General features: G+C 35.0%; 6 protein-coding genes, 2 non-coding genes and 1 pseudogene across 10 annotated transcripts; 4 read left to right on the forward strand and 5 right to left on the reverse strand.

Moving 5' to 3' along the window:
- Positions 1-2,527: 2,527 nt before the first annotated feature.
- On the forward strand, positions 2,528-10,238 carry LOC108990265 (3-oxoacyl-[acyl-carrier-protein] synthase I, chloroplastic). 2 transcript variants are annotated; one of them, XM_018964172.2, is made up of 8 exons: positions 2,567-3,165; positions 6,132-6,563; positions 7,424-7,597; positions 9,042-9,155; positions 9,252-9,353; positions 9,740-9,806; positions 9,912-10,026; positions 10,097-10,238. In XM_018964172.2, exons 1-7 carry the CDS (start codon positions 2,728-2,730, stop codon positions 9,977-9,979), a joined length of 1,395 nt encoding a protein of 464 aa, XP_018819717.1. In that variant the 5' UTR covers positions 2,567-2,727; the 3' UTR covers positions 9,980-10,026; positions 10,097-10,238. The 2 variants fall into 2 exon arrangements, with proteins under 2 accessions (XP_018819716.1, XP_018819717.1); XM_018964171.2 differs by having other exon boundaries at positions 2,528-3,165; positions 9,912-10,238.
- A 2,389-nt stretch (positions 10,239-12,627) lies between these two features.
- On the forward strand, positions 12,628-19,194 carry LOC108990186 (DNA replication licensing factor MCM3). Of its 2 annotated transcripts, none has more exons than XM_018964069.2 (17): positions 12,628-12,792; positions 12,903-13,012; positions 14,670-14,878; positions 15,047-15,177; positions 15,254-15,492; positions 15,584-15,820; positions 15,953-16,107; positions 16,194-16,402; positions 16,500-16,665; positions 16,743-16,942; positions 17,017-17,076; positions 17,162-17,251; positions 17,503-17,711; positions 18,240-18,311; positions 18,424-18,565; positions 18,653-18,748; positions 18,980-19,194. In XM_018964069.2, exons 1-16 carry the CDS (start codon positions 12,727-12,729, stop codon positions 18,710-18,712), a joined length of 2,355 nt encoding a protein of 784 aa, XP_018819614.1. In that variant the 5' UTR covers positions 12,628-12,726; the 3' UTR covers positions 18,713-18,748; positions 18,980-19,194. The 2 variants fall into 2 exon arrangements, with proteins under 2 accessions (XP_018819614.1, XP_018819612.1); XM_018964067.2 differs by having other exon boundaries at positions 18,653-18,744; positions 18,980-19,187.
- An 8,069-nt stretch (positions 19,195-27,263) lies between these two features.
- TRNAR-ACG lies at positions 27,264-27,336 on the forward strand. The gene has a single exon. It is a non-coding gene; the product is annotated as a tRNA-Arg (tRNA).
- Positions 27,337-27,418: 82 nt separating this feature from the next.
- Positions 27,419-27,502, forward strand: TRNAL-CAA. Its single transcript has one exon. It is a non-coding gene; the product is annotated as a tRNA-Leu (tRNA).
- A 508-nt stretch (positions 27,503-28,010) lies between these two features.
- On the reverse strand, positions 28,011-30,212 carry LOC108990179 (annotated as a pseudogene).
- Positions 30,213-30,509: 297 nt separating this feature from the next.
- Positions 30,510-36,972, reverse strand: LOC108990180 (urease accessory protein G-like). The gene is made up of 9 exons (XM_035689247.1): positions 36,876-36,972; positions 36,511-36,736; positions 35,536-35,596; positions 33,756-33,797; positions 33,596-33,644; positions 33,290-33,442; positions 32,201-32,322; positions 31,956-32,060; positions 30,510-31,075 (listed from the first exon to the last, which is right to left on the reverse strand). The coding sequence occupies exons 1-9, from the start codon at positions 36,970-36,972 to the stop codon at positions 30,992-30,994; spliced, it is 939 nt and encodes a 312-aa protein (XP_035545140.1). The 3' UTR covers positions 30,510-30,991.
- Positions 36,973-42,236: 5,264 nt separating this feature from the next.
- LOC108990220 (cytochrome b561 domain-containing protein At4g18260-like) lies at positions 42,237-44,710 on the reverse strand. The gene is made up of 4 exons (XM_018964108.2): positions 44,478-44,710; positions 44,035-44,199; positions 42,858-43,006; positions 42,237-42,767 (listed from the first exon to the last, which is right to left on the reverse strand). Exons 1-4 carry the CDS (start codon positions 44,619-44,621, stop codon positions 42,425-42,427), a joined length of 801 nt encoding a protein of 266 aa, XP_018819653.1. The 5' UTR covers positions 44,622-44,710; the 3' UTR covers positions 42,237-42,424.
- Positions 44,711-54,762: 10,052 nt separating this feature from the next.
- Positions 54,763-57,066, reverse strand: LOC108990266 (60S ribosomal protein L18a-like). The gene is made up of 4 exons (XM_018964173.2): positions 56,931-57,066; positions 56,490-56,605; positions 56,306-56,369; positions 54,763-55,404 (listed from the first exon to the last, which is right to left on the reverse strand). The coding sequence occupies exons 1-4, from the start codon at positions 56,943-56,945 to the stop codon at positions 55,063-55,065; spliced, it is 537 nt and encodes a 178-aa protein (XP_018819718.1). The 5' UTR covers positions 56,946-57,066; the 3' UTR covers positions 54,763-55,062.
- An 8,319-nt stretch (positions 57,067-65,385) lies between these two features.
- On the reverse strand, positions 65,386-70,737 carry LOC108990246 (40S ribosomal protein S14-3-like). The gene is made up of 6 exons (XM_018964142.2): positions 70,488-70,737; positions 68,698-68,817; positions 68,566-68,611; positions 67,883-67,968; positions 67,332-67,461; positions 65,386-65,814 (listed from the first exon to the last, which is right to left on the reverse strand). Exons 1-6 carry the CDS (start codon positions 70,488-70,490, stop codon positions 65,747-65,749), a joined length of 453 nt encoding a protein of 150 aa, XP_018819687.1. The 5' UTR covers positions 70,491-70,737; the 3' UTR covers positions 65,386-65,746.
- Between the last annotated feature and the right edge of the window lie 145 nt (positions 70,738-70,882).

The raw sequence follows: 70,882 nt of genomic DNA on the forward strand, positions 1-70,882 counted from the left end.
AACCCGGGAGAAAGGGAGCAGGTCGTGAGGGCTACCTTCTCAACAAAGCTTTGACATTAACTTTGGGGAACCTCAAGAATAATTGAATCTGGGATTCCATACGAATCCCTTAGCTTCCTAAGGTCGGCCTTGGTAAGAATTGACGACCAATCATAGCCTTTGTAATAGGGTACATCACGAGCAAATGAGGACTCTGGTGCTTATGAAGACCCCATGTGAGGGTAAGGAGAAGATCCGTGAGAAGAAAGGTGAGAAGCATTTTGACGAGCCATGGAGATAGACAGGGTATTCTGAAGAAAAGAAGTTGGGTTTGACAAAGAACACAGGCAATGAAGAAGAACAATAAGCAGGAGTGAAAGAGACAACAAGAATGATGAGAGGACTACTTATAACAAGATATGTAACGGTTGAAATGCCCCAGAGAGAATGCAAGTAGTTTGACAGCATAATCGTTGTGTATAGATCCCACGATCTGGTGATGTGACTAGGTGCAGATGCAGAGTCGTTACAACCACTCGGGCACAAAAGCACGAACAACCAATCAAAATGAACGACGCAATGGGCAATGATTGTTCATAATCTTTAAATTCCTGCCACGCCAGCATCACAGGAATTTGTGAGGTAACTGGAGAGGCCCTTTTACTGCCACTAGACTAGCCCAACAGAGCCAAGTAAGAGGCCCATAGAATAGGCCCAACGAGTTAGAAAGTTGCAGGTGCACCATACACTCGCTAGCACGGGGATCATACCACCCGAACAGGATTAATGTAATAATTAGCACCAATTCAAGATCTTTACCCTTAAGGAAACAAGGAGATACTTGAGATGTTTATCCTCGATATGTTAATCATTTCTTTGTAAAATCATATCCTGAGAATTTGGCAATTAAGATCTCGGGATTTAAGGAAAGGGTTAAACTATCTTTATCAGTAACAATCCACCCCTATATAAAGGATCAACGCTAGTAGCCCAAGGTAACAGATTCAGACATTTCGTTATAAAGCAATACACTCATATTTCTGACTTAAGCATCGAAGCTGCACCAGGTACATTAGGCCACCCTCTTTTTTTGTTGCAGGTTAGCAGTCGAGATTAGTTGGCAGTGAAACACATTCGAAACAATAGGAATCCATATCAATTTGTGAATTTATTTTTTTAAAATCTCTTTAAGATTGTAGTAATTCTCTTTATCATTGGCTAATATGCTTGAATTCAAATTGTGTGGTTGGTTGGAAGCCACTTCAGATAATTTAAATCAGGCCACCATGAGATGTTTCAAATAAACATACCTTTTAAGCCATCCAATCGGATATGGGTTGTCAAGAGGTAGCCTAGTTGTTTTGGATCCACCGAAATTCTCATTGCTAACTAGGGGTGCGGACTGGACAGGGCACCCCCTTCTTGCACCCCACCTTTGGTATGGGGGAGGGGGAGGGGGAGGGGGAGGGGGAGGGAGGTTTTGCCCCATGGACTCCGCTCTCGCTCTTGTGGACAAGGCCCCCCATCCGCATGCCGGTGGCGGACTGGCCCCCTTCCAATTAGACAAAAAACACCAATCGGCAACCTAAATTCATAATTAACCACCAACTAGACAAAATGTCAAAAACTGTTACGTGAATAAGACCACTAAACCAATGAACAAAAACCAACCAGAGAGAGATTTACTGTTTGGGGTCGAATAGAGCAACCACGATGGCAACAACAACACCATAAAACTAGCGGCAGAGAGAGAGAGAGAGAGAGAGAGAGAGAGAGAGAGAGAGAGAGAGAGAGAGAGAGAGAGAGAGAGAGGACTCGAGGGACTAAGGAGAAAGGCTAGGGGGGGTTTTTATTCATAACCCTATTTCAAAACAACGTCATTTTGGAGGTTTTTTCTAAGACGACGTCGTTTTATTAAAGAAAATAATTATATATATATTACGCAAACGGACGGGGCCCAATGTGGGCTGGCTAGGGCCTAACCCGAGCCTCGCCCTCTCATCTGTGCTTAGTTGCGGGCGAAGGCCTGCACCCCACATTAGACGGCCGGGGTTGTCCTATCACTCAAGTGGAGGGCAAGTGGATGGGGTGTGGGGGCCGTCACTCGCCCCTATGCTAACTACCCTTTTATTGTTAGCAATGCACGAAATTAAATTCACGTAACCTAGAAGTACTAAATCTGTTGAACCAAAATAAGGTTTCTACCTTTATTCCTAAACAAAATCAGGTCTTTTATGAGTCTTATAAGGAACTACTTGCGAATTTAATATGAATTTGATGTTGTATTAACGATTAAGTTTTAGTGTAATAGAGTTTAGGTCGACTAATTTAGATACGACTAATATGTGTCAATCTAGATAATCCGTGTAATTGACTTATTATTTTCGTTTAAATGTAAAGTACCCCTAACTATTGTAATAGCAAATGATGATGCTTTATCATGTTAAAAAGTTTGATTAGTTTAATAATCGTGTCATTGTATTAGTTAAGAAAGATTAGTATCAGTACTCCGGACGTTACTTATAGCAAAACTAACTACTGGCTCATTACAATGAAGGAAAAAAACGTGCTCATAAAAAAGCAAAACTAACTTATCAAACCCAACACGACACAGCACCAATCTCACGAACACGGAACATCACATGACACATTTCTCTGGTCCCTCGTAACTCTCACTTCCAAAACAAAAAGGCAAAAAATTCGCAGCATCGTTATCGTCGTCAAGCCTTCTCTCTTTCGGAGACAACCATGCAGGCTCTTCAATCCCCGACCCTGCATCCCTCTCCGCTCGGCCCAATTCGTAAGAACTCCTCCTATCTCCTCACCAGGCGCCGCCTCTCCGTCAATGCAGCGTCGTCCCAGCCCACCGTCTCGGCGCCGAAACGCGAGAAGGACCCCAAGAAGCGGGTCGTGATCACCGGGACGGGTTTGGTCTCCGTGTTCGGAAACAACGTCGATGAGTATTACAACAGGCTTCTCGAGGGCGAGAGTGGGATCGGCCCCATCGACCGGTTTGATGCCTCCAAGTTCCCCACCCGGTTCGCTGGCCAGATCCATGGGTTCCGCTCCGAGGGGTACATAGATGGAAAGAATGACCGTCGCCTCGACGATTGCATCAGGTACTGCATTGTCGCTGGCAAGAAAGCGCTCGAGGATGCTGATCTCGGCGGCGACAAGCTCTCTAAGGTTCATTATTACAGTATTACTTGTCTCCGATTCTTATGCTACGCTTTATTGTACCTTTTTTTTTTTTAAGTGAACCATTGGCATTCATATTAATAGGACCAATAACAAAGTTAATACAATTACAAATTGGAATCAAGCATGACCCGTGAATGAATAAAATCTGGATACTGATGCCACCACTGATCATCCATAAAGCGAGCATGCCTTGTGAGTAAATGAGCTGCTTTATTTCCTTGTCGACCTACATGAACTACTTCATACGCTGCAAATCGAGAAAGGAGACTTTGAATTCAGAAATCAGATTCCCTTGCCTTGAAAAGTTTGGCTCGTGTGAACCAAATTCCAATAGCCTCAATAACTGACAATGAATCCCCTTCCAATAACAAACTTGAGAAACCTAAAGTCAATATCATTTGAAGACCCCTTAAGGCAGCCAATGCCTCTATATCATCCCCTTAAAACAGCCCAAATTCCTTCCGACTCAAAGCAATTTTTTTTTTTTTGATTGGCACCAGGTGTCCAGGAACAACGTCTCGACTAATCCCATGGTGCACAGGCCCTCGGCAAGGAGTTTATCGCAAGTGCACCTCGGGTAATTCAAGGGAAAAATCCCCCAGTCCGATGGCCCCTAGAGATTGTTTGCACCCAATGGGATTTGAACCTTAGACCTAGGGGGAGCATACCCCCAAGCCCAAGGCCTTTACCACTTGAGCCAACCCCTAGGGGTTCCTTCCGACTCAAAGCAAATAAAACATCACATTTTTCATTCCTTCATAGCCCCAATACCCTCAAAGTCCGAAGATCGAAACAAAGCACCATCAAAATTTAGCTTTACCATTCCTGGAGTAGGAGGCTTCCAAGAGAGCACAAGCTCCTTCCTACCACCAACTGGGATTGTTTAACGGTAATTTAACTCTCAACATATGCTAAACAATCATCAACAACCTCTTGCAGCACACAAGTAGAATTCTGAAATAATTTCAAGTTCCTAAACTTCTAGACTCCCCACGAAATGGTAATAAAAATAGGAACTAAAGTTACATCAAGTTGCATTAATTCCCAAACCACATCTATATAACAAACAGCAGCCTCCAAACAAGATAAAACTGGTGGACAGCGAACTGCCAACACCTTTTGTACATCTGGACAGCCACAAAAAAAAAATATCATAGCAATCCTCCTCAGCCAAGTGACAATGAGGACAACCCACAGTTGAAAGAATATCTGTCTTCATTAAATTCATTTTGGTTGGAAGACTATCCTTACAAGCTTGCGATCCAAAGTTTTTAACCTTATTTGGAAGATTCAGATTCCAAAACTGATGCCAAAATATGGAAGATCTATGTGAGTGAGAACTTTCGGCCCCAACAGCAGAATCAAACAAATTCAAGGCTACCTAGAATTTACTGAATATACACCAGTCTTGTGCCACTCCACACAAGTTTATCTTCACACTTTCTTGAAAATCTAGGAAGCTGAATAATTGCACTCGCAACACTAGGAGGAAAAACAGCTTTAACTAAATCCACATTCCAAGTACTATGATCCAAATTCATAAGCAAATTCACCTTAGAATCATCTTGTAAAACATAGTTAAGAGGTAGAGTCTGAGGTAACCAAAAGATTGGTACCTATTTATCATGAAGGATTCGGACTTTGTCACCCCTCCCTATCCGCCAAATGCACCCACTTTGCAAAAGAGGCTTAGCAGCACAAATACTTCGCCATACATAAGAGGACCTCCTATTTACATTAGATTGTAAAAAATTTGTGGTAGGAAAATGCTTAGCTTTAAAAACTTGATGAAGTAACGAATGAGGGTTTTGAATCAACCGCCATCCTTGTTTAGCAAGCAAAGCTAAGTTAAACAGCTCAAGGTTCTTAAAATCCATACCTCCTTTCATCTTTGAAGAACAAAATTTTTTCCAGCTAATCCAATGCATCTTACTTTCAGTCCGTCATTGTCCCCACCAGAACTTTGCAAGCAACCCTTCTAACTCCTTACAAAATGATTTGGGTAACAAAAAACAGCTCATGGTATAGGTTGGCAATGCTTGCCCAAATTGTTGACATGCATGTAACGTCGATTGAAAATATAACTTTATATGTGACATCAATTGATCCTATATAGTTGGGTTGAATTTTTTTAGATTGTCGATGTAAGATGATCAATAACTTACCTGTTTTTCCCTTTTCTTAAAAGTCTCATGGTGTGCCCCCTGGAATGATGTTTGAAGTTATGCTGCCTACATTGTCCCTCCCTAAAATTGGGAGGTTTGGACATTGTGAACCAAGCACTTATATATATATATATATATATATATATATATCACTTGATTAGCCTCAGGTTCAAGGGATTGCAAATTTAGGATAATGGTGGTGCAGCTTTTTGACTGAAGAGATTGCATATACGCAATGAGCATGCATATCCGGCAATAAGAACCGCGTGTGATGCTGTGTCATGTCTCTAGATGACAGTTTGTCGCTATAGATTTTAATGGGTCTAATTTTCAGGATTTACTTGTATCTATTTCTTCTTCTTAGCTAGGTGGTTTCTCTTGTATACGTCCTATGTACTTGGGCTTCGCCTAGTCTTCTATTGATATTAATAAAGTTTTTACTTATATATAAAAAAACAAAAGTTGTTCCATTTGCTCTATTTGTGACATGATGAAAATGATGAGATGGATTTTCCTTATGCTAGTAAAATAACATATTTGAGTGCATCAAATGTTTCATCCTTAATTTTAGTCGAATCTCCCTAGTCTCTATAATATTAGTCTGAGACAATTTCATATATATATATATATATACATATTTTAAATTTCTACCAAGCATTCACCTTGCCTTTAAAGATTAAATCTTGATGCATTATACAAGATTAACTCAGTGTTCCTTTGCCTTTTGATTTTCTTCTTAGTTCAGCAATATGCTTGACTCATTTTGATTGGTGATATTTGCTGCAGATTGATAAGGAGCGAGCTGGTGTGCTTGTGGGAACAGGGATGGGTGGTCTTACAGTCTTTTCTGATGGTGTTGAGTCTTTAATAGAGAAAGGTCACAGGAAAATAACCCCTTTCTTCATTCCCTATGCTATAACCAACATGGGGTCTGCATTGCTTGCAATTGATATAGGCTTCATGGGCCCAAATTACTCAATTTCGACAGCTTGTGCCACCTCCAATTATTGCTTCTATGCAGCTGCAAATCATATCCGTCAGGGTGAGGCTGATCTGATGATTGCAGGTGGGACTGAAGCCGCCATTATTCCCATTGGACTGGGTGGTTTTGTTGCATGCAGAGCCTTATCTCAGAGGAACGATGATCCAAAAACTGCTTCAAGACCATGGGATAAAGGTCGAGATGGATTTGTCATGGGTGAAGGAGCTGGAGTATTGGTAAGCCTGCATCTCTTTCTATGCTAGTTGTGTATGAAGGGCATAAGTGTACTCTGCATACGTTAGGCCTGCTACCCGACCTACATGGATGGGCAGCAGCCCTTCCCTTACCCTGCCTCCACCTGGGCAGGGTGGTGATATGGCCCCCTGCCCCCTTGTTTGGTCTGTCCGTCCCCATTGACCAGGCGGGCAGATTTTTTATCCCCTTTGCCTGTAGATCAGGCCAAGATCAACGCCAAATCAAAGATCTAACGAAAATCTATGTAAAAAAAATGAAACTCAAACCACAAAACATAGATCTAGTTTGAAAATTCAGATCTAGGTCTAGAACACAAAAAAACCAAATGGAAAACGTAGATCTTTCTCGAAAGACCTGGAGGAGGAGGAGGAGGAGGAGAAGAAGAAGAAGAAGAGGAGCAGTAGAAAAGGACAAGAAAGAGAAGAAGACGAGCATGGGAAGAAGACGGCTCGGAGGCCCACCCCCCACTCCTAACATATGTAACAAAAGACGGAAATTACATTGACTAGTTGACAACTCTGGCTTTCTGGTATGCTTTTAGACTGGTCCATATGGGGGGAATCCAATTGGGTTGGGAATGCCAACCATCTAACAGACGAAGGTGCAATCATTGTGGGTGCTTCAGAGCAGAACTATTGCAGGTTCTCCTGGGTAATTAGTGTAGGTGATGACCTACTTGCGATTAACATTGGTGTCCCATCAGAAATTACATGCATATTTTTCTTCTAATTTTAATTGATTAAATGTTAATAATCTTGCTTTGTATGATGGTTGTAATGATGTGTAATTTTTCTATATGAATTTAGGTGATTATAAGTGTAAAGTGAGATTTTCATGACAGATAATGGAGAGCTTGGAACATGCAATGAAACGAGGTGCACCAATTATCGCTGAGTATTTAGGAGGTGCCATTAATTGTGATGCTTATCATATGACTGATCCAAGAGCAGATGGACTTGGTGTGTCCTCATGCATTGAGAGCAGCCTTGAAGATGCCGGTGTGTCACCTGAGGAGGTATTCTTATTTTTCCAGATCAATATTTTAGCTGTATGGTGCTCTTTTTCTTTTTAGTTATTAATTAAAACATAGGATATTGTTCATGCTATCTTTCTTGTCTCAAAATTCACTTTCATAATTACTCTTTCCATCACCATATGCTCTCTCTCTCTCTCTCTCTCTCTCTCACACACACACACACACAAACCTCTTATCTGATTTGTTTACTTCTGTTTGTGCATGCATATGCGCTCCCTTTTCTGTATATATCTAGTGGCCATTCCCTTTAATTTACTCTAGGATGGTACATTTCTTCTATTTCATCTGTCTTCCATTATGAGGTAAACCTTTCTTTGCCATGTATTCAGACTAATGATCATTTAGTTGAGTACTATATTCTGTTTAAGCTTACCATGATTAAGAAATAAGCAAGAACTTGAACTGCTAATCTATTTAGGAATGGACAAAATTTATGAGAGTTGCTAAACTTATACAATTTGTTATCTCAAGTTTAAACTCATTGAGTTTGGTTCATGGGGGTTACAGCTTATTTGAAATATTTTGTAATGGTAGAGAATGATTTAGTACTTACAAGATCCCAAATAGTTGGAGTCGGGAACTGACACTGATGTTGCCCATAGTCTAAAAGAGGATGGATGAAGTGCAAGCACTTTTGGAGGAGACTCTGATTGGTGTAGTTGTAATAATTTCAAGTGGAAATTCATTGGCATTATTAGGAGACTGTATGCTCTGTAGTGAACCTGTCTAAACAAATATATTGGAAATAGATGGTGGCTAGACAGGAAGGGTTCTGAACATCTATCTGTGAGAAGTTAATTAGTACCATTGGGGACAAAGTCAGAGACAGTTTGATCATTGGTGATTAGAACTAATAATTCACGGTTGCTTTACCAAGCACTCATATGGATCAAATTAAGAGTGTTGCAAGAAGAAGGGAAGCCAGGAAGGACTACTGTTGTTGTGAAGTGGCATGATGATGGCCTTAGATAGAGTAGAATGGTGTGAAAGATCTTTCTAGCTGAGCCGAAAGATGGCCATAAAGTTTTGTTGTTTTGATGTGATATTTAAGTGCTGTAACTCCCTTTCTATTTTATGAAAGATTGGGCTGTTACTGCACAGTAACACATCATATCCACTCATAGTTGGTAATATGTGACTTCTACCTGAACAGTAACACAAAGCCCTTCTATGACATGATGCTTTCTGTTTGAAAGTATAAAAAGTACATACAAATCGTTATGCATATTTGTCATTGAGATTTATAACTCCTCCTCAGCAGCCTATGATTGAGATGGAATGGACTAACATAATGCTAAGTACTTTTGGACCATCTGACGAATTTAACTTTCTGATATGACATAAATGGTGTATAAAATATGGACTCCCTAAAAAGGCAGAATTAATTTTTTGTTTCTTTTTTGTTTTTTTCATTTTTTTTCAGGTTAACTACATAAATGCACATGCAACTTCCACTCTTGCGGGTGACCTAGCTGAGATAAATGCCATAAAAAAAGTTTTCAAGAATACTTCGGAGATCAAAATCAATGCCACAAAGGTATTCTTTCTCCAAGTGCATGCTTTAATTTCCTTTCTTTCAAATTTAAGCTGGTTATCTGAATCTTGGTCTGTTGTTGTGTTTATTCTGTTGCAGTCAATGATTGGACATTGCCTTGGCGCTGCTGGGGGTTTGGAAGCCATCGCAACTGTGAAAGCGATAACAACAGGATGGCTGCATCCTACCATAAATCAATTTGTATGTCCTACTTTCTATTGACACTTGCTTTGGAGAATGTCATTAGAATTAATTTGTGAAACACAGATTCAAGTTCAACACATTCCATGGCATTATAGCCAGTTTTGATTCTTATACTGCTTATGGTTCAATACATCATACTGGTTTGCCTTTGATATTTGATTGGGAATAAATTATGAGATGGAATATGTGGTTAATGTGGTAATATAGTGCTGAATGTAACAGGGTGTTCCAAACATTACTTTGCACCATAGTCACTGCAGATATAACTAATTGAACAGTGTTTTTTAATTTTTTTCTTTTCACTTTTTTATAAGTAACATTACAAATCATTGTCTTTATTGTTGGGAACACAATGAATGAAGTGTTTTCTTTGATGGATGCAGAATCCAGAGCCATCAGTTGAGTTCAACACCGTTGCAAGTAAAAAGCAGCAGCATGAAGTGAATGTTGGTAAGATGCTCAAACCTTGAAACACCATAGCATTTTCATTTCCAATTGCTCAGGAAGCCCTAGCATTGAAGATTTTAATTACTCACTAGTGTCTCATGATTTCAGCCATTTCAAATTCATTTGGATTTGGTGGACACAACTCCGTTGTTGCCTTTTCAGCATTCAGACCTTGATCATCCAGCCATTCTGGATTTCTTGTAGGAGATGAGGCTGTTTGTTAGTGAGTTCACTGTATGCTTATCAAGCCATTGTATTATTTTTTTTCTTAATAATTTTGTGTTGAATTCTAGCTTAGGTACTCTGTGGCGTCTTTACTTCGGAACAATTCCCTCTATCGGGCTAGTGGCGTGTCAAGGGCATATTCGGTTTTAAATTGCGCATTCAACAGAGAAAAATAAAACAAAAAATAAATTTGCCAGGTTTTCTGCTTATATATACATCAGTCTTATAATCTCTCTCCTTCCATTTATTGGAATGTAAATAACTAAAATTTCACAAAATGGACTGAAAATACGGAACAAAAAATAAATTTGCCAGGTTTTTTTTTAATGTCTGGACCCTTCGGACCCACTCCAGCAGAGTAAGTTTCGATCTCGTGTACCGCACCTTTGGAAGTTTCCCTATACGGAACTGGTTAAATCGTTGGTCTCAAATGCTTGTTTGCATTTATAAGGTGTTGAACTTTGGACCTTGAATGAAGTGATACCTTAAGACCAAGGTCTTCACCACATTTCGGACCCACCCCTGCAGAGTAAATATCGGTCCCGTGCACCGCACTCTCGGAAGTTTTCCTACACAGAACTAGTTAAATCGTTGTTGAATCTTGGATCTTAAATGAAGTGATATCCTAAGACCAAGGTCTTCACCATTCTTCGGATCCACTCCTACAAAGTAAATCTCGATCTCATGTCTCGCACCCTTGGAAGTTTTCCTACATGGAACTGGTTAAATCGTTGCTCTCAAAGGATTGTTTGCATCCATAAGGTATTGAACCTTGGACCTGGAATAGAGTGATATTCTAAGACTAATGTCTTCACCACTTTGGCCAACCCCTTGGTTTTTTTTGAAGCCTAACCTTGTGGTTCCTCTTTGCATGCTAGGCTAGTGGTGCTATTAGAGTTGCATAAAAAAAAATTATATTCATCATTCTCGCATACTACACTTATTTTTTTTCCTATTATCAAATGCATATTAAATGAATGATTAGTATAAAAATCTAATTAGTTTAAAAAGAATAAAAATAAAAAAATAAAAATAAGTATGGTGTATTGTGTGTGCAGATGATGAATAGTAAAACTTTGCATAAAATGTATTTAATGGCCTGGAAACGTGGGGTTTTAACTGTGCCCTCATGTAACTTGCACAATTTGGAATTTTGGTAACTTTTATGCAACGGGAAGCCTTGTGATTATAGATTTATACATTCTTAAGAGGATGTAGTCGTGTGGTCAGATAGTGTGAGTGTTTGACTTATTGTTGTTTATCAATTTAATATTTCTTGCATTTTATCAATTTAGATATAAAGTATGCTCTTAGATCCTTTTGCCAAGATCAAAGTCGTACCTGATGATAGAGGTAAATGGTTCCATATTAGCCTAAAAAATACGAGTGTGTTAATTGGATTTCAAATCTTCTCTCTCTCTCTCTCATTGTATAATATCATCATGAAAAGAGAAAATAATTTTTTTAAAATAACTTTTAATTAAGGGCTTGTTTGGATACTTAAAATATATGTGAATAATAGTGAAATAATTTGAGTTAATATGTTTTATTAGATTTTGACAAATAAGAGAGAAAAAGTTGAATAAAAATATTATAAAGTTAATAAATTATTTCAAAATATTTTTTAATATATTTTTTATTTTTAAATTTGAAAAAATTGTATTATTTTTTGTATTTTATTTTAGAGTTTGAGAAAATTGAAACGATTACGTAATAAATAAATGACAAAATAAAAAATTTGAAATTGAAAATCTTCAATAATTATTAATTCCGGAAAAGGAAAAAATTCCTTAAGCAAAAGAAAAATAATAAAATAACAAAATAAAAAGAACATGAATTATTTATCCATCAAATCTAGGGAGGAAAAGAAAAAAAAAATAGTCTTGCTAGGTACAAGTAGTTTGGTGCATTAAACTGCGTATCGATGCTGACATGATTTTTTTTATTCAAAAGAATAATAAAAAAAAAAAGAAAATTTTGAGAGAACAACAAGATCCTCCGTCTCACAAAAATCATTTCCGTCTTTATTTATAGCGTTTTATTAAACGGATGCTTTACATGTCAGTATCAGTATGCAGTTTTGTACGCGAATTCGCTTGTAATAAAACTTTTCCAAAAAAAAAAGAGACTTATTAAGTACAAGTGGTTTGACGCACTAAACCGCATTCCGATGCTGATAGGACTTTTTTAATTCAAAAGAAAAATAAGAAAAGTAATATCTTGAGAGAAAAATAAGATCATTTATATCACAAAAATCATTTCTGTCTCATTTTGTACCGTTTTATTAAATAGATATCTTACATGTCAGTATTAATGTGCGAATTCGCTTGCAAAATGAATGTTTCAAAAAAAAAATATATTGTTAGATACAAACAGTTTGACGCATCAAATCACGTATCAATGTCGACATGATTTTTTTTTATTTAAAAAAAAACTTTGAGAGAATAATAAAATTTTTTATTTCACAAAAATCATTTTCGCCACGCTGACACAGACGCACACATCCAGACTCATTAGCCTAAAAAAATATCAAAAAGGTTCGCGCCAAAATATAGGAAACGACCGTCCATTTCCCGCCAAAAGTAGCCCCTTAGAGTCTCTCTCGTCTGTTTCGCGACTGCTCTCTCTCTCTCTCTCTCTCTCACTCAGAAGCAGAAGCAGAAGCAGAGAGGTGAAGGAAAAAAGAAAAGACGGAGAAATGGACATCAGCGACGAACTGAGGGCAGCTCACAAGCGAGAGTTCTTGGAATTCTTGGATCAAGATGTGCGTCTCTCCAAAACCCCTCTCCCTCCCTCGCTCTCTCTCGTTTTGTGCTTTTGGGATTTTCTCTCTGTTTTTTGGTCCGCTAATTTCATGATGATGGTTACGATCAGGTGGGGAAGGGGATATACATGGACGAGATCAAGGCCATGATAAACCACAAGCGCCGCCGCCTCATCGTCAACATCTCCGATCTCCACTCCTTCCGTGACTTGGGCACCAGGTAATGCTCACAAATAGTCCAGTACACAAAATATCTCGCGATCCCTTTTGTTTGGCTCCTGTAATTGGGGAATGCTCAACCTCGATTACGCCAAATCTGGGTTGCTGCTTCTTAGGGATGAAAAAAAAAGAAATTGTTTTTCCTTAAACACAAAAGAGTTGACAAGTTTTGCTGTATCGGCTCTTTTTGATGTTGAAGGGTTTTGAGTTAGGAGCTTTGAGGATTTGGCAAACAGATGGAGCACTAATCGCTTTTTGGTTGCTAAGAAAACTCATTTGAGTCATATGTTGGGCGATGTCGGTTACCTTCTGCCATGAACACGGCGATAACTCATGCTTTGGGTCTTTGAATTAGCTGTTTTCTTTTTCGTTTAAAGAACATATACGAAAAGTTAACTATAAATTTTCTCGGATAGTTTCTAAACCATATATATAAATTCTTAGAGCATTAGCATTGGTTTATGCATATGCATATGCAAAATTACCTCTTTTGCATATCCACTTTACCATTCAAGCAAAATTTTTACATTGGTTTATGCATATTTGAGACAAAATAATAATAAAATATTATTATTTTATTATTATTACTTTTTTGCTAAAATCAATTTTTTTATATATATTTTACAATTAACATCCACTACATATATTTGACATTAATAATACAAATGTAATAATAAAAAATATAATTTTTTAATAATAATATATTAAAAATATAATAAAATGAAAAAATATATATATAATATATTATAATAATAAAATAAATGTGCAAGTGAATGTTTGTTTTGTTGTTAAAGGAGGGAGAAAACGAAAGGATTGTGTGAGAGAGAGTAGGAGAGAGAAATAATTATTTAAATATGATTTGTAGAGTGAATAGTAATTATCCAAATTTGGATAAGCACTATTCATAAGTAGCTAAATATTTGGATATGCATAAGTCAATGTGGAAGATTTTAAGATCATATTATGCAAATATGACTTTGCATATTTGCATTAGACCAATGCTAATGCTAATGCTAATGCTAATGCATATGCAGTGGTTAGACCATTGCCAAGTCTAAAATTTAACTAGAATCTTAATTTTTAGCTATAATATCAATTTTTAACTAGGTGAGTCCACATTGGACTAGCCATTATAAAATTAAAATAATAATATTATATTATATTATTATTATTATTTTTTTTTGCAAATACAATTTATATATTTCTTAGATCTTTATGCTTTGTAGAAATAATGTGTCTACTCTATCAATCAGTAGAAATAATGTACATGTCATGCATGTTTTACCATTCAAAGAGAGAGGGAAGTGATGAAATAATTAAATATTGCTTTCTATTGTGAATAGTAGCTAGCCATATTTGGAGAGGACTTAAGATTTACTATTCATCAAGTCTTAAGTTTTGGACCATTGGCTAGTCCAATGTAGAAGCTTTTTCTCACATCTAACTAAAATTTAGACTTGCATTAGCATTTGACTAGTCCATTGCCAATGCTCTTAGTCAGCTTCCGTCTCGTGCGGTAGCTGAGAGCGAACTGTTTTCTTCTTGGGTCCAAAAGTGTAAAACTCAGATGCTCAAATTCTTTTTCCGCCCCTATCCCTACGTTTCAAATTGATTTCCCTGTTGATTAAAAAAATGGTTTCCCTGCTTTTGATATTCAGGATTCTCAAGAACCCGAGTGAATACATGCAACCCTTCTGCGATGCCGTCACTGATGCTGCCAAATCTATTGATCCGAAGTACTTGAAGGAAGCAGAGCAAGTTCTTGTGGGGTTTGAAGGCCCTTTTGTGTCTCGCCGTGTCACACCGAGAGAACTTCTTTCTGAATTCATTGGCTCTATGGTCTGCGTGGAGGGCATTGTCACCAAATGTACTGTATTCTTTTAACTTTTCTAAATTTTCATGTATATTTGATCAAATCGCTTGTAACTCATAAGGCCTATGATATTAGAATTAGCAATTCAGGTAGTCCCTCGACATTGTTTTGACAATTTTCTAGATATGGATAAATCTAATTTGGTATGTTACGCTTGTCTAGGTTCTCTTGTGAGGCCAAAGGTTGTAAAAAGTGTTCACTTCTGCCCCACAACAGGAAACTTTACCGCCCGTGAATATCGAGACATTGCATCTAATATAGGCTTGCCCACAGGGTCTGTATATCCTACAAGGGTAATGTCAAGTTGTTTGCTTTTGTAATTTTGTGTGTATCAGAGAATGATCTTTCTAATAAAAAATTCTGCCTCAGGATGACAAAGGCAACTTATTGGTGACTGAATATGGACTGTGCAAGTACAAAGATCATCAAACCTTATCAATGCAAGAAGTACCTGAGAATTCTGCTCCTGGTCAACTTCCAAGGACGGTGGATGTCATCGTTGAGGATGACCTGGTTGATTCATGCAAGCCTGGAGATCGTGTGGGTATTGTAGGGATATATAAAGCTCTTCCTGGTAGAAGCAAGGGAAGTGTAAATGGAGTATTCAGGTAGTTCATGTGTCCTCAACGTTATTTCCTTGCTCTTTGAAAATATTGTTTCTTCAAGTTAGGAGTGTGATTCGATGGTCTTGTTGTGTAGGACTGTTTTGGTAGCTAACAATGTTTCTCTTCTCAACAAGGAGGCAAATGCTCCAATTTATAGTCCTGAAGATTTAAAAAATATTAAAAAAATAGCTGAGAGAGATGATGCATTTGACCTACTTGGTAATTCACTTGCCCCTTCTATATATGGGCATTCGTGGATAAAGAAAGCAGTGATTTTATTGATGCTTGGCGGAGTAGAAAAGAACTTAAAGAATGGAACTCACTTAAGAGGGTGAGTTTTGTCTTTTTCCCTAATATTATATTGTAATATATGCAAATTTACATTGCTCCCCTCCCTTTTGGAATTCTCCCTACAATAAGAATTGCATTAAGTACTACTAAACCGACGAATAATTTCTTTTAGTGACATTAACATGATGATGGTTGGTGATCCTTCTGTCGCCAAGTCTCAACTTCTGAGAGCAATTATTAATATTGCTCCCTTGGCCATATCAACCACCGGTCGGGGTTCTTCTGGTGTTGGCTTGACTGCTGCAGTTACTTCAGATCAAGAAACTGGTAGAGTGTCTAACTTGCTCTAGCATTAAGCATTCAGTGGTATTTTTTCTTATTCAGGTTAGGAATTTACTAGTGGTTTTGATCAGGAGAAAGAAGGTTAGAAGCTGGTGCAATGGTTCTTGCTGATCGAGGCGTTGTCTGCATTGATGAGTTTGACAAGATGAATGATCAAGATCGTGTTGCTATACATGAAGTCATGGAGCAGCAGACTGTAACTATTGCCAAAGCTGGTATTCATGCATCACTGAATGCTCGATGTAGTGTGGTCGCTGCCGCAAATCCCATATATGGAACTGTAAGTAGTAAATTTGATAGTAATTGTGGTGCAGTTACCCACAAATGTTAGGCCATTGATAACTTGATTTTGTGCTACGTACTGAATGGTTGCACAGTATGATCGTTCATTGACTCCAACAAAGAATATTGGACTCCCGGACTCTTTGCTATCTCGTTTTGATTTACTCTTCATAGTACTGGATCAAATGGATCCCGATATTGATCGTCAAATCACAGAGCATGTCTTGCGCATGCACCGGTTTCGTTCGGCAATTGATGGAGGTATGCTGAGAAGGCTCTCATGCTTAGAAGACTAGTGACCTCTATGAATGAGACTGATTAAAGAGTTAAAATTGTAGGTGAGGCGACAATTGATGGGAGCTTGAGGTATGGAAGAGAAGATGAAGCTGATACTGACTCCGTTTTTGTCAAATACAACCGAATGCTACATGGGAAGAGAACAGAAAGGGGTCGAAAGCGTGATACCCTTACTATCAAGTTTCTTAAAAAGTACATTCATTATGCAAAGCATAGGATTCAGCCTGAGCTGACTGATGAGGTCACGACGCTTCATTCATTCCTTTATTTCCACCTTGATGTCCCCAGTACCGTTCCTAACAACTTTCTTCGCAGGCATCTGAACACATTGCAACAGCATATGCAGAGCTAAGAAATTCTGCTTCAACTACAAAGGTCAGTACATTATAATCCATCAGCAAAGATATTGAACAATTAAGCAATGGTTTTTCTCTTCACAAACTCATGATGCTTTCTGTAGACTGGAGGAACACTTCCAATGACTGCAAGGACCTTAGAAACAATAATACGCCTCTCAACTGCTCATGCCAAGTTGAAGTTGAGCAGAAAGGTACCTGGTTCTCTCTCTCTCTCTCTCTCTCTCTCTCGTCGTTTGTATGATAAGATGCTGAAATGAGTCTTCTAATGCTTCTCAATCTGAAGCAACTGCATATACAAAGGTTTTATTTGATTCGAACTTTAGGTCTTACTTTATCACCTTTTTATTTTGCTTCAGATGTTTGATGGACACGATGTAAATTTATGCATTCATTATTTTCTGCTTTTTTGTCATAGTTCAGGATTATTGATCTTTTTTGGCAGGTTTCTAAGTCTGATGTTGAAGCTGCCCTGAAAGTTTTAAATTTCGCAATATATCACAAGGAATTGGCTGAAATGGAGGAGCGTGAGCAAGAAAGAGAAAGAGAAATGGAAAGAAAACGCAGGGCTGACCATCATCCTGGCGGAAATGATAGAGACCATCGTCCTGGAAAAAAAGATAGACCTGATAGTGGCACTTCTGATAAAGAAGGGTGAGTCAATAGGCTGTATTTTCTTTACAGATATAGTATGTGCAAATTTCTCTAAAAAATTGGTCGCAGAAAAGACTTAATTATTTGGCTTCTATTGAAATACTTTTTTTCATATTTATAATTACATACAAGGTTCGTCTGTAGATACATTTGCATGTATAAATAACCACACCCTGTGGATTTCTGGGTGCATAAATTCGTTGATGTGCAATCTATGAACTAATTTCTTTTATTTTGTCTCTGCAATCTGTTTTAAACATGGAAATGTTCTTTGTGGCCAATATGTGTATCTGAAACTTGTGACAACCAAGCCAAGTAGTTCATTTTATGTAGTTAGAATGAAACTTGTGAGCCAAAAAGTTTTTAATTGTTTTTTCCGTAGATACATATAGTGATTCTTTCTTCAGTTCCCTTTGTTTTAGAAGTGACCAACTTTATATGGTCTGTAGTTGATATTTTCCATTAGCTTGACCAATTTTACATGATCATTAATTGATTTCCCCCTTGCATTTTGGTTGCTTTGCATAGTCCTACAACTGATGCTATGGAAGTGGACGACCCTCCTGCAGCACAATCTGCGGCGGATGTCTCTCGGGAAAGGTTGGCATCTATCAAGCATCTCCGTTAGCGTATACTTGCCTTCCAATTTATCGGTTTTGCTCTAGTTTAGTTTCTTTTAACATTAGTTCTTTCTTTCCCTTGCAACTCGCAGGATAGAAGCATTTAATTCTCTATTTGGTCAGCATATGAGGACAAACCGCTTGGATCTCATATCCATTGCAGATATAGAGAATGTCATCAACTCTGGAGCAGATGTCCGTTATTCTAGGACAGAAATCATAACCCTGTTAGAGGTACTGTCCTGTGCCTATGGCCAGCTTTCTATATTTGAACACCTAGTAGAATTGAAAACTAATAAGTTTTCTTTGAACTTTGTTCAGAAACTTCAAGATGATAACAGAGTGATGATAGCGGATGGAATGGTGCATATGATATCATAAGTTGTAATAAGAACATCAATCGCAAAACTCAGGCAGGTATCCAGTCAAATTTTTCTAAATCAAGTCTAGATTGCTGGCATGTATCTGTTTCAACTTCTTTGAGTTGAGTCGTTTCAACGTGCTTGTATTTCTCATGTTTTCATGATAAACACATTTTTCACTCCAACTAATGGAGGGCGCTATTAAATATTAGATTGGTAATTGGAGGGTGCAATATATGCAACATCTAGCGTACTTTTTGTGAACTGACGAGTAGTAAAATTGCAGGTGATTTCTGTGAACTGACGAGCAGCAAGCATGGTAGACAGCTCCGGAGGAGAAACATGGCATGGAAGGGTTTCATTTTTAGAGCTCGTGTATCTACTACTCGGTCATTGTCTTACAGCTGAAATTTGAAACTGGAAAACGTATGTGAAATTGCATTAATTTAATTTAATTTAACTTTCTCTTGTTCGTGGAACGTATATATTGTTTATCATCCATTATTTTCTTTTTCTTTTGTTTTTTATTTTTTATTTTCTTCCATATTAGAAATTAATGAACTTTTTTATGGTCAAGATAATTTCATTGCTAAAGAAAAAGAAATATATAAGGAGGTCTCAATAGAAACCTAGTGGTAGCAAAAATAATTGGTCCAGTTTCATGGTTAGCAGTTGCTAAGAAAGATTAATGTGTTGGGATAGCAAATCTCCTATATTATTTCATCTAATCTCAATATGTAAATACCTTAAATATAAGTACTTTTTAATTTTTAATTTTTAACTTTTTCATTTAATTATATAACCTAATCATATGCAACTCCGAGTCAAAGTGGGTATCTGCCGGAGTCGAAGTCATCGGAGTTTTTGCCAAACCCTACCTCCACCCCTTGGGACCGAGGGCCTGGTGATTGCCGTTGAAGAGGTAATTATTAAACCCTCTTCCCATCCACACTATCATTAAAAAATATAATATTCTATTGGAACATCAATAATAATTAATATTCAATTTGTAAGATTTAAATTTTAATCTAAATCATATTATGTCATATAAATACTTTATTAGATATATTATCTATACTGCCGACTTATATATAGAATTTTTCTAAAAATAATTGTCTATATATTTTTGTAATTGTAATATTTCATAAGAACCAGTTATAAGCTGGATTTCTCGAATTTGTTGGAGGAAATTTAAGAAATTAAAATGTATGGTTAGCTGCGGTAGTAATATTTGCTTCAAAATAATGAGAAAGTATGCCAAAAAAGATGCTCAATGAGTAATTCTATCTACAACTGTGAAGTGCGTAAACGCCGCGTAATCATTTTGAAAAAAAATGAGGTTTATTATTAAAAAATTAATTTTTTTCATGTGAGTCTCATATTTTATTCACTTTTTTTAAAGTGATTACGCTGCGATTGCACAATTCACAATTACAAATATATTTTTTCTATACATAAATCTCGAATAATGATAAGATTACTATCCTACTGCTGCATATGAAAAGATCAATTTTAATTTAGAAGAAACATAAGCAGTGATCATGATCAGTAAAGCAATGAATGCAAGCGCAGCTGGAAGTAGACACAAATTATACGCAAAGCTTTCTATCGACGGTGATGGCGGTATTGCCCCGATGATGCCTTCAAGTGCAAGTGTGGCTCTGAAAGCAGCAAGACCCAGAAGAACCACAATGTAGATGGTCATGAAAACCATATTGGTCATTCTGCAACCCTCCATTTCCAACAAGTTTCTCAAGCTATTGATGAGAACAATTAGCAAAAACACTAGTAGGAGGAGGAGTGATCAATTCGGAATTGAACGAACTTGCATGTACTAGTTAGAGACGTTTGGTTTTGAGATTTTAGCGAAGAGAAAAGGGACTCATGCAAATGGTCTTATAGGGAGGGAGGGATTTGAGGAGATAATATATAATTAGCATCTTTTGTGCTAACCACAAACATTATAATTTAATGATTGGACTCCTCCACTTTTAAGTAACAGCCTGGAGTTGGACTAACTGTGCAACGGCACTTTTCTTAAATGAGCAAAATACAATAAAAATTATAATAGGATAGGTTCAAAGATCCCAACAATTACTCTAAAAACAAGTGAAGATTAATGAAATTTGAAGATTTTGCCTCCCATTTGGGTCGAGAAATAGGCAACATTCTAAGTTGTTTCATCGGCTGAAAGAGATCTATTAATAGATAGTACTATCTATGTAAGAAGCTGTTTGCGTGTTGAGGCTTTTGGCGGTGTGGGTCTCTTTCTATCTCTCTCTCACACACACATATATCTATTTTATTTTATTATTATAATAAGCCGCTATCGAGCTGCTACAGTAATTTTTGTCCATCCGTATAATTTCTGGGTGTGTTGTTTCTGGGTGTGTTGTGTAGTTATTTTTTTGTTCTTTTACTTTCTTCTTTTGTGTCCGTTTCTACGTGGCCTTTTTCTTTATATGAGGCAATAATTCTTAAATACACAAGCTGCTTAGGTCTTTCATAAAAAAGTATAAAACATTCATCTTTTTGTTTAGAAGTTCACTTTTTTACAATATATTTGAAGATTGTCTCTAACATTACTCTACGGGCAATATAGCAGCCGAGTAGCTCCCGATGAAGGCACATTTACTCACTCAAAAAGGTAAAAATATACAATACTCCAGAGCTAGCAAAGGACAAAGAAGCCATTGTGAAGCTCGCGTATACACATGCCACCATGCACTAGCAAGCTGCAGAGCATTGTTCAGTGTCAGTTTTATGTCAGTTTTCACTATTTACTGTCAGTTTTCACTGTACACCCTGTTCATATCAGTTTTTCACTGTTCACCAAAGTACAAATGAGATGAAAACAGTTCATCTACATTGGCTAACCAAACGTGGTGGTAATCTTGGTCTCTCAAAATATGAAAATAACACCAATACCAGCTAGCTTTAAACATACCAAGGGGGAGCTTTCCAAGAGAGCAAGTACTCTTTACACACCAACAAATAACAAAAAATCTACTCAACTTCTTACTATTCATACAACCTCCACACTCCACATTATTTTTAATTTTTATTATTTTTTTCTTTTATTAAATATTTATTATATAAATAATAAATAAATAATTTAAAATAATTTAAAAAGAATAAACTCAAAAAAAAAAAATTTAAAAAAAATATTAAAAATTTAAAAAATTTAAAAAAGTGTGGAGTGTGGAGTGTGATGGAGGTTGTGTAACAAAGCTCAACAAATAATAATAGCTTTCAACATACGTTAGCTAATCACCAACAATCTCTTGAATAACATAATCATAATTTTGAAATATCTTAAGATTTCTATATTTCCAAATACCCCATGCAATAGTAAGGAAAATAGGAATTATCAATTAAGTACAGATCAAACTTCATCAATGCCCAAACTAAATCAGAAAACAGACCAGCCATCCCCAAAAAAGAACAAACCTGTGGACATCTAGCAGCCCATATTGCTTGAACAAATGAGCATCCACAAAAAGCAGCATGAATACATTAATCTTCCATACGCAACTGATCACAATGTACACACAATCCGGTTGAAATAATCTCCTTTAATAACAAATTCTATTTTGTAGGAGGACTTTCAGTACTTCTTGATGCCCTCCACCCAAAATTTGAAACCTTATTTGGCAACTTCAAATTCTAAAGTGGCTTCAAAACAACTTAATTTCCTCTTATATAAGTACTTCCTTGTATCAATAGTTTCAGATTGCTGCGTATTTCTTTTTACAAATGTTCAGGCATGTATATTATATTATTCAAAACGAGAATGATTTGTGTAAGAGAAATTCTTTGGTCAAAATTAGATTTTACAAAAATAAACACATAAATTGACGTGGTTTGATGTGGTACATTAGATTGTAAAACTACTTTTATTGTAAAGTAGATTTAACGTATCACATGAAGTCATATTAGTTTGCAAGTTTATTTTTGTGGGATCTCTTTATAACTATAGTAATTCTCTATGTGTAAATGTAAGATCTTTTTAAAGGATTTACACTGAATTTGCATTTGAACTTGAATTTAACATTATTAGAAATTGGATGATTCGATTGGGAGAAAGATAGACACAATATTACATATATGCTCATGTGAGATTCATACTGTTTAATAAGGGTGTTCAATTGGACCGGTTTTTTTTTTTTTTGGATCCGGTCCAAAACCCGGAAATCCTGGTGCATCCGGGTAGTAATCCGCTTGGATTACACTCGGGCGGTTAAAAAAGTTCCTGATTCGGTTAGGGTTTTCTCGTCTTGTCGTCTTTAGTCGAAATTGTTGAATCACTTAGGGTTTTCTCGAATCGCTTAGGGTTTGCTTTCTCATCTTCTCAAATCCGCATTCTCTCTCGGTCTTGAATCCGCCTTCTCTCTCACTTAGGGGTTGCGGCTTTCTCGTCTTCTCCAAGCTTCGAAGTGCTTTGCGCATCAGGGTGAGACACGCGGAGGCTACCATAGAAGGCTATCTCTCTCTAAGCTCTTAAGGTACCTTTCTATGTACTTAGGGATTTTTTTCAGAAAAAGCTCAGATTTGTTTGGTTTATATTATTTTTCTTTTGCTCTGTTTTTCACCTGAGATTTAGTTTTAATCACTATTTTATGTAATACTCTGTTTGTTTGGTTTATATTATTTTTCCTTTTGTTTGTTTGGTTTATATGAAATGAAAAAAGGCAAGTTGTACTATTTGTGTTCAAGCTTTAGAAAAGTGGACGATAGACTTCTTTCCATTCTTGTTTTGCTACTTAAATTGTTGGTTTTACTGGTTTCTAATTGTTGCATTTTTAGTGCTGATTGTTGCATTTTCAAGAGAGGGGCCAGAGAAGGTATTGAGAGAAGGTAAGATCATGTTGTTTGGCGTTGCAAGGACTTTCCAAAGGGGAGGATGGAAACTGAAACAAACATGGCTACATATTATTTTATTATTTTGTTCTTTTTGACTTATTGTTTCTAATCATTATAGTTTTCATTTATCTGTTGTAATTGATGTTGTTGGCAGCTTATGGAGACTCGGTTCAATAGAAAATTTCCCAAAATGACATCACCAGATCAAGGTAAAAGAAATCAATGTTTCCCCCCTATTCCAGATTTAAGATGTGAATACTAATGCATTTTGATCTTTGTAAATTTATGTTTTAGTTTAATTAGTTGTGATGTATTATTATTTCTTTTGTTCTTTGTAAATTTATGTTTTAGTTTAATTAGTTGTGATGTATTATTATTATTATTTTTTTTGTAAATTTATGTTTTAGTTAATTAGTTGTAATGTATTATTATTTATTTATTTATTGTAAATTTATGTTTTGCATTGTGATGTAACAACAATATTATTTATTTTAAATTTTTATTTATTTTGTTTGTTAATTTTTTTTTATAAAAATCTTTTAAAAAGTGTTTAAATTATTTTTTTAAAAAAATCTGGACAATTTAAGCATATCAGAATTTAAAAAAAAAAAACAAGTGCTATACAAATATTTTTTAAGTTTTAAAGTCTTTACCGGATAAACCCGGATCCGGATTAAATCCGGATTAATCCGGGCGGATAACTGCTCGGATTTTAGCATCTGGATGCGGTTATGACCGGATATCTAGATCCAGATCCGGTTGAACACCCCTTTAAAAATATTACATAGACAGCAAATTACAATAAATATTATAACACCTACATGATATATCTACTTCTTTCTAAAATTTAATCATTCGATTTGGTCAAGTACTAATTCAACATGATCTATAATCAAAATTTATTAATTTGTATTGATTTAACATTAATTATATTCAAATTTTCGTTCTATTCCAACTAGAATGGCCGAAATATTCTATTGCCGGAACAGATTGGTGATCTATTTCAATTCGGCTGAAATCTCGACCATTTCAATGTGTTGCCCCCTTGTTCTGGCCAAATTCCGGTATTCCGGAAGGAATATAAAATTCATCCGAAATATGGCTGGATAAAAGTGATTAATTGAGTCAATTATCAATTTGTCTTTAAAGTTTCACCAATGCTAATTCATAGCCATACACTTTTTGATATTTTTCTTTTATTCTGAGATGCAAAAAAGACAAGTCCCATGTAAAAATAAGAATAATTTTATTCTAAAATCTTTACATCGCATATTATCTGTGACATAATTTAATTTAAAAAATAAATAAAATTTGAATCTTATAAATCAAATTATGCCATATAAATAGTGTGTGATATAAACACTTTAAAATATATAGCATCGATTATAAAATAATTGTGCATTGAGATTTGTAAGTTAAAAGGTAGTTTTACACTAATTAATAACAAAAAAAGGCAAGTCTTGTGTAAAAATAAAAAATAAAAATAATTGCACGATTAGATTTCCGACTTAACAAGGACTTTATCCTTTCACCAAGTAATTCTTACCATATCTCAGCTGACATCCATCCGAGTTTCAACAGTACTTAAACATTAATTCAGATTGAAGAATTTTTAATTTGCAGTTAATTTGTTTTTCAATTATGATGGAATATGAAATTATATGGAGCATGGATTATTATTCTTTTGTTTGCTTGATGGTTGTTTTTTATTTTTTAAGTTGATAGATAGTCATCTATTTTTTTGGTATATATGCATATATGTATGCGTGTATATATATATATATATATATATATATATATATATATAGTGGATATTCTAAAACGGTACACTGCAATATACCAGTATCGAAATATTTCATTCTATTGACTAAATTAGAACCATCCATAAGTCAAACTTTGATTACAATGAGGGATGTAACGGGTCCGATTTTGGATTGGTATATACCAGTTTTAAAAATTTAAGAACCGATACCGGACCGATTAACCATCGAAATCAAAACTTTTGGTTTTTCCTGTTTCGGTCCAATCTGATTCCTTTTTTTCGATTTTACGGATAAATAAAATTATACTCCAACAAAATTTTAGCAAGTGATTAATCCATATCCCTAATTTTATAAGTTTTGGCTAAACAATTATAAGATTAAATTTATATGTTATATCAAAATTCAAATGTTATGTTAAAAATTATAAGATTAATTTATGTTATATCATAATAAAATATTATATTAAAATTTATAAGATTAATTTTATGTTATATCAATAATCAAATTTTCTATTAATTTTATGTTAAAAGATTAATAGATATGGATTTAAGTTTCATGTTATGTTAATTAGCATTAACATATAATATAATATAATATAAAAATTATATGTAATATATAAAATCATATAAAAAATATTTTATATATAATATAAAAATTTAACAAATATATATAATATATATCTACCAGTCCGATTCAATTCTACTCGATGTTCTAAATATCAAAATTGGAACCAGACCAATTCTAACAGTTTTGATTATTAGGAAAACAGAACCCTGGTCAATTTTATGGATTTTTTTACGACTTAATTACAATACCTAATAATTGTACCATGAATCAGAAGATTTTTTTTTGAAAAGAACTCTATTTGTTTGTACCATCTGGCATCAAGATGATTTGAAATCTATAGATTCTACACGAAAAATGCTTTGCAGCAGTCCATCCGACATTGAGTCATTAACAACCCTCCAATAACACTATGCCAGATCAGTAATTTCATAGAAATTACAATAAACTCATTACACTAGACATAAAACACATCTTCTCCTTGCCTTCAGAAATTGATTTGAGCCCCATTCAGAAAACCTTTGCACACTGTAGTTTCCGTCGCCCACCGATGCACGATACCATCATCAGTTTTCTAAGAAATAACGTGAGTGAGACAGAGAGAGCAGTGGGTGCGAAGGTGCTCTCTGTGCAGTGGCGTTGGCGTGGAGGAAAGGTGGCAGCGGCATGGTGGTAAAACCACGACTCAAGGTGGGGAAAACGAAATGCTTTATTTTGATGAGCAAAAACAGGGGCTAAACTAAGTAATTGTTCTCACAACTGACCATTTATGTTGCATTAAAAATCAGCCATCATAATTTCGATTCCTAGATTGGAAGCCTAACTTATTTGCTTGTCCAACGATAAAAACGCCCATGGAAGGTCAACTTGTTTGGCTTCATTGCCGACAAGATAAGTTTAGTATGAGGTCAAATGATAGATACGTGACTCAAAGGAGCAAAGCTTCTAACCTCTATTATAAATAACAAGAGTGTAAACTGAGAAGAAAACAGTGGCATGCAAAGCTTGACGCAGCAAGTGGACCAGCGACAATGACTCGATAGCAACAAAAAATGAGAGAGAGAGAGAGAGAGAGAGAGTGTGTGTGTGTGTGTGAGTGAGGTTATTGATAGGGGCGAGGGGCTGCAACTCACACGAGGGGGAACAAATGAGAGAGGGGGAACGAAGGGGACTGAAATCTAAAGTGTGAGATTGGGATTCTGCTGGGGTGCGGTCACAAGGTAGCTACCATGGAAAGCGTACATAACACGTTTCTATTGGAATGCTGTTTTTTTGGGGTGGACAGTCGGACCCTTTTTAAGATTTTCTCATTCTAGAAGGCTAAGGTGAAGTCCAAAATTAAAGTATATAACATTGCATAAAGTTTTGAAGTATCAAGAGGACTCCGTGGCCCAATGGATAAGGCGCTGGTCTACGGAACCAGAGATTCTGGGTTCGATCCCCAGCGGAGTCGTTTTTCCATTTATCATTTATTTTTAAGTGAAACAATTTAATAAATTTCTATATAAATTAGTTTTCTATGCAACCAGTCATTAGTCAGGATGGCCGAGTGGTCTAAGGCGCCAGACTCAAGTTCTGGTCCTCTAACGAGGGCGTGGGTTCAAATCCCACTTCTGACAATTGTCGCACCTTTTTATTTTGGTATATATAATGGGAAAAATGCTCTAATAGAGAGACATTTAAAACGGGGTCTTTTGTAATGAGAAAAGGGAATTGCTTCGTTTAACATGGATGTCTATACTTCTTTTTCGTTTTCCTTCTTGTTGAGGGTTTAGGTTTTGTGTCTTTTAGCTGTTGATATGGCCTGTAATTGTATGATTGTTTCAAGTTTGGCTCAGTTATCAATAAAGCGAGCGATAAATTCTACTAATCAACCACCATTCATCACACTCCACACCTATAGCTTTTTCTAGGGTGCGGGGGTATTTTTCATAGTGTGTGGAGTGTTGGGTGATGAATAAGTGACTGATGATAATAATTTTTCAAAGCAATAATGTAAGCTCTGTGTTGGGTTCTTTTGAGCACGGCTCATAAAATTAGGTCATTGTTCTCCAAAGCTATCCTGACATTTTACACACCAACTTGATTATTTCTAGCATGTAGAGAAGATCTTTGTTGAAACTCCGTTCGATTATTTCTAGTTTGGATTTCTCATACATCTCATGAACATGCTATAAAACTTTGGAGTCCTTAATCTTATACAATTTCTGTACACAAGTAAAACTGAAAACAAAAATAATAGTACATTGAAGAATCCCATCAGAACTGTATTTTTCACCGCAAAATGAATGTTGAGGACCAAGAAACTGCCACCTGCTTGATCATCATGTCTGTTCCGCATTGGATGTGGCTTTCAGGTTCTCTAGTCGTTTCCTCAAATACGCCTGTCTCAGTTTCTCACGACTAGCTGCTGCTTGCTCTTGTCTGCGCAGTTTGAGCTCTGAAGTCTTCTCTCTTGCTTGATTTACTTCTTCATGAACTTCCCTGAGGAAACCAAAATCACAATAATCCGATGATGAGCCCTAGTCATACGACACACACAATGCTTATTCGGGACATACTTCTCAGCAACATAGTGTAAAGTCAAAGCTGCTTAACAGAATTACTAGAAGAGAACATTATTATAAGTTCAAAAGTTTTACTAAAGCAACTTGTCATTAGCATCAAATGGAAGGGATCTAATCTCTCTCTCTCTAGACAACCTAGTCTCTTGCTTGTTAAATAAAATGGTGAGATATAACAAATTGATTAGGAGGTTGGGTTCTACCTGAACAAACATATTATGACCAACATAAAACCTTGATTATAGATTCTTTCCTTGTTGAACTGCCAGAGGTCTGGCTCTAATCAATCATTCCAAAGCTAATTCACTTCTAATCACCTTGCGTTTTGCATTTATTACAACAATGATTACGATAACAAACTCCCCGAACTATATTAGGAAGAGTTAAATTCCTCACCTCACAAAACGCTTGTGTTCGTCGCTGTCCAATGTTCCAACCATTCTTCCGAGACCCACAGGTTTTGTGTTCAACAAAAAAGAAGCATCATTCGCACCATCCTCACTCTCTGGGAGTAACATTGTAGGAGTATCTTGATCCTGAGGTTGCCGAGCCTCATCCTGCTCAATTTTCTTGTGAAAGAAATCCACACAATACTTCTCCTTATCTTCCTGATCAGACAGCTCTCCCCTCACTAGCTTATCATACAATTCAGCCTTCCTCTCTAATGCTGTATAGCTGGCTGATCTATCATTAGCTGCTTTCAGCTCGAGTTTGTCCCTGGGTTTTCACACCAAAACAGGATTCCACTTAGTAGCAAACCAAACTATAGTCCAGTTACATGTTGAGCACTTGATGACACTAACAGAAAAAATTCCAAGAAATAAATGTGAAGAATGATCAGATGTCATATGTTTGTTGTCCCAAAAACAAAATCGTAATTCTTTTACTAGCAATCAAGCAGACACTTGAACTTAGATAAATGCGAGGCCCAATCTTCACCAGTAAACAAAGAATCATGAGACTGGAATATATAAAATGGGAACATGGCTTTTAGTGGTCATTGCCGACCTTTGTGTTGGGTGAAGTACTACTTAACAAATGAAAAATATAGATTAAACAAAAGTTGCTAGAAAAACAAAAGCAAGCTGCAGTATCCCATTGCAAGTAAACCACTACCATTTTCATATGCATCATCGATAAGGGAATGAAGTTATTTCATATGAGTTTCTTTCTTTAATTACCTACCGAGCAAAAACTTAAAAATCTTCACCAGCAAACAAACCACCATCATTACCCAACAAGTTAGAACCCTAATTCTACTCCAAGACTGGTCCTTTAAAATCAAATCTCTAATTATCAACCCAAAAACGAAACTAAAACTGCAATAAAAAAAAATTCAAAATGAAAAAAAAAAAGCGTAAACATAGTAATAGAAGAAGAGTACTTGAGGGCACGGGCATTGACGCCAGAATTCTTGGCAGATAAGGAATTGGGTGCGACAATATTTTGCTTGGCGAGGTGGAAGGTGACAGTCGGGGACTCCGGCGAGTTCCTTGGTCTTCTTGGACTCCTCGTGGGACTTGTAGAGGTGGGCCTTCAGTTCCATGATGGAGGAGGCCCCAACCCCTTCTATGGCCCTGTGCTTCTTCGGCATTATTGACGACTCGGTCAGCCATCCCAGCGATTCCACCACTACCCTCTTCCTCTCTACCTCCTCCCCCATTATTCGTTTCTGATATTAATTCTAAGGGGACGGCTGCTATGCCGCCCATGCACCTAGGCCAAATGCACTTTTTTTATTTTTTCTCTTTTTCTCTTTTACATTTTTTTTAATATCTTTTAATATTTTTAAAAAATAAAAAATATATCAACATATTAATAGTCACTTTCTTAATTATTAAATAAAAAAATAAAAAAAATCAATAAATAAACGATTAGAATGAGGAGACAAAATCATGAGGTATAATATAATTTTCCTAATTCTAAAAGTTCCGATTTCAAGAGGGGATGTATTGCGCGCCAACAAATGATATTCTTGAAAATACAAAATCATACATCTATATATATATATATATATATATTCATTCGCAAAAATTTAATATAGAAAATCAAAATCATTGGGAACATGTAGTAGTAGAGTACCCTCTATGCAGGGGGGCACAAGAAGGCAGTTTTTTCGTGGCAAATAAGGGGGAAAACAAGAAAGCGGGGGTCAAAGCAAGCAGGGGTGAAAATAAGGTTTGAAATGTTAAAGATGGGAATGCTTCCTTTTATGTCGAAGGCAGCAGCAACTGGCTAGGTTGTGCACATAGAAATTGGCGCTTCTGTGAAGCTTTTGGGCAGTCTATGTGGAGAAACCCTTTGGGCCTTTAGGGTGTCTGCTACATCAGTTTACTTGTGTATTATCAAAGAGCTTCACCACACCATGCTGTCAGTGGAAATTAACTCCCAAAGGAACTAAAATCATATTAGTACTTGGATAATCATATTAGTAGAACATAATTGAAATTAAAATTATTGAAAGTGATGGCACACAGGCATTTGAAAAGTTACCCAACACGACAGCAACATAAGATACAACATCAACTTCCAGAGAGAGAAGGGTCAGCGACGCTTCTTCCCGGTCACTGCTTCCCATCCCTGTAAAATGTGGTTCACGATCTCCTCTATGCCAACTCCATGCTTCACCTGCATATTCAAATCACATGCATCATGAACATGGCATATGTTGACTTTGTTACCAGTAAGGACAACAAAATTGAATGATCATTTTGTCACTTATATTATTCTTGCACTTTTCAAGATATCTGACCAAAAAAAGATTCAAACTTACCCTAATCAGTTGCCTGAGAGAAGATGATAATTTAGAAAGTAAGGTAGGACGTAGTCTATATTCCATACCTAGAAAATGTAACTAGGTAGGCAGACATTTTATTCCCAAATTAGGATTTAAGTATAAGGACCTTCCCATCTGTTAAAAGAATATAGACCATTCCAAACTTCTGCATAGCATTTGCCCACGAGTTGCATTTATTCAATTTCTTTTGTGTTTTTCCTTAGTCATGATTGAGATGAGCCAAATTCTTTGTATGAGATGAGCCAAATTCAATTTATAAGGAAATGTTTCTTGGCATTGTTCCAACTCAAATTCTACCAGCTTCTGTTCTAATGGCTTAATCTATAGAAACTCCATTCTAGAGGATCAATTTGTGCCTTCTAATGCCATGAAAGCACATGGTAGGACAATTATATCTTTACCGCATAGTGCTGTGCCCCCAACCCCATGTTATGAGGAAGAGGTGGTGGAGAGAGAAACCAACAAAACTCATCAAAATAACTGTGCATCGCAAGATGCACAATCAGGATGTAATGATGCCAATCTATATACACTTTGATGCATTATCTTTCTAGTTCATTTGTCAGCCTCTTGTTTTCTGCTTTATTTCTAAACCAAACTTCATATCAAACAAAATATATAGGATTATATAATTTTGAAATTCCCACTGGAAAAATTATAGTTCATACTTTGTTTATGGTACCAAATGTTAAAAAAAATACTCAAAACGACCTGAGCAAAGACAAATGTCCCTCCATCACGCATTCGAAGTGCATCCCGCTCCATGACAGTTAAATCAGCTCCAACTGCAGGCGCAAGGTCAGTCTTGTTTATTACCTGCAATCCAAAACAATTGACTCGTTTGCGTCAGACTCCCCGAGTATTTTATCTCTATAACTGATCCGAAGATTGATAATTGACAGGTTAGCAGGGTGCCACAACCAAAGCAGCAGCCATGAATTTAAGAAAACACCTACAAGGAGATCAGCTTGGGTGATGCTGGGGCCACCTTTCCGAGGTATTTTATCACCACCAGATACATCTATTATATAGATGATGTAGTCAGCCAGTTCTCTACTGAAGTTGGCAGCTAAATTATCTGGCACCAATACAATATCAAGTGAATAGTCAACCTTATCTCTCATTGAAAGTCAATTCCACAAATGGTAACATAAGAAAAGGTGTTTATTTATGCACAATTTGATATAAGCATTTTCATTACAATTTTATCTTGTAACAGAAACTTTATCTTAAAAAAAGTTCCTGAACTATTAGTGTAGCTTTTCAAATAAATCTAGAGTGACAATAACTTCTACCCTCTTTTTCTTAGAGACATCATGAATGCATCATGCTTTTCTACTAAAGCCCACTGAAATAAAAAAGAAAGAAAAATAACTGCCTAATGATGTCATTGTCGCCCTCTTTCCTGTTGATTTAACGGCATTTCCCCAACTGAAATTTAGAGAAACATAATTCTGAGGCCTCGTTTGTTTTCACATATGAGATGGGATGAGATGAGTTGAGATAAAAGTTGAAAGTTGAATAAAATATTGTTAGAATATATATTTTTTAATACTATTTTTATTTTGAGATTTGAAAAAGTTGAATTGTTTATTTTATTTTGTGTGAGAATTTGGAAATTTGAGAAAATTGTAATGATTTGATGAGATGAGATGAGATGATATGAGAATGGTTGTGAAAACCATTTTCTTAGTTTGTTTCCAATATGACCGTCATAACCCCTAGGGGTTGGCTCAAGTGGTAAGACTCTTGGTTTTGATGGTATGCTCCCTCCAGGTTTAAGGTTCGAACCCTAGGGTGCAAACAGTTTCTAGGGCCATTGGATTGAGGGAATTTTCCCTTATTATCCAAAGTGCAATTGCAGGAAGCTCTTTGCCAAGGACTGGGGGAATTTTCCCTTAGTCGTGATTGTGTTCCCGGATTCCCGGTGCCAATAAAAAACAAAACAAATAAGACCATCATTTCCAGTGACATGCCAACTTTAATGTAAGTCTGCATTAAATAAAATTGAACTACTACCACATCAATCATTTTCGTAAAGGTACCTCCCCCTGATTCACAAAGAAGTATGTCTGCTTTGTACAAATTGGAGAGCTCCTCAAGAGGGCCAAGATTAATGATAATGTCTTCATGAATGGCAGCGTGTGGGCAGCCCCCAGTTTCCACAGCATGTATCCTTTCCACAGGAAGTGCTCCATGTTTTACCAAGAACTCACCATCCTCTTTTGTGAATATATCATTTGTCACCTGAAATAATTACGTGATACTCCTGTCATAATGCAATTATTATTATTTTCTTTTATAAGTAAGAGATAAATATTATTGATATGAATATTATTGAAGTGCTCCATGTTTTACCAAGAACTCACCATCCTCTTTTGTGAATATATCATTTGTCACCTGAAATAATTACGTGATACTCCTGTCATAATGCAATTATTATTATTTTCTTTTATAAGTAAGAGATAAATATTATTGATATGAATATTATTGAAGTGCTCCATGTTTTACCAAGAACTCACCATCCTCTTTTGTGAATATATCATTTGTCACCTGAAATAATTACGTGATACTCCTGTCATAATGCAATTATTATTATTTTCTTTTATAAGTAAGAGATAAATATTATTGATATGAATGAAGTGGGTATAGCCCGTGTACACAGGAAGTATACAGAGAGACCCCTAAATACATTCTAAGAGCGATAACTTAAAGATAAGAAATCATAAACATTGTTCCCATTTAGTATAATAGCAGAAAACCAAAGCATTAAAGTGTGAAAGAAAAAGTTCTTCAGTTCCACCATTGTGGTTTCCTGGTCTTCAAAGCATCGCACATTCCATTCCGACCAAATACACCACATGATGCACAATGTGATCATCTTCCATACAGCGGCCACTTGATAGCAACCTTGCATCTTCCTCCAACACCCCAACAAATCCACCACCCTCAAAGGCATAATCCAAGCCATATCAACCCTTTGAAAGATCTCATCCCACAACATCCTTGTTACCTCACAGTGCAATAAGAGATGATCCACAGATTCTCTCTGCTTTTTACACATAGAACACCAATCCATCACAATACATCCCCTCTTCATGAAGTGGCCATAATGCAATTATTAACAGCTCACATCAAGTTATTACAACTTCAATGGTTGTATGAATCACTCTTACGTAATTATATATCGCTCTCACATAGGTATACAAACTCAGTAAAGCTACGTAAAAGTGTGAAATTCTTTCACTAAGTGACAGCAACATTAAGTATCTATTTATGTGCACAAATGCCTCTACAAATTATTTTTTTTATGAGTAAAAAAAAAAAAAAATCTAGAGGCATTTAGCTGTTTAGTTGTTAGACACGAACCACTAAAAACATAGATGTAGATCTCTTTTCTATGAGTTGTATGCCTACTAATAAATTCAAGATGTACAGCCCCTTCTTATATTCTATTCTATGTGCACCAAGTTTTCCTTGCCTCAATTAGCAACAGAACTACACTGGCTTCAAGGTCTTTGCAAACAGCAACTGCTATGCAATGTTGTGATATTAAGTTCCAGGGAAACTTTCCACCCTCAGAAATGGTAATTAAAAAATACTCTGAAGCAATTATTCAAAGTGTAAAACAGAGAATATTATAAAAAAAAAATCGCTTGGTCATCCTCATAAATGACATAAGAAACATTGATTGGTAGCTTTTACACTATCATGTACAGAAGAGAGAGGACATTTTTTCCTTTTCTTCGTTTGGGCTCAGGATTGGCTAATATTTGGTTTGGTTAAGTGCAGCAAAGAGCTAAAGTAAGGCTTTAACAAGCTGTCTTTCTGTTTGAAAATTTTTAAAACAAGTTGTGCACCTGTACAATGCACGGAAAAATTGTCAATTTTTAATTTTTATAATAAGCAGATTGTGAAGTTTTATGAATGTGACATTCTTGAATTAGTAACTGTAATAAACTAGACATTGAGAAAAGAGGATCAAGCATCATAGAGGAAAGAATACAAAGAGTCCCAGAATCTTAAAATTCCACTTTGTCTAATATTTATTGACATGATCTTTCAAATTCTTTAAAAACTTGATCAAATTCATGGTCATTTAATGCAGGTTGAATGGCGCAGCTCAACAGGAACGAAACTATTTCAAAATTACTTATGTTATAGATAGATGGCTCAAAATGAGAGCAGCAAGTATGAGTCCAAATTGGAGAAACAGAACTAGCTTTGGATGGAGGAAAAACTAGAAACTCAAAAAATGAAAAAAGAGAAAATTTTCAGACATTCTACGTACTGCAGCAAGACTGTACTTGTCCGGCAAAAATTGGCAGAGAGCAAGCATTAAAGCTGTTTTCCTGTATGGCATGAAACAGCATTCCATCAGCACCCATTTACTGAGTTTGATACAGGTTAACAATGCAGATGATATAAATCAACGAAATAAAAGTAGGATCAAATCATGAAGATTCAATTGGAAAAAGAAACGACCGAAGCTCAAAATCGTTAACAAGTGCACAAAAGCAAGTGTGAGAACACCTCGACCGAATACACAACGAAAGGCTACCAGTCGATTTTATTTTGAATCCCACACTTCTTAAACATTTGAACATATTAAGGAGGAATTCTGAGGGACGGTAACACAACCCTTGATGATGGCTGCTCTGTTCCAAAGCTCTACTCGCTTTAAACCCAAGCCTCCTTCCTTCTTTGGTCTACAGAGTACATCCCAAACCACCTTACCCCCATCAATGAGTGAGTTACGGAGATGGGTATACCAACAAACACCTACTTACATTACCGCAAACCCATATGAATCTCTCTCTCTCTAACGAAGGTACACATCCATTGCTGTCTTTGGCATCATCCATTTATTACCAAAAACATAAACCCCATTGGAAATTAAGAAGCAAACCGTTTAACACATTCATTCATCACTATTTTACGCATGCGACACGAATCAACTAGGAACATTATTTTAAAAGATTATTAGCGGTTGAGTCTTTACACATTGTAGCTGTCCAAGCATAAAATATAAATTTTTGGAAACATTACTGGGGCAAGCGCACTCTTCCAAGGAAATTATCCCCATTTGAATTCGAATCTTACTAATAAAAAATGAACCCAGAAATTAAAAGTTCAAAAAGTAGCATTAGAATCAATCATTTCTGAGTCTTTGAAGCAAATTCTAGTAAGATACAATCATAAATTTGAATTTCGATAACAACGTCGAGAAGCAACACATAGAACGTCAAATGGGGATAGGAGATACCCAGTACCAACTGGGCCACCGATGCCAACGGCGAAAGCTCTTTCATTGAAATCCCTTGTGAGAAGTGGTGGAGATCTTCTGCTGAAGTAACCCGGGGAGTATATAGATTCATGTGAATGAGGTGCCAGTCCATCGTGGCTATGGTACACCCTCCCATCAGGGCCCACCCTTGACTTTGTTTTTGAATCTCCATGACTATGATCATGGTCACGATGATGTAATGAACCTAATTAAATTGAGCCTGGCTTAATGGGCCTTTAGCTGAGTTGTTCCCTTTTATTTTATTTGAATTGCTAAGTTGTTGGCCGACCTTAGTTAGTGTTCTTTGTAGAAGATTGGCCCCTGGCCTTGTTTTAGTGATTGACGTCTATGGGACATTGGGAGGTGGTAGTTTGTAGGATTATTCTGAATTTTATATTGAGCCTTGTAGTTTTCATTTGGAGGCACTGCCTTGAATACCATTATCATCTTCAAGTACAGTGATGATTATATGAGTTTATCATCTGTTTCCTTCTCATCTATTTCTATTTTATTGTTCCATTTTTACTAGAGTTGCCCAGCAGGATCATAACAAATGATGATCATCAAATTCATGGGTATGATGGTCGTGGGAAGCCATTTAATATAGACTATTGAGTACGACTGTTTATGATTACTCAGTAGTACGAGGAGGGTCGGAGAGCCACTGGTTGTCTTGAGAAGATGGAGATCTTAAAGGAGAGTGGCTAGGGATCGGACGCAGTGTAAAGAGCAGATTTACACTTTGAGAATTGTGACGCGTATGAAGTGAAGAATAGAACCAAAACCAAATCCCGTGCACGCTCTCTCTCTCTTTCTCCCCTCTCTCTCTAGTCGAACGTCTGCTTGGTCGTGCTCTCTCTCTCTCTCTCTCCGACCCGCGGCACGTCGTCGTTGGTAATCAAATCAAAGACAAGTATTGAGAAGGTTTTTAGCCAAAGAGGATTTTAGCCGAGAATTAAGGTTGCGTTTTAATATTGAATTGGATTGAATTGAGTTGGTAAAATATTATTAGAATATTATTTTTTATTATTATTATTATTTTAAAATTTAAAAAAGTTGAATTGTTTATTATATTTTGTATTAAAATTTAAAAAAATTATAATAATAAATTGAGATAAATTTACTTTTCAAACGAAGCTAATCATTTCGTTATAGCTTATTTTCTTCTCACTTCTGTTTATCTTTGTCGAAATCCATAAAGCATTGAGTTTGAGATTTTGTAATAGGGAAGCTCACCGACAGATATAGGCTTATGCTTGGGTTGATTTGGGCTTGGTTTGTTTTTTCACAAATAATTTCATCTAATCTCATTTAATCATTACAATTTTTTCAGACTCTCAATTAAACGAAATATAAAAAATAATTCAATTTTTTTAAATTCTAAAATAAAAATTATATTAAAAATTATATTTTAACAATATTTTATATGAACTCCGATAAGCATCCAAGACACGATCTTTGGTGCTAAATGCCGACTCAGAGGTATTCGTAGTGATAAGAATGGCTAGTACATCCCTGGCTATTTGGGAAATGACTAAAAACTTGTCAAAATTCATATTCCACCAAGTTAATATATGGAATGTATCACTAGGTACCTCGACATCTTCCATAAAGTAACACTCAACCTTAGACTTACACTGTATAATATTCCTTGATGTACAATTTTGATGATACCGTCATAATCACAATAAATTTGAACTTTGTGCATGTGTGTCATCCCAGGAAGATGTCGATCTAGTGTCATCATTGAGCATCCTCCCTGGGGCATCATCAAACGATGGTTAGTGTTTTTCCCATCTCTCTCTCACTCACCCGGTTCTCTTTGGTTCCGTATTTCACCATGCACACAGATTTCTTCTCTCACATAACATCTCCACCACCCCTCCACCATGCACCGTTAATTGTTGCAAGTTCATTGGCTCGTTCTTGGATACTTGTTGCCGGCAAGCCCTAATGCCACTGTCAAAACTACCATTGTTGTATCCATTGAATGTGAGTTTTGTGCACTTCTCTCTCGTTCTTTGTTTCCCTTATTTGTGTCTAACAAATTCTTATTCACAATTTATCATTTCAAAGCATTTACTTCCTCATGGTACATTGTCGATTTCCAATGTCATTGTCAATTTTTCCTCATTACGTCAGACACTGAAATAAGCCGTAGACAGCGTCTCCTCGTCATCAAACTTTATCTAATTAAACGCACAAATTTTGGTAAGATAATTAGAGCGTTAGTACTACCTTTGTATTATTTATTTAAAGTGATCCTGTATATTGATACTTATTGGAAGACGTTGATGACTTTGTTGTGTATTGAGAATTGTGTAATTGTGATATGTGTTCTACATTAATCATGAAATCTGTATAAAAGAGAAACTGTTTCATGACATAACTAGTGTAGAGATGAGCAATATTTTGACATGTTTTTGAAATGTGCAAAAAAAAGGATATGAAATCTGAAAATTTTGTACATGTTATATGAAGATATTCTGAACCCATTTTAATTATGTGAAAATTATATGAATATGTTCAACACTCTGTGTGATATGATATGCATATGAAAAACCTTTCGCATGACTTTTTGATTCTAGTCTGATTATGTATCTAATTTTGTTTTTGTTTCTGGTTCTGATACGATGGTTCTGATTCTGTTATATGCTTGGTACCAACATCTCCGATATGAGTGCACCCACTTTGAAAACAAAATAGTTTTTCTGCGTGTTCTTTCTTGTGTGCACACTCGGGATTCCGATAATGAATAAAGAAAAATTTCACATTCTAATACTATCTGGTTTGGCCACTGGGGATAGCATAACCCTACCATGGGAGTTAAATATAGTATATGATATGATATGATATGATGATATGATACGATACGATACGATACGATACGAAATGATATGATAAAATGAAGATGTTCAATCATGTTATGCCAAATGGTCTTTGAATATGACTAGTTGGTTTTTGAATATGAACAGTTTGAAATATCGCTCTAATATTTTGATAACATGTTTGAGATATGCATTCTGAAAATGAAATGTTTTGTTTCTGCATTCTGAATTATGTGAAACGACTCATGTTTACATACTAGTATATGTTCTCTGCTTATTGATTTATTGATAACTCACCTTATCACCATAATGTTTTTCAAAGGATATTAACGGTTCAGCTGGGGATCAAGAATAGTGATTATGAGCAAGACTAGCTAAAGATATGGAGATTGAGTACCTAAGGGTACTACTGATGAATAGATAAGTTTTATTTAGTAGATGAGTTATTGATTGGTTATGAATTATTGAGATTTATGTAATTAATTGAATGTTATGCTTTGGGATTTCTAGAGATGGTGATAACGTAGATTTGTGTTTCTTGGATTTAACATATTGATGATTTTGTGGATAAGTTTATGCAATACATATTTTCGTGTTTTGGAGTCTTTGAAAATGATATTTGTGTTTGGAAGATATGATTGTAAGTAACAGGTAGTAACTCTTCGATCCATTCGAGTACAGGGTGTTACACTCTATGTATGGATGGCATGATAAGAGCCAATTTGCGAGAATTTAAATATTCGAATTCTAAATCTTTTAAATCTACACCAATTTATCTAAATATAAATTTTTATTTGAATAATTCTGTTTGCAGTACCAAATGCACATGCCATACGTGGCCTAAAGAGTCAATGAAACGAGTTGTTGAAGAGACAAGAAACGCTGAGACACCCCTTCCTCCCGTTCGCCTTTCGAATCCCCTTCCTCCCTACCTCCTAACCTATTTTATCGTCCACAAATTTCATTGTTTCCCATTTCTCTTTTCGTTGGTTTCTCGGGGCATTTCCTCTTCGGTTAGAACACTGGAGTCAACCTGTAAAAGGGTCATTGAAACTTTCTCTCAGCAAATTAAGTGGAAACTGTAAGACACCAAGGTTTTATATGTGTTCCTCTCTGTTTACCGATACTACATAGATATAGATCTTGTATGTGCAGTGTATAAAATTATAGAACTTCGTCAAACTTTTGGCTTTGAAAAAATGAATATACCTCCGCCACTTTTGTTTATTTATTTATGCTTAATTTAGTGTATAACTCATTATGAGCTATTTGTTTCTGGAAGAAAGTGATGGGGCATGAGAATTTTCTGTGAATATGGGGTTGAACTGGAGCGTGAGATCGAAGTAGATTTCAGGAATACTCGAAACGAACATGACAAAGTGATCGAACTCAATGCACGAGAAAGTCAATGCTTCCTTGAATGGCAGACGGTCGGACAGAGATTGAAGAGAGAAGAGATAAATTTTTGAGTCCATTTCAGAGAAGAAAAATTCATGAGGTCCACATTCTTCATATTTCATATTTCTCTCTCTCCTTTATTTTTCCGCTTCTTCTCCCCCTTCAAGTCCCCTGCTCTTTGAGTCCTGGTCCTTAATGCAGGTCACAAGTCCCCTTCTTCTGCAATTTTCTTGTTGCTTTAGCCGTAAGAGTCGTGCACAGAATCGTGAACAATCTAATGAAGAAAAATGATGGCTAGGTAAATAATGCAAGACTCAAATAGATTCCAAAAATTCTTAGTCGATATCGTAATCAATGTGTTTGGATTCTTTGGAAAGCTGCAATCCAGGATCTTATTTAAAATCAAATCGAACTTTATATTTGGAATGAGCAACGGCAGTCGAATTACAACCCTATGAAAATGCTACAATGGAATTCAATCTGGGAGCAAGTCAAAAGAAATAGAGTCAGACAAAGCTACCACACAGATGGAATCACAAAGAAATTGGGGGAGGAAGTCATGGGAAATCACAAAGAAATTGTGAATAAGCCGTGCATCTTGTTTTGTTTGAAGAAGAAATGTCTGTGATCCTTCCTTCTTTGGTCTGTATGCCGTGCGTCTTTTATTTATTTTTAAATAAAATAGTGCCATGTCACCGGGTGTGCAGGATGTGCAAAATAACAGGAATTCTGGATAGCATGACTCTCTACACTTTATAGAAAAGTTGGCTATCTTGAAAGAAGATTGGGTGCAGGGACATTATTGTATTTCAAAAAAACTTTTAGTGGAATGAAAAAAATGTCACCGTTGTTTATTTTCACAACCATTCTCATATTATCTCATTTCATCTTATCAAATCATTATAATTTTTATAAATTTTTGTATAAAATAAAATAAACAATTTAATTTTTTAAATTCTAAAATAAATATAATATTGAAAAAATATATTTTAATAATATTTTATTCAACTTTTAACTTTTATTTCAATTCATCTCATCTATAAAAACATCTTAAAGTTTGCAGATCTCAAATGGAGACTATACATAGACAGACTCCTCTTCCTCTCTACTCTTTTCATTTTCCAGCTTAGACACAAATCTATGGGCTAAAACGAAAAATAATAGCCTTTTTTTTGTTATTTAATTCAAAGACAACTTACCATGGATTTTCTAGTTGGACCAGTTAATTGATTGACTAGAAATTACAAATTAATTAACCAATAGCTGCATTTGCAAGTAGATCTTTTAGAAATTATGGTACCACAAGCTATATTTCGTATTATATATATCTAATATTCAGTCATGATATAAATCCAAACATTCTTACAAAATATATGCTTACAAACTTCATAAATTCCCTCACCTCATATTATATATATATATATATATATATATATATATATATATATATAAAAGTAAAAAGCCAATTTCCTAATGTCATCATCACATGAAAGAGGTACCTAGAATATACATATCTGAATGGACAATCCGAACTCTGCTTTTTGATGCATGCACTCCAATAATGCATTCTTTTGGGAAATCACCTTCCGCTTGCAAAAAGTGCAGGCATCAAAAAACAAAAGGCAAATGAGCAAACCATAAAGAAAAAGGTAATAAAGAATCCCATATCAGTCAAACAAATTCTTGAGTGCATTGCGCTTCCCACATGGTTCAGGCAACAGCTCCTTTTGGTTGGGGCCTTCAGGAATTTGTTGATTGGAAAGTGTGATGGGAACATTCCCTGAAATCTCCCCTTGCTTTTGCATATATTCCCATTTGTCTTGGAAGAGGTAAAAGAAAGCAATGAAAGAGACCTCTGCTGTGAAAAGCACTGTCCAAATGGCTGTACTTCTTCTTGTTTTCTTACTGTAAGCTCTTAAGCCTGTGTAGATGTTGATGATCCCACAAAGAGAGATTATCGTCCCAAGCATCCAATGCACAAAGTACCACAATCTTCTTTCTTTTTTCCCCCTGCAAAAGGAAGAAAATTGCAGATTGCATAAATATAATTGTCTGTAGGCCTGAAAACTGAATCAACTGTGAGAAAACTGAATGAATGACCTCTTAGGCCTGAAAATTCCGATGAAGGCTTGCACCCATATGCCACAATAAAGTGCTAGACCTAGTCTTTGGTGGCTGTTGCTGAATGAATTCTCAAATTTTTTGAACGACATGACTGCTCCAGCTGTGGCAAGAAGTGCTGAAAGTATCTGTTAGAAGGAGAAATATAGAATTTAGCATTTAGGGAGACAGGTTTAGAAGAAGATCGACAGAAGACTAGTGATGATTATAACTAGTGGGAAAACTTCAAGATTTCCTTCTTTAATTCATCTGAATCTTCACAAACTAGGGCCTCCAGTAATTCATTTTTTTCTTCTTCTTTTTTTTGGAAAGAGACGGAGGTCACCTGTCTATGAGTGACTCCCTCCCAATTTTATTAAGTAAACCCTCACTTATGGCGGAAGAATACCATGGTGAAAAGAAAAAACGAAACTCAAACCGTCTCGATTAATATCTAACATAAGGAATACCCAACCTATCAATACATATAAGCCCCTTCAATCTACCTAGACCAAAGTCCTCCCCAAAAAAATCCCAAGTCCCACCACTCGCCATGTTTTGCTAAAAAATCCGCTACCATATTGGCTTCTCTAAACACATGCTTAAACTGAACATTCATCGAGGAAGTAAGGGAGATCGCCTCTTCCCATTGACCCATGAAAGGTGCCTAAATCATTTGATACAGCAAAGTTGGGGATATCCTACATGTGACAGTAGTAATTTGCTAGATTCTTGTAGAAACGATGATTTTATTGTTTTTGTCATGTGATGCAGCAAACATAATGTGGATATCCCACTAATGAACAAGGAAAGAAATATGATTAAATCAATGACAAGATTTGCATAATCACTACTTCTTTTGCCATTGAAGTCATGATAATTAAAATCAGTTAAATTAATTTAAGTACTGTTTTCAGACGGTTGGCTAAATAATTTTTTCTCTTAAAATAATTTGTGGACCCTTTCATTAAAGTTAGTAATGTATGATGATGTCGTAGACAAAGATCAAAGCTTGAATCATTACACATTGTGGCTCTGAATTTGCACTCTTTGTTCATGTTAATATATTGTAGAGGAAGATTTGCATCGATGTAAATACACTATAATTTTCTTTTTTAGTTTTCCGATATTAATGGGCCTGTATCATGAATATTATGCAGAGTGATCAAGAGCTTACCTGCAAAATAACATGGAGATAGAAAAGGATTTTGAGCCGCGTGGACCGTGGTTCCTCTCTACTAGACATTCTGATAGCAAGTATCGCAATAGGCATTAAGAGTCCGAGTGAGAACCATAGGAGAACCCCATGAATTGTAACATCAGATGACAACTGAGGACTTGGCTGCAAAAGGTGACTAAACAACAGTTACTTCTGAATCTCTGATACTTCCTAGATGCTAAAAAGCTAAAAAATAAAAACTGATACAAGAATAAAATGGCAAACTTGGCTTGCTGGTGGTTATTATGATCTTTCTTATTACTTTTCCAGAAGATAAAGAGGAAGGAGATATAAGAGGAAAAAGGGAACTGGTTTTGTTGTAGAAATATTTTAAGGGAGATCAAACCCCTTTTCCAAAGGCCTGCTGGGGAGGAAAAAAGGAAATTGAAGAACTAGTTTACCTTGTGAAAGTAATGTCTAATGCTCTTGTGACTGCCATACTGATCATGATTCACTTCTTCATGGAATGAACAGCTAACTAATGGTAGAAGAATGACATAGAATGCAGGGATAGAGAAAGGTGCTAGCTTGTGAAAGTTTTGCATTCTTCAATCTCAAGGGAAAGCAAGAATATAACCACAGATCCTAGCTGCCTCAATTACTATATATCTTAATGTTCTCTCTCTCTTTACCCCTCTCTAAAGTTTAGCTTTTCTCAATTTTCTTATGAAAGGTGGACCCTTTATGATATAGTCTCTTAGTGGCAATTAGAGATAGAGCTTTTAAAACAAAAGCTAGTCGTTTTAGCTGTTAATCCAGAATCAGCAATTCCTTATGAATTTAGTTATGACATTTATAATCATGGGTGATTCAGGTGGTTGGTGTAAACGAGAAGATTAGGGTTTATACATTTAACCAAAACGACAAGTTGGGAAGGTATGAATGATTTCAACGATGTGGGGATAACATGGTAAAGCTTTTTGATACATGAAGGGGGGAATGTAGGGTTGCAAATAGAAAGGGGTCAAAATCCTCATGAGTCATGGATGAGGGGTTGAGATTTGAGAAGGAAGTGGATGAATAGTGCACATGGTAGCCTGCCTTACTCTACACACGCCTACATCATTTTTAAGCATCTGCTTCATGATAATATTGTAAGAAACAAAACATCAACGGCCATTAAGGGTAGGGGTTTTTTAAGACAACATGTTGGACAGTCGATCACTAATAAATTATGAAATAAGCTTCGCTGATTATATGGATATATTCAAGATCCGCTCAAGTTCTTATCAGATCTCGAGTAGAAGAAAGATAGATACATGACGTGGGCCGACAGTAATACATTTTTGTAAGAACCTGTTTATGTGTTTATTTCAACACAAATTCTTATACACCAACTACCGCCCACCCTGGCCTGACATAATGGGATCTATAATGGGATGCTTTAAAGCACACCCATGAGTAATGGACACAAATGCTCAAATCTCTTAACCCACGTGCCGCTGTTAATTCACACTTTTTGCTTGAATCCATGAATAAATACTGCTTAATTCAAATTAATCACTGAGATATTGATTGATATTACGTGTAAGAAAAAGAACTATTAGGAACAGTATAATTTAAATTCCACTTGACATATTCGGCTGGAAATAATGTTGCCATATGCACTGAGTTCTACAGTACTCCAAGAGAGAGTTTTGGACTGAACAGAAAGAATTAACAAGCTCGATAACTCTTAAACGAAGTTATATCAAGATACCAATTAATGAGTTTTGTGTTGGTATGTGTTCATGAGGTTTGTGAGAATTAAATTAAGTATTGTGCCGTTGACAATATATTTTGGCATGTATTCAATCAAATCGATACCACTGACAATGTTAGAATGGATAGATTTAGCAAGGAAGAGAGAAGCTTTTGAAAACAGCAGGTATTAGTAAGCGTGTACATAGCCAACTGCTATATAAATGTGTTGGAATGCAATTCTTGTTGGTGTGGAAAACGAAAAATTTTTTACCCATTTACCTTTTCATGGTGTCAAAGTGTTCATAGGAAAACTCCTTTGATCCTGCTTTGAACATGGAACCATCTTCCCACACCATACCTAATGCACCCACTTCCAATACCATAACCTTATCTAGCATCACTTACCACATCTTCACCAAACTAGATGGTTCAAACTATTTGAAAGGGGTTTCCCAATTCCTTCCTATTCTCAGAAGCCATGAATTGATGGGTGTTGTGGATGGCACAAAGCCATGCCCATCCCAGTTTCTTAGATGAAACAGAAAAAAACCACTATAATCAATCCCAATTACTTGTTGTGGCAAAAGAAAGACTAGTATCTTCTTGGTTGGTTTATCACCACTTTGTCTAAAACAATTATATCATCAATATATGGATTGAATACCTCTACACAAGTGTGGACATCTCTGGCAGCGAGATTTGCATCACAATCTCGTTCTCGTGTGACTTATTTAAAGCGCCAGCTGCAGTCCTTACAGCAGGGATCTCAAATTTGTGCAGAGTATCTTAGGCATGCCAAGTCCTGGGCAGACCAACTAATGGCTATAGGCAAACCAGTAGAAGATGATGATCTCATCTCCTACATCTTAGGTGGATTATTCCAGCATACTGCATTCATCACATCAAACAACTTTGCTACTTGTGACATTCTTATGACTTTTTAGGATTTTCAAGTTGAGATTTTGAACTTTGAGACATTACTTGGCAACCAACATCAATCTATTGGTGACTTTGGAAGCTTTGCTCTATACACTCATAAGCCAAAATCCTCAAGGACAAACCACAACAGTAAAGACAAATCATTTAGACAGAACAAAGGTAATTACAAGCCAAATAAAAAACGAGATAGCAGCAACAAAAATCCATTCCAAGCTAACTCCAGCAGGGCTCCATGCCAAATTTGTGGCAAGATAGGCCATCAAGCTAAGGGTGCTACCCGCCCCCTACGGGGCGGGGCGGGGTGCGGAGTGGATTCCCAATTAGCTCCGCTTCCGTCGACTTAAAAAAAAACACTACATTTTACTTGTTTTAAAAATTATTTCTAAATCCAAAAGTAATTAAAAATACATTTTATACCCAAATTATAAATTTAATTTTTATAAATATGACTATAATTTAAAAACTATGTAATTTTTAAATTTGTCAGTGCATATTTTGTGTAAATTGTAGTGTATATTTTGTGAACAAATCTAACAAATTGTAATATATATTTATATATACACAATTTGTAAAATATAAATATATATTTATGTTTACGTATATAAATATATATTTATGTTTACGTATATAATATATATATATATATAAAAATGTAAGTGGGGGAAATTCGAGGCGGGGTTGGGCCCTCCCCTCTCCCGCTAAGGGCCCTAGATGCGTGGGGAGGCGAGGCAGCGGGGTGCGGGGCTCCACTACCCACCCCTACATCAAGCCTTGGATTGCTACCGGCGCATGAACTTTGCTTACCAAGGCAAGCACCCACCTGCTCAACTTCTGGCAATGGCAGCTAGAGCAAACTCCACAATAGAACAACCACAAGAGAAGCCATGGTATGCTGATAACGGCACAAATAGTCATGTGATAACAACACTAGAAAACTTATCCATCCAAGAACCCTACAAAGATGATGAGGAAATTGCTATGGGTAATGGAACCGGATTGACAATTACTAATCAAGGATCTGCAGTGCTTTTCAATTATAGTGCTCCCTTCAAATTAAATAGCATTCTTCTCTATCCTTCAACTGCTGCAAATTTACTCTCTATACAAAAATTTTGTTCAGATAATCACTGCTTGTTTATCTTGACTGACTCTCACTATTTTGTGAAGGACAAATGCACATGTCAGATGCTTATTTTGCAAGGGCCAAGTAAAGATGGACTTTTATCCAATCTTTTTCTCTAATGCTATGAACAAAACCAAGAAGATCACTGCCTTCATTAGAGTCACTGCAAACCCTATCACTTGGCACCAAAGGCTTGGTCTTCCAGCCACTATTGTTTTTGAAAAAATTAAGTCTTTAATTCAACTTCTTGTTACTAAGTCCAATGAGCATGGCTCATCGTATGAACCACGTCAATTAGCAAAGTCTAAAGCTTTACCTTTTTCAAAATCTCATAATGTAACCTTTAAACCACTCAAAATAATACATTCAAACCTTTGGAGTTCACCTATTGTCTCAAACAATGGTTACAAGTACTATGTGACTTTTGACAATTTATCTCGATTCACATGGATTTATCCTTTGCAATCCAAATTTGAAACTTTTGAATGTTTTATAGAGTTCAAATGCATGGTTGAGAACCTTTTGTCTAAGAAAATCAAAGCATTTCATTCGGATGGAGGCGGTGAGTTCATGTCCAATAGATCTAATCATTTCCTTGAATCAAATGGCATTATACATAGACCGGCATTATACGTAGACTGTCATGCCCCTACACTACCTAACAGAATGGTTTAGCAGAAAGGAAGCATAGACACATAGTAGAAACTGGTCTGGCATTGATATCTTAATCCAAGCTACCTTTAGACTACTGAGTTGATGCTATCAATGTTGTTGTATTCCTTATCAATCGATTGCCCACTATAGTATTGAAACATCAATCCCCTTACTTCAAATTACTTCACAAGCAGCCAGACTATACCTCTTTTAAAGTTTTTCAGTGTCCCTGTTTTCCTCTCATTCGACACTACAATCATCATAAGTTGATGTTTAGATCCAAAAAGTGTATAATTTTAGGCTACTGTTCCAACTACATAGGGTATATATGTCTTAACCCTGCCACCTGAAGGATCATTCTTAGCAGACATGTTATTTTTTATGAAGGCTCATTCCCAGCTCAATATTGGGTTCCATCTTCTACCAGGCCCTCTACAGCAGCCTTTGGTTCACCAACAGAAAACCCTTCATAGGTAGTGACTCTTAATCCATATCCTTCCCAAGAATCTACTTTGTATAGTCCTACAAAACCTAGTACCAATTCTCTTGCTAGTTCCAACACTATTGACACTAGAAATGAACTTCCTTAGTTTGACCTCCCAAATGAACCTAATGACCTTCCTATTATGGAGTCATCATCCAATGACCAGAATTAGATATCTAGTCCCTACAATCATTCACAATGGTGACTCGATGACAAGATGGTATTAGAAAAGCCAAGCATTTCTCAAATTACCAAATGTACTACTCAACCAAATATACTTTGCAAGTTTACTCTTCCATAGGTCCCTTTTTCACATCTAAAAACTTTGCACAAGCAAGAAAAGTCCCTAAATGGTGTGACGCCATGCAAGAAGAATTTAAGGCACTTAGATCCAATACGACTTAGGTTCTTTGCCCTCAACCCCTTTACAAAAATGTCATAACCAATAAGTTGGTCTATAAGGTTAAACAAAGAGTTGACGGTACCATTGAGAGACTCAAGGCCAGGTTGGTAGCAAAGGGCTATGAACAACAAGATGGTATTAATTTTACAGAGATATTCAGCCCAATGGTCAAAGCAAAGCAACAACCATTTGAACCATCCTTGCACTTGTTGTACACTTCAATTGGCCAATAAAGCAATTTGATGTAACCAATGCTTTTCTCCATGGGTCACTTGAAAAGGAGGTCTACATGGAGCAACCTCCAGGATTTATTGACAAAAACCACCCCACACATGTTTGTAAGCTGCAAAGGGCAATCTATGGGCTAAAGCAAGCCCCTCGAGCTTAGTTTAACAAGCTAGCAAGTACTCTTCTTGGCCTTGGACTTGTTGAATCTAAAGTTGACTATTCTATTTTCATTTTTCATAAGTCAGATATCCACTTGTTCTTCTTAATCTATGTTGATAATATAATTGTTATTGGGAATAGTCTATCTGCCATTACACTTCTTGTTTCATGTCTGAAGCAAAGCTATGCTATGAAAGACCTTGGGGCTTTGCATTTCCTTTTGGGCATTCAAGTTTATTGTACAATAGCAGGAATCCATCTCTCACAATCCAATTATGTCACTGAGATACTTGATCGAGCTAGAATGGTTGGCGCCAAACCAGAATAAACTCACTTTCTGCTAGAGACTCTTTGGACAATGCATCTGAATATAGACACTTGGTTGAAGCTTTGCAATATTGTGTCTTGACTAGGCCGATATTGCATTTTCTATCAACCAATTGAGTCAATTTATGCATAATCCGATCACCACTCACTAGGCAGTAATCAAAAGAGTTCTCCAATACCTTGAAGGTACCATCAATCAAGGCTTGTTCTTCAACCAAGTTTCACTACATCTCAATGCCTACAGTGACTCAGACTGGACTGGTAATCTAGATGATCGAAGGTTAAGTCCGGGTTATGCCATCTTCCTTGGTCCTTGTCTCATTAGTTGGGCTACCAAAAGGCAACCTATGGTGTCAAAATTCAGCATTGAAGTTGAATATAGATCTCTTGCTCTTGTCACAGTTGAACTCAATAACACCTACTCTGTGGTGTGACGATATCGAAGCCATATCCCTTGCTTCAAACCTAGTTTTTCATGCTCGTGCCAATTATGTAGAAGTCGATTATCACTTTATTCGAGACAAAGTAGTGCAAAGGGATATTCTCTTTCAATATCGTCCTACAGCTCAGCAAGTTGCAGATATCTTCACCAAAGACTTAACATCTTCTTGATTTCTTCTTTTGCAGGACAAGCTAAAGGTGTGTTCTACACCCATTAGCTTGCAGGAGGATGTTAACATATATGATTCTGCGCAATCTCAATGTATCACAAATGGTAAGTCAACTCAATCTCAACATGACCAATATGGGAAGAATGATAGCACATATCAAGACTCTAGAAGGATAGTTGACTACAATTTCTCCTTAGGATATGATGGTGTAAATCTACTGACTCTATAATTTATGTTCTACATATGCTTACCTTACATGTATATTCCCTTAACACTGTACATAGCCTACTGCTATATTAATGTGTTAGAATGCAATTCTGATTGGTGTGGACAACCAAACCATTTTTATCCATTTACTTTTTTAAAAAGGAAAGCATACTATAAAGTAGCAAGCTAGTAGAGAAAAAGAGGATGGATATTTTTTATTTTTTTATTTTTTTTTTCCCTTGTGCAAGTGATACACAGGAAGTGACTTCAATTGAAACTAGTGCTAAACAAGGGAACCTTAATGCCAAATTTCGGAAAATAAAGGTAGGTACAAGAAAATCTTCCTCATTGAATCAACACCTTTAGAGGGTATTTGTCTTTTTCATTTTGTTAGTGTTCGATATGCTGTTATTAGAATAGCTAAAGTTAGTGGGTCCTCATGAAAGAGGAGTCCATGATATGCTCAAGGACATGGATCAGAATCCTTTTATCTGTTTGCACTTTATTTCATTCTTGAATTTTTAATTTTTTTTTTTAATTTTTGAATTAACACAATTATCTATTTGTCCAAAATTAAATGTTATAAGTGACACATTTTTTATAAGATGAGAGTACAATATAATTCGTATTTTGAAAATATCTAATAATTTTTTTTTTAATTTTAAAAAACTTGAATACCAATGTAATATAGAATCCTTATTGCCGATTATTTGTTTATCCAATATACTCACCCTGATAAAGAAACATTCTTTGTACCTATCTGCACCTTAGCATATATTAAATGGAAAAAGAAAAGCCTAAGGCCCTAAAGAGAGTAAAAAATTAAAAAAAAAATACAAAAAGGTTTAGATTTTCAGCACTTGTATTTGTTTTTAGATTTAAGTCCAATGTTGAAAGATAGGTACCTTGATTTAGACGGTCCTTAAAAGCGAAAGCGTAAAACATATTTTTGTGATAATAATGCACTAAGGGATGCACTGCTAAGTCGATTAATCATTACCATTGCATTATGTTCAAATCGAAATTTTTAAAGTGGAGAGAGCGAGAGATTTGGTAAGCCGTCCATATCTCTTTGTTTGACTTAGCCCACTTTAAAAATTGTATCTACAATGCCATGTCTAACTACTTAAGTTGTTGTTTGTTTCTGTTGAGGTGAAATAAATCGAGATTAAAGTTAAAAATTGAATAAAATATTATTAAAATATTTTTTTTAATATTATTTTTATTTTAAAATTTAAAAAAATTAAATTATTTATTTTATTTTATATAAAAATTTAAAAAAATATAATAATTAAATAAGATAAATTAAAATGAGATGAATTGTAGAAACAAACGAAACCAAAACTAAAGCATAAACAATGTCAATGTAATTATTTAAGTGCAGATGGTTGTGATGGGAAGACCGGACTTTGAGAAACGATTATGTTGGGTGTAAAATTTCACAGTATCTATAAGCCCATTGATGCGATTGTAGGTCTGCCAAAGGAGAAAGTGAAGTCAAGATATAAGGAAAATGATAGCTTATTATTTTTCTATCATCTTTTTATTATTTTATAATATATTTAAAATTTTTATTTTTTTTATTTTTTAAGTATTTTTTTAACAATTTTAATCATTTAAAAAAATTTAAAAAATATACAATTTTACTGATAATTAATTTCTTAACTATTAAGTAAAACAAAATTAAAAAAATAAATAAAAATAATAATAAATAAGTGTTAGAAAGTAATAAATCTATTATTATATAAATAAAATATAAAGTGATGATGGGATTGGGGAGAATAGAAAGTGGCAGACAGCGGCTGAAAAGAGGGGATGAGACTAATTTGGAGGATTGCATCAATCTTCTTCCATCTCAATTTTCATTTTTATTGTATAGAAAGTAAGATGAGATCACGAGAACATATAAAATTATTAAAAAATAATGAGTTTCGGCCTTAAAAAGTTAATAAATATAGACCTTATTGCTTAACCATGTAAATTTTATTCTCTTTTAATTACATTTCTGCAATATATATCAATCCGAAGTCATGGATGAGCAGACATCCTTAACAAAAAACAAAAAAAAACAAAAAAAATGCATCAACAGATTGCTTACAATTTTTTTTACTCAAAACATTTATTTACAATTTCTAGAAACAAAGGTACAATGCGTAGACTATACTGTAATTAATGCAATGGCTGAGAGTAGACCTCTTTTATTTTTACAAATGAGATTAAAATTAAATAAAATATTATTATAATATATATTTTTAATATTATTTTTATTTTAAAATTTAAAAAAATTGAATTATTTATTTTATTTTATGTGAGAATTTAAAAAAATTATAATAATTAAATAAAATAAATTATAAAAAATTTTAAAAATAAACGAGATCTTAATGTTACATTCTCCAAAGGCTTATCCTTATCCATCTCTTTTCAAACCGCAGAAAGTGTTTAATCACAGAGGATGTTAATCTTGGACTTTAATACCTCTGCAAATGAAAATGATTTAAGCGATCGAAAGGCGAACAGTATGACAAGTTGCCTAAAGCGAGAGAGATTTTATAAGTCAGGGTCATGACAAAGAAGCTTGATGCTTGAAGAAGAAGAAGAAGAAGAAGAAGAAAGCACCTCCCTTCTGTGATTATTATAAATTTCATTTTTGGGCTAAAAACCTGAAGAAATGCAGCAGTTTCGAAACGGGACAATAATAGATCTGATGTCTTAACACAGTTAATACTCCTCACAAAGAAAAATTCTATTCCTAAGTCTCATACACCACACACCAACCTTTTTATGATTTCTTTAATTTTATTTTTTTATTAAATGTGTAGTATATGGATTATGAGTAGAATAATTCAATTATTTTAAGAATAATAAAATCAAAAAAAACTTTAAAAAAATTTTAAAAAAATAAAAAAAAATTTGGTGTGTGGTGTATGGACTTATGAATAACAATGCTCCCTCACAAATACCTCCAAATCTCCTTCACCAAGATCCATTTCCTTCAGCCACATAAGCTAAAGCCACTGACAAACAAACATATTTGCAAAGATGTGAATGATTCATATGTTTTCATGAGCATAAAAGATTATTGAAGGCCTTGGGTCCTTCAGCCACAAGATGGACAACCAGCTTATATCACCCAGAGTTGTGTCCATCAAAACAGTAACATCCGTCAAACATTGTTATATTCTGTCATATCGATAATGTCCTACAGATGTTTTTTTTTTTCGTTACATATACACACGTGTGTGGATGTCCATTTAGGGTTTTACCATCTTTTCTCAGTACCGCTGACCACACCCAAGCTTTTACCGAAGATAAAGGAACAAGAGTATCCGCATCACTTTGAGCACACGTTCAAACTTCACCGAAGCGACGCCAGAAGTAAGGGTTAAAGATAAAATTAGGTATCACCCTCTTGAGAGCATCACAAAGAGAGAGAAACAATGCCATGCAACGCTCGAACCAGAGAAACCATCGACTGCCACTTACAGCACAGTTTCAAACATCATGTAAAAATGCAAATTAAGGGAGAGCTTCAAATCTTTCACAAGGGAAGTCGCAACTTTACGGCTCTGCTTCAAACCAACTCACTTAAGTGTAACCATGCCCCGACAGCTTCAAACCTCACTCAGAATTCAAGTCTCCCCGACCCGCCTAAGAACAAAGATCAAAACCCAGAGTGCTCTCTCCTGAGTTCTTACATTGCACGGACATCAGTAGGTCTTCTATTTCACAATATAAACACTTGCACAAAGCAACAATTCCAACGAAGACATCAATGTCAGTTGGGCATGCCTCCAACATCAACCAGTAGCAAGATCTTTGGTCCGGCACATGATGCAATAAGGGAAGGTCCAATCGTTGCAATTGAACATGTAGAATCATTCTTTCCCATATAACCCAAAAACATTGAATAAGTTCTAAAACAAGAACACCACAAACACAAAAATACTTGATGTTGGTGGTCCAAAATGAAAAAACTATCAATCTCATAGAAAAAGTTACATAGAAAATTGCAATAGGTAATTTGGTAAACTCAAAAATACTTCAAATATTTTAGTTTGTCAAGATTCTAAAATAAAACGATACCCAAAAAGAAACAATCGGGAAGGTTTCTGATTCAGAAAGGGACACCAGTCTAACCCTTTCAGAACTCATTCCTCAAATGACCAAACTACATAAACAAGTTAGGCCTTTTTGCCTTGTATGTGGTCTTCAGCTTCCTGCTTGGCGGCCTGACCTTCTTAAACACCAAGGGGAACTTGATTTTAGAGTTGTGGAATTGCTTGGTACTCTCCCTCTTGCAGAGTTTCGCCGGCACAGTGGCTGTCTTGATAATTTGGATGCAAGGAAACCTGACTCTGTGTCTGGAAGCCATCTCATTGTACATCTGTTCCACTGCCCCGTTTAGGGTGGTGTCACGGTATTCCTTGTACATATTGTGATAACCTGTTCGGCTTTGATACCTCAACCAAATCCCGTAGTTCTTGATCTTGGTAGGGTTCTTTTCAAAGATCTGCATAATTCCAATCATATAGAGTTATAGTCAGAAATGCAAAGGATAATCAAAATCTACAATAGAATAAGCACCCACAATTTCAATCAACAAACAGATATTCATTAGTTTATCATATGAGTTGGAAACACTAAATCATTCATTTCATGTTTTTCCTCCACAAATGCAAAAAATAAAAAAAAATAAAAATAAAAGGGATAACAAAAGTAGGCAAGAAAAGTATTACCTATATAAAGAATGAAGATGCCAATTGTTGAAATCCAGATCAAACGATGCAAAAACAGAAATTTAAAGCGTGACACTGAAATCACATGCAAGAGCAGCAAACCACCTACTCTTAATTCAATAAATTTATGTAAATAGAATCGCATACAAGAGATAGGGTGGAAAACCCAGAAGTTGAACTTCAAGTGAAATTATACCCCACGCAAATTGTGCTTCAACCCATATCAAATTTCAGACCTTATTCTTCAAGACTTTCTATTCTAGGATCCATACTTTGGACCAAACTAATCAAGGAACTCCTTCACCATCTCCATCAATTTTCTAGCAGTAAATCTTAAATTTCGGTCATAACAGCCAATTTCTATAGTTTATTTCACTACCTAGGAGCAACTGACATACAGCCATTTTTTTGCTTCAGATATACAAACACATAACAATAATCACACCTACAAAGTAATAGTGGCAGGAAAAACAAACATCGAATCATCACATTAATAAATTACAGATAATACCTACCATTGTTACTAAAGAAAAAGCAATACGAACCATACTCAAAATTATATGTATGATAAACATTGCAAATCAAAAGCCGAGAGAAACATTGCTGGTTCATCAGAATGCAGAGAGTTCTAAAACCACAACAACCCAGAACATCATCCGATAACCCACAATATACCTCATTGATCGCAAGCATTTGCCCATTGCTTTTCTTGACCTTCTTCAATTTCCTCAGAAAATACCTGATCCAGACCCACCAAACGAATTATGTATCAATTTTAATCAAACAACTAATCAACAACATTGATATCCACTAAAACCAAAAGCGACCAGAACCACAAACATTTGCATCAATCACTCACCAGAACTTGGACTTGGCGCGAACTTCGTTTGTGGCCCAGAGTTTCATGCGGTAGATCTTTGGGTGCTCATCGGCTTCAGTCGGCAGAGCCCTCCCAACAACTTGATACTGGTGAAACTGCAAACCCAAAGGAAAACATACTCAGCACAAGCTCACAAGACAATAACACTCACAAGAGGTCCCCCATAAAAGCCCCACCGTTTTGTTTCAGAGAAAATGAGAATTCGCAATCTCTTCATGTGTTATTTGGTTTCAACAAAATGAAAAGGCCAAATTAAGGGAAGAGGTTCTCAGTTTCCATTATTAGATTATCTCGGGAACCAAACAGAGCATAAAAATAAAACTGTAAATATAATAACCACGAAAAAGAAAGACGGCTTCAATAAAAACCCATAAAGTAGAGGTTTTGTAAGAGATCTGAGATTAGGATAACCAGGCTTACCCTAAAAGTAACCATTTCCAACAAGCTGAGATCTCCGAAGCACCTCCTCTGGCTCGGTCTCTCCCTCTCTCCCTCTCTCTCTGTGGAAGAAGCGGAGAGGCAGGGTTTTCTTTGGACAATATATATGAGCCGGGACTAAGAGATGAAAAACCCTAATTTGTAGAGAAACTGTTAAGCAACCAGCCAGTGAGAAAGTTTTTATGACAACTAATAGAATGCTTACACGTGGAACATTTTCTGCGGAAAAGGCCCTTCTCATTTCGCATTTTGGGCTCGGTACCGAGTAGAGGACCAGGCTCGAATCGCTCGATTAATATCTGAAGAAATAATAATGCTACGTGTAATGTGAAATATGTAAATATTGTGTAATTATTTTAAAAAAAATTATAATTTATGATTAAAAGATTAATTTTTTTATGTGAATTTTATATTTATTTATTTATTTTTAAAATAATTACGTGTCTTTTACATTTTCACGATTGTAACAATTATTTCTTCCAAAAAAAAACATCTCTAGGCCCTATTAATATCTCAAAAAAAAAAAGTTACAACACAATAAAAGTGACTTTTTCTTTTTCTAATTTTTTGTTTTTCTTTGAACCAAAATAATTTATTTTATTGAAATATTTCAAATGTGATTAGAAGAAAATATAAATAAAAATGAAAGAAAATCACTTTTGTTTGTGGTTTTCAAAAATAGTTGTAAATGGAATTTAAGTAGGTTGATAAAAATAAATAAAGCATCTCTCTAAAAAATCCACGATAATAATTCTCAATATTAGAGAGTTAAAGCTTCTAAAATAATTGTAGTTCGGGATTTAATAAGATTCTAGAACTCTAATTTTGATTCTATAATAATCAAAATTTTAAGAAATTTTAGATTTTGATCTTTAGACATTTTGTAAGTGGATGATATATTATAGTATAAATACTTTCAAATAGAAATATTTTTTTTTTATAAAATGCCATCTTTTTGAGTTATTTGGAATTTGGACTCTAAAAAATTTATCTCTCAACATAACTCATAAATTTTGTTATTTTTCTGTACTCTCTCAACTCTTGCCTCTCTGTAAAGTAGAAATGAAGAATAGCTGGAAAAACCAATTTGTTATATGGCCTAGTTTGAAATTTGACACAACTCTAGGGATCAAAATAAGAAATCTTCCTATATAATTAAACATATTAAAAACTTCATTATATATATATATATATAGAAAATGACTGATCTTATTAAACCTCATCAACCAGAGAATGGATACAAGGAGGAAAATCCTCCAGTTCAATACACTCCTCATAGAGGTGTAAAGCATCCCTTGCTAAGACATGGACAACATTATTAATGCCCCTAACAGGCCACTTATGAACATCCTACAACAAATTTTTAATATATTTGATAATCAAACCAACTGAGTTTCGCTTCTCCTATGTACTCTTAATTGCATTAACAACTGAAAGAGCATCACCTTCTAAGATAACTTGTTGAAGCCCCAATTCAATGCATAATAAAGTGGCTTTGAATGCTGCTATAGATTCTCCTAACTGTGCATCTGGGAAGATCTCCCTAGATGATCTTAATGTTGCTACCACTTGGCCTTCACAATCTCTAACAATAACTCCTACTCCCACTTTGCATTGTATTTTATTAATGGTTGCATCCCAGTTGATCTTATAATTATCGAGAGGCGGAGCTTCCCATTTTTTAGCAGTACTTGTGCCATTATCTACTCGAGCCTCACTCTCCTTCATTGAATTTCTATAATCCTCCAATGCTTGGTGAAATTGAAGAGCTAGCTTATCAGGGGGTGTGAATTTTCCGTCAAAGACAAAGGAAATCATTCTCCTTTATATCTGGTAGGCAATCATTGTAATTTCATCTAGAACCTCTTTTGGCATAATTGAGAAAAAAATAAGAGAGTAGATTCTAAAAAGAGATCTCATCCACACTACAATTTTGTAACCTCCTAGAACATGAATCCCAAACATCCTGAGCAGATCTAAAGCTCCACAAAGCATGAATCAGGTTCTGTCAAACATAAAGAGCATTTAGAAGAATCCACCACCTTTCATTTGAAAAGGTTGAGCTTTGTGGGAAGAACCTCAAGACTAGCTTTCCAAAAAAAGGTTTTGACAGCATTTGGAACTTTAAGCTTCCATAACTTTGACCAAATTGTTGCTCAATGATTGGCCCTTTCTTCTTGCCATGAGTTCTTCTTGAAGGTGATAAGCACTTTTAACTATGAAATTTCCATCTGCAGTACACCTCCACACACACACTCACCCACACATACGTACATACATATATATATATACTAGATCAGGAGCAACGTGCTAGGCACGTTTGCCTTGTTGGAAGAAATTCTTTTTCGAAATTAGTAATGTCCACAAAATAAGAATATAATATGATTTTTTATTTAAAATCGATTAGTGAGTAGTTTAATGCATTAAAGCAGAAAAACAACCAGGCAATGGTTGTGAAAACTAAAGATAGCTTAAATAGGCATCACATTTAGGATTAATTCAACTTTCACTAAAAAGAACAGCATATACCTACTTCAAAGCAAGGACATCAATATTATATCTAGAGTCGTAATATAATATTGTTGGTGAAGATGTATATATATATATATATATATATATATATATATATATATATATGAAATTTCAGGACTGCCATCCTTTTAAGCAATATATATGTGTGCTTAAAATGTTTTTGCCACATCTTACCCATTTACACCAAAAGACAAATAAACTCTCACTTAAACAGACACAAAGAACATAACACAATGGTAAAAACGACATAACATTGAACTATTCACACAGATGAACAAAAACACAGATGACCCATTGCCTCGTTTGTTTTCACATGAGTTGAGATAAAAGTTGAAAGTTGAATAAAATATAGTTAGAATATATTTTTTAATATTATTTTTGTTTTAAAATTTGAAAAAGTTGAATTGTTTATTTTATTTTATGTGAGAATTTGAAAAAGTTGTAATGATTAAATAAGCTTAGATAAGATGAGATGAGAATAGTTGTAAAAACAAATGAGGCACTGACACAATATGACTGACGTATTGACACAAACCGGCAAAACAAAAAAAAAAATCAAAAGAGACAAAAACATAGTAAGACCAAGCAAGAAGGGGGCATAAATGGAAAAAATTGAAAAAAAAAAGTGTCAAACACTAATTACTATTCATTCCCTTATAGCCACTTTTAAGACATAAGGGTATCTTTATATATATAAAGTGTCTATGAGACGGATATGAGATAGAATTCTTGTTTTAACGCTTTTTTTTTTTTTTCCATTAAAGTTAATGGCAACAATCTACATAATGAACACCTTTTGTTTCTCTCTCTCTCCAACTTTTTGTGCATGCGTGTGCATAATGGCCTTGCAAGGAAAGAATAAAAAATAAAAAAATATATATAACTTTATTAAAAAAAAATAATAATCCCAAGGTACAGAATGCATTTGTTTGGACATTTAGAATGGAATACTGTCAATTAAAGCTTTTAAACACTTTAATATATATTTATATATTTTCAAAGTTTTTAATACCGTTTTGAAGATCGTTTGATTAAGGCACTACAATAAAATATTTTGATATCAATACTATTTTTATATATTTTTTATATATATAAGTTAATTATATATGTATAAATTATATTGCAAAATAACATCAATATAAGTCTTGAAAAATTAAAACACATATTTATAAAATTCAATAATACTTCTAAGTTCTCAATCCAACTAATAAAAAAAATAATCACTTATTTTCATCACGAAAATAGGATTAGGGTTTAATTTTTAATTCTTGAGAAAAGAGAATTAAAAAAAATTAAGAAAATAGTCTTAAGATGTGAGAAATATAGTGAAAATTATGAAAATACATTAAAAATACAAAATTTCGACCGGTACATTGAAAACTAGCCGGTATTGACCGAAACGCATCAAAATGACTGATATTTAATCCGATATGAAACTCTTATCTTTCTCGCACCGGTTACTATTCCAACACAATAAATACCGCTCAGTTTGGCACAATATTCAAAACCTTGATATTTGTTGTTAAAAGTTATGAGCTGCAACATGGACCAACCTGTATTTTCAAGAAGAAATTGTCAATTTAAAGATGCTGAGTTGTCAGATTTTTAGATGATGGTTTAAAATTAATACCTTGATAATATTCAGAAATACCTGTAGAACTACGTGTATGTGCTTTGTAATTGTACATCCGACTAATTTAAAAATTAATGTCTTTTATGGCAAGTATGTCGTGATCTTTGTTTCGAGCCTTAAATTAAGGTCTCCTCTTTCAAATCCAAAATTTAAATTGTTTTTTGACCTCTTCAGCACAATATATCTTATATTATTCGGGTAGTGACTTAAAACTTGATATTATTTAATAATTAATTTTTTTCTTTTTTGGCAATATTTTCCTAGTGAAAATTTCCATTTTTAATGTGGAGTAGTTAGACCTGGTTTGGATAATGAGATGAGATGAGATGAGATAATTTGTAAATAGTAGTAAATTGATTTGTGAATAGTAATAAAATGGTTTGAGTTAAAATGTTTATAGAGTTTTGAAAAATGAGAGAAAAAAATTGAATAAAAATATTATAGAGTTAAAATATTATTAGAATATAATTTTTGTTTTGGTATTTAAAAAAGTTAAATTAGTTTTTTGTGTTTTATTTGAAAGTTTGACAAAGTTGCAATGATTAAATAATGAATAGATGAAAAAATTAAAAATTTGAAATTAAAAACTGTCTACGTTTAGATATTAAGATAAAATGAGAAGAAATTATTTGAGTATCTGACTATCCAAATCATAAATTTCACAACTTAGTAATCATAAGTACTAGAATTTTATAAACAGAACCACAACAGTGAAATATCCTCAACGAGATTATACAGTTATCTAGCAAAATATAATACAAAGCCAAAATATATAGGAAAAATGAGAAATAAATCTCATTTGGCCCAAAACACGCCATTAAATACCATCATCTTGATGATGCAAACTCAATCATCTTGTTAAAGTATTGATCGTAGTAGTTAATTTGTTTGCTAAAATTCATTTGTAATATTCTATTAATTATATTACTTGTATAAAAGTTGAAGCAATGTCTTCTAAGTTATATATACTATCAACTATTTTTACAAATTTTGTAAAAATATATATTATTTTTATAAAACAACTGTTTGATCTAACTAGCCAAACATGCTTTGCACGTTACTTTGACCTAGTGTGTGTATATATATATATATATATATATATATATATATATATATATATATATGGATCAATATAAATATCATAACAGCTCACACACACACACACACATATATATATATATATACACTCAAACTTGATGGCTTATGATCCTGGCTCCACGTGTGGTTTCTCTGTTCTCAAATCCAATATGCACTTACTACTGAAAAAATTAGAAATTAAATTAAATTTTGCATTTGTGAACTATATATCATAGTTTTTAATATCTGTACCCATTTTTTAATAAAATTGATAGATTTTCATTAAATCAGCCTCGATTAATCACCCATATCAACACCAATTTACTTTTCTTTTGTTAAAGTCGTGCACATTTTCTAGGGAATTACATTCTATTCCAACGTTTTCGAAGTTTCACATATATGCGAACTAAACAGCCATGCATTCACCCAACCATTGCTTCTACAACAGCTGTTGTTGAATCCGAACCGTATGAATTCATATCATTTATAGTTTGCGTCTAGAATAAGAAAGATATACATGTAATGTGGATCTTATAAGATGTATAGAACACATATTATATATCTATTTATTTCTCACTTTATATCTTACGAGTAATGTTAGATGTAGTCCTAAGACATGCAAGTAAAAAAACTAACTATTAGAATTTACCTCTCGTGGAAGTAAAAAAATTAACTACTAGAATTTTGTTTTGGAACTGACCAATGGAGAGTAGGGTTAAACTCAATGTTGATGGTTGCAATTTGGGTAATCCGGATAACTGTGGCGGAGGAGGTGTGGTGAGACCGTGAGAAATGAGTATGAGAAACTATTGGTTGCTTTCTCTTCCTTTTGTGGGAAGGCACAGACAACAGGGTTGAGCTAAGAGCACTCTTGGAAGGACTCAAGCTTTGCATCCAGCTTAAGAGCATCCTCATTAGCTTAGCCAAATCTATCTTTAAAATTTAGTCAATATCACAATTTTTTATATTTACTTATTCCATTTAAATTTAATCCCCGCATTGGATTATACATCCATTCTCTATATAATAATAAAATATTATTAATTTATTAATTAATTAATTTAATTTATTTTTATCACATTTTGTAGCTCTACCAATTCAATGTTAATAATAATTATATTCTAATTAAATTAATATTAAAAAAATCATATTTTCAAAAGTCATTTAATGCTAATAACAAAAAAATATTTGATTAAACTCATCTAATATTTTATCTAAATTTCTTAATTACAAACCAAATAGTATTTTTGCTTGGAGTGAGAAACTAATATTTTAATATTTGCTTGGAGTGAGAATATTGATATTTTAATGTAGTTCTCCATTTTTTGCCAACGACTGTAGCAAAAATCTAAATTATTTTAGATTTGTCCAATTCAATGTGAGATGTTTTTTTACATAAATTATATAAATTTTAGTCAACCTTCTCATTTGGCCAAACCAATGAGAATGCTCTAAACCGGTTAATGTGAATTTTGATTCCCAAGTGGTGGTTCCATGGCTTCAAAATATAGAGCCTTGTTCATTGTATTTGAGGTAGTTCTGTGATTAGTTTGAAGAGCTGAAAAATAGAAGTTATCTTATTGTCCAACATGTTTACCAAGAGGTTGTAGATAGCTTGGCAAAATCAGGAATGTAGAGAGAGTCTCGCATAATTTATAATTGGAATGAGTTACCTCAGAAGCTAAGGGATGCTTTGGCAATGAACAGAGCCGGCATTCCTTATTTAAAGATTTTGAAGGAAATTACAAAAAGTTTTATAAAAAGCTAATTGCATCCAAACATCCCTAAGCATCACTGAAATTATTGGAAAAAACTAATATATTTAACTACTTTATAGGAGCAACTTAAAATATTAAACTCGTTCGACCATTAATGAGTGTGCTAAAATCATTAAGACCATAAAAAAAAAAATTAAACTATGCATGAAGTTATTTAAAAAATATATGTAGACAATTATTTAATTTTGTTTATTGACAAAAAGAAAAAAAAAAATTCAAACACCCTTTTGAGATTTATTTCCAAAGCAGCCCGAATTGAAATGAAGTGATGCATCCGTCGTCTGCCATCACAAAGCTCCTGCGCAAGGTGCCTAACCCGCTCGTGGTCCTGCCAAAGGAATGGGCATTGGCCAAGTCCCAATAAGTTGTTTTGAATTTATTTTGGACGATTTTGTGTGTGGAATAATTTCACACAACTATTTTGCATCTACTCCCTAGAACCTTTTTTATAAATGCTCTAAGTTGCATTTGACCACATGTGCTAAGATATTCTAGAGATGGGTTGGTCTTGCATATGCCAGGAAATGAAAACTGAATTGAGTATATGAGATGTTTGATCATCAGGCTCAGAGAGGATGAGAGAACAAGGGCCGGACCTCGACAAGGGTAAGAGCCATCACCATAGCCTATCGAAATCTCTCCCGACTCTTTCCCCCTCACTCAATATTCATTATTTTATTTTTTATTTTTTGCTTTTATTCCCATCTATACTGACAATCTCACCACCCCAGCCCATCATCAATGCACGGGTCTCAAATGTTGAAACAGTTTTTTGAGCACTTCAAGTGTCTAAAAATACCTCAAAAAACACAAAAAAACAAAACGGTCCATAGCTCTTTAGACCGCTAAATCAACATTCTTGTAACAGTTCTTTTACTTGGTATATGTAACCAAAGATCAAAATATTCTGGTTCCATTTCTTTTTTATTTGCACTATTTTAGTTAAAAAAAATATCTATTCGTCTATTTTTTCATCATCATCTCATGATGTGACATTACATGATAAGTTCATAAATAAAATATAATAAATAATCTCTTCAATCATCTAATGTCACATTATAAGATGATGAGAGAATGATAAAAATTGAGATGATGAATAGCATATCATTTCTCTTAATCCTGATATTTCATTCCTAAAGAGTTCAAAAGCATGCTGCATTACAGAATGGTACGACACCGATGGACCACCTAACAAATAAGGAGTTAAACAAAAGGAGAATGCTTACATATGCATTGATTAAACACAGACACATGCTAAAAATATATACTGTCTGAGCAATGCTACAACATAAGATATTTCACAAAAGTAAATTTACAAATTAACATGACTGTATGTAATACGTTAGATCTACTTTACAATAAAAATGACTTGACAATCTAACGAACTACATCAAGCCACGTCAGTTTGTGAGTTTAATTTTATAAAATCCCTTCATGACTAGAGTATTTTTTATTCAGTTTCATCTAAACAGTAATGAAAAGTAACTTTTTCTGCCCGGGTTCAATCCATGCAACCTTTCAATCAAACAGTACAAAAACTGAACGAGCAGGATGTGCAACAACATAAAAATCAAAATGCATAGTCTCAGAGAATCATAATTCCAAGGAAGCCTGATAGAAGAGGTTTGAACTGGAAATTAAACTTTGCCAAATCTCATAGTGCAGAACAACAATATCTTTTAAAAATTGGGATTACTGATCAAGGTCAGGCCATTCAGTTGGAAACCATAAGCTAGTGCTGAAACAAAGGCTGCTGTGACTGGATAAGAACAGCAAGCTTACAGCCTTCTCCCTCTTCTACCACCTTTTCTACGAGTGCTGTCACTAGGAATTGGAGTGACATCCTCTGAAACACAAGTTAAAAACTAAATCATAAAAAAAAAAACTAGAACATGAACTTCAAAACAAAGTTACAAGCCTGAGTAAACCTCAAAATTCAATCAATAATAGACAGCACTGCTAATGCCGAAAAGGCCAATTACAAAAACAACTTAATATCAAACCTAATTATTTAAGAAAAAAAAATTGTAGTTCCAATATCAGCTCAAGCTCGAACACGTTAATTTAGATGCCTAATCAAAGCATGTTTCCTTAATAAAAAATCTCAAGCCTAATTTTAAGCTTCATTTAGTAAACAGGCCAGCTTGATCAAGGCAAAGCTCAGCTCGTTTGTGCTTGCAACCAAAACTCACAACTAGTTCACAAACAAGTCATAAACAACCTTGACACCACATCGACATTAAAACTTTTTTTGATAAGTAATATTCACATTAAAACACATCAACTTATTCTTTAACCTATAAACAACTTCTCATTCTCACAAGTGGCTTCAACTATTAATGTGGGATTTTGATACATTTTAACATAAAACCAAAATAGGAGGTTTATAAAGACTTTCTTACTCTAACTAGTTGTCTTGTCCATCGCTACTATATCCAGAAATTATATTTTTTCAAAGAGAAGTGCTATTGAGACAAATGAATTACACACAAATAAACTCACAAACTAATGTGGCGTCATGTGATCTGTTAAATCTACTTTATGATAAAAGTAACTTTACAATCTGATGTATCACATCAAGCCACGTCACTTTGTAGGATAACTTTTGTGTAATCCCCTTGTGGCTAAAGTATTTCTCTTTTTCGAATTTCATAAGGTGAAAAACACGGGATCTAAAGACCTCTTGCTATAAATCTGAACATGGACCAACATCAGATATAAAGAACATGTCCCCTGCCCTTTTGGGCACAGGCCTATGTCATGGTAAGGCCTTTGTGATTTATGTGGTTATTATAGTTCAAACCAAATTCATAAAAGTTGTACGATGATGAGCTCAACAAGCACGATTTTAAAGCTCAAAACAAGCTTGATTTGAGCTCATATAATTTTATCATGTCAAGCTTAAGGCAATGCAAAACTAGGCTCGGCTCAGCACATCGGCATGTTTGGAACACACTCAGCAACAACCAAGTGGGTACAAATTACTATTAAATGAACCATCTAGATTGCTTTCTGTTTTTCTAAATTCATGGGTAGAAAACATAACAAAATAGTGAAAAGGTGCACAATTTAACAATAGTTTCCGCTGTTTTGTGTTACCTTATAACATTATAGAGTAATCAATTGATTAGGCTGGTTGCCAATTTAGGAGACGTTTAGATTCGAAGATGACTTGAGATGAGTTGAGATGGATTATGAATAGTAGTGAGATGAGTTGTGAATAGTAGTAAGATTTGTGAGTTAAAGTTGCTGAATAGTAATGAATAGTAGTGAGATGAGTTGAGATGAGCTGAGATGAGATTCGAATCCAAACGTCTCCTTAAAGTTGTGAAAACTGTCTTTGAGGATAGAAGAGAGCCTTACCTATTCGACCAATTTTCATTCCAGAACGAGCAAGTGCACGGAGAGCAGACTGAGCCCCAGGACCAGGAGTTTTTGTCTTGTTCCCACCAGTGGCACGGAGCTTGATATGCAGAGCGGTTATTCCAAGTTCCTAGTTATAAAAACTGAAATTGAGTAAACAGTACTCTTTCATAAACATGATGAAAATGACCACAAAGGCCAAGACAGGTGTAACGCCCCAATGGAAGGCCCAAACCACATGGCTTATACTCCAAAAGGACTAGTCAATAATACAATTTGGAGCCCCATTGGAATATTATAAAGAGCAAGAACTTCTTCTTCCCAAGCAATGTGGGATCTCATACACCACCAACCCTTATCCATATCATATGGGGTATCACAACAGGACACAAAATGTTCAAACGAGTCATGCAGCAAATAAGTTTTGAGTATTCAAACCAAACTGAAAAGGCAAAATTTTGACCATAATAAATAAATAAAGCAATTTAAAAGATGTATCAAGAGAACTGAACACTCAGATTGAGAGGACTATATAAAAAGCAGACAAAGACCTTGCATCTCTGAGCAACATCCTGCGCTGCAAGCATGGCAGCATATGGTGAAGACTCATCTCGGTCAGCCTTCACCTTCATCCCACCTATAATTCGCAAGGAGATTACATAAAAACGCACACATCATATTTGCTTATCAAAAAATAAATAAAAACGCACACAGCAGTCTTTCTATCTACAGTAAGTAATTGATTAAACACTCAGTCACCAAGATTCTGTTACAGGAATGAAGGTGCTGAGATTCTCTTTAACATGTGAACACAAAATAGTGAGTAACAGAGAAAAATTCAATTGTTTTTTTTATAGGTAGAAGAATTCAATTGTTATGAAGTAGAGCGCCAAAATTAGGAATTAGCTTAGACTTCAAGTTCAGAAACTTGTTCATGTATACATTAACAGTTCAAAGTCTTAAAATAACAATTATTTTTACACAACATGCAGAAAGTCTGTAGATATATGCATGATATATAAAAAGAATCCAAGCTCTACCAGCCATAAACCAATATGCTTCCTTAATGTTTTTTAGAAGGTACAATAAATACAATTAACAGATTCAATCAATACAATGAGATGTACCCTCGGGTTTAAAATTTTTTAATAAAATAATGGATCCAATATAAAAACTATAAAACAGATGGTGATGTACACAATATCTAGCAACAAGAAGAAATTAAAATACTTACCAGTAATGCGAACAAGTGTTTCTCTACCTGACAGATCAGTCACATGCTGAGGATCAACCAACAAAGTTTACATTCAGCCAGAGTTAGGGAGACAATAAATTCAAAAGCACCAAATACACGTGCTATGCTTACAAGGAATGTGTCATTAAATGACGCATAAATGTGGGCAACACCAAAAACTTGTTCTCCTTCTCTTACAGCAGGTCCAAGGGTCACATTTTCTTCCTTTGGCTCCCTAGTCTTCTTCCTCGACTAGTACCCATCATCACAAAACATATAGTGCCATGCAGAGTCAGAAATCAAGCAATCTTGCGAGCCTAACGATAAGTTTTATTCAACTATTCCACATAATTATGTTTCATAGAAATTTTGATGCTCAAGCACTGGGTCACAGCATGGGGCTACAAACAGACGGCCAATCCAATTAAGTTGAGTTTTAAATTGAATATTGGATAGAGTGACAAGTTGAACCTATTCAAAACTTCAAGAAAATTGAGACAGGAAAATGGCTGTTGAACATAATAGCAAGAAAAGCTTCAATTGCACTAATTGATCCTTTTTTACCCAAAAAAAGGGTAAAACCTTTGCATAAAGAAGCAGGTAACGATAATTTCGGTATCATTGTTAGCAACCAAACTACACATACAAAAACTCACCAAAAAAAAAAACAATTACATGCACAACATACTAGACAATGCAATCTAACAAACGCCCAAGAAATATACCCTTAAAGGCAATGTAAAACAAGTATTTTCCAATTTTCACTACCAACATTAATAAAGGTAGTAAAGGAGATTTTAGGAATTGCAAAAACCACAACTACCTTTGACAACCATACCTGACATGCTCAAAGCAAGTCTATTAAAGTAACCCAGATAAATAGTAAACTTTTAGTTTGTAAACAATGGTACATTTATTAGGAAAATAATAGAAATAATCCACAAAACATTTAAGGAATAATTAATTAGACAAATGTCCTCAGAATTTTATCATATAGGAAGTAAAGCCAAATCTTATGTAAAGGCATTTACATTATTGCATTGATTCACTTTCAGAGAGGGGGGGTTCAAATCACATTAGGGTGACAGACAGATTCTAACTCCCTTTAGATACTTTATTATATTATCGAACACAACAAAAATAAGCTATACAATTAAAACCTAGTAGGGCTGATCATAACAATAAATTCATATAGATTATGATCAAACTTCAGTTTCTTAAACCCATTGAAAATTCTACCAATAGTCCAGCTGATATGCAAATCAATTTCCTAATCTAGGCAAAGAAACAACTATAGCTTTTCCTGCATTGTGAGGTAGTGAGGGAGATATGGGCGGGTATTTTCAGCCGAGCCGGATTGTCTTGGGTCATGCCTAAGAGTATGGCGGAACTTTTAGCATGTTGGAATAGGTACCATCATTGCTCTCAACTAGCAGCGACATGGAGGATGCTTCCTTTGTGTCTATTATGGTGTATATGGATGGAACGAAACGAGAGATGCTTCAATAACAAGGAGAGAAATGTGGGGAAATTATGGAATTTTTTTGTGTTTTCTTTAGTCCAATGGTTGGCTGCTATTGTACTAAAGAGAGGGAACGTTCACGAGTTCTTGTTTTCTTTTCAGCTTTCTAGAATGTGATTAGGAGTCTCTTTTGTATACTTCCTATGTACATGGGCGTTGACTAGTTTCATTCAATCAATAAAATTTCTTACTTATAAAAAAAAAAGAAACAACTATAGCTGTTTTCCTGAAAAACAAAACAAACGAGCTTCTAGATCTGAAATGAAGCATCACTAAAACTACGGTTCTAAGGATTCACATGCAATTGTAGGTGGAGAAAGAAAAGGATCGCTCGAGAAGCAAACGACTCCTAATCGAACACGATATGCAGGAGCAGGGATTGCAATCAAGACTAGCTTACCATGGCTTGGACGTGATGAATTGAGAGGTCTAGGGTTTCTGAAGAGGCTCCGGCGCTTGTTTCGGCTGCGAAAACCCTCGGGCGTGGCTGAATAGGGTTTTGCTATTGCGAGGGGCCGTGGCTGCGTTGATTTTATATGGGAGAGAGTCGACAGACGTTAGAAGATGGGATCGGATTTTGCTACAAAGTACAAAGTGAGGAAGATTTACAAAAAAATCCTTCGGTTTTCACCAGTAATTGAGTTTTGAATAAGGAAATCCTTGAATCGTGTCGTACCGAAATTTTATACTCTACACATCCTTTAAAAAATATATAATTTTATTTTTTTATTATTTTATAAAATATATAAATAAAAAGATAAAATCACATACTTTTTAATAGTATATAAAGTGTGA

The sequence above is a fragment of the Juglans regia genome, chromosome 4, assembly GCF_001411555.2.
Source record: "Juglans regia cultivar Chandler chromosome 4, Walnut 2.0, whole genome shotgun sequence".
Lineage (NCBI taxonomy): Eukaryota > Viridiplantae > Streptophyta > Magnoliopsida > Fagales > Juglandaceae > Juglans > Juglans regia.

Bases quoted from the DNA above. Each gene is read 5' to 3' on its own strand.
- LOC108990246 (XM_018964142.2), bottom strand. The intron at 67,969-68,565 runs GTAAGTATTTTA...TGCGAATTATAG, and splicing joins AACACTTGTTCGCATTACTG to GTGGGATGAAGGTGAAGGCT. The intron at 65,815-67,331 runs GTAAGGCTCTCT...CTTGTGTTTCAG, and splicing joins AATGAAAATTGGTCGAATAG to AGGATGTCACTCCAATTCCT.
- LOC108990265 (XM_018964171.2), top strand. From the start codon at position 2,728: ATGCAGGCTCTTCAATCCCCGACCCTGCATCCCTCTCCGCTCGGCCCA. The intron at 9,156-9,251 runs GTATTCTTTCTC...ATTCTGTTGCAG, and splicing joins TCAAAATCAATGCCACAAAG to TCAATGATTGGACATTGCCT. The intron at 9,807-9,911 runs GTAAGATGCTCA...TCATGATTTCAG, and splicing joins GCAGCATGAAGTGAATGTTG to CCATTTCAAATTCATTTGGA.
- LOC108990180 (XM_035689247.1), bottom strand. From the start codon at position 36,972: ATGGTATTCAAGGCAGTGCCTCCAAATGAAAACTACAAGGCTCAATAT. The intron at 36,737-36,875 runs GTCAATCACTAA...CAATTTAATTAG, and splicing joins CCTCCCAATGTCCCATAGAC to GTTCATTACATCATCGTGAC. The intron at 33,798-35,535 runs GTACGTAGAATG...TAATTATTTCAG, and splicing joins ACAAGTACAGTCTTGCTGCA to GTGACAAATGATATATTCAC.
- LOC108990220 (XM_018964108.2), bottom strand. From the start codon at position 44,621: ATGCAAAACTTTCACAAGCTAGCACCTTTCTCTATCCCTGCATTCTAT. The intron at 44,200-44,477 runs GTAAACTAGTTC...CACCTTTTGCAG, and splicing joins TTAGACATTACTTTCACAAG to CCAAGTCCTCAGTTGTCATC. The intron at 42,768-42,857 runs GTCATTCATTCA...TTCCTTTTGCAG, and splicing joins GGAATTTTCAGGCCTAAGAG to GGGGAAAAAAGAAAGAAGAT.
- LOC108990266 (XM_018964173.2), bottom strand. The intron at 56,370-56,489 runs GTGAGTGATTGA...GGTCTGGATCAG, and splicing joins CGCGCCAAGTCCAAGTTCTG to GTATTTTCTGAGGAAATTGA. The intron at 55,405-56,305 runs GTATATTGTGGG...GGAATTATGCAG, and splicing joins AAATGCTTGCGATCAATGAG to ATCTTTGAAAAGAACCCTAC.
- LOC108990186 (XM_018964069.2), top strand. From the start codon at position 12,727: ATGGACATCAGCGACGAACTGAGGGCAGCTCACAAGCGAGAGTTCTTG. The intron at 15,178-15,253 runs GTAATGTCAAGT...ATTCTGCCTCAG, and splicing joins GGTCTGTATATCCTACAAGG to GATGACAAAGGCAACTTATT. The intron at 17,252-17,502 runs GTACCTGGTTCT...CTTTTTTGGCAG, and splicing joins AGTTGAAGTTGAGCAGAAAG to GTTTCTAAGTCTGATGTTGA.